The following is a 69,522-nucleotide window of genomic DNA, read 5'->3' as shown; positions in this document are numbered from 1 at the left end:
TTGAACTCCATTGACATCATATGGAATCAACATGAAAAGAGCTAATTTCAATAAGTTAATTGCAGTACCTCCAGAGCTAGATTGAACTCCACATCAAAATTGAATATGATGTTACCCATAAACTTATAAACGCGTGTCAGAACTTTTGACGCTGCTCTGACCTTTCTGATTGGTTTAGAATTTAAAACAGTGTAGATCTCAGAGCATTTAAGACTCTTAATCAAAGATTTGTGAGATAACTGTTGACAAGAGAGATATTTCAGAATTTCAACAATTTACTCATGAGATATATCTCCTCAATAACTAATTTTGAAAATCTAAAAGAATCATAAAAGATATTTGAGAGGACTAGAGCTGATAGCTACTTAGTAATCATAATATATCTAAAGATAAGTCACTCTTATTAGATGCAGTTATCGAGCAGTGGATAAAGAGATAATGACATTTACAGCTCTTCACAGATCTATCAAAGTTTGTTAAGAACTTTGAAAAAACTCAAGAACAACTTTCAAAAATATTAACTTAATCAACAAAGCCCCTAACTTATATTGAAGTATTATTTATAAAGCATAGTGAAAAGATTGGTATAGGTGGGTGACATCAGTTCATCTGTGCAGTCATTGAAGTTTCATATGAAAAGTATGAAATGGGTAACATTGATATCATGGCATCAAATCATGAATTGCCACAACTATGAACTTTTGAAAGATGAAAAAAAATGAATGATAAAAACTTATATATAGAGACCTTTGACATGCTCAATTTTATGTTTTTTATCTTCTACTTCTATAATTCTAAAGAAAGCAGGACTTGATTATTTACCACAGAAGTCATCGATTCATCTCTGTTCTTATTATACCTTTTACATCATTTCAAATAGAATATTTGCAACATCTACGTCTGCAGATTTCAAAATGAAGTTCAACACTGGACCAGTAGCAGCCGTCCTATACGTATTGTTTTTAGTGTCCTCGGCACGAGATATGAGGGGACAATGGAACTGGAGTGTATGCAGCTTACAAACATGGGTAGGTGTATCCGATCATGTATTTGGATTTAGTCTACAACTAACGAAAACATTAGTGTGCCAATGATGAAGATTGTCGGAATCAGCCAGATTGTGTAGACAAAGCATTTGTAAGTGGATTACTTGTTAACAGTACCTTGATATCGGAAGCGCTGGCAAAAGCTCTGGCTAACTAGTTGTTAGGACCATTCTAAGTCATTGATTTTCTGCTCCGTGAGCGCGGTTCATCCTTATACTTGTTGGGCTTGGACGGTAAGTAACCCCTTCTGATTATAGAGGCTCTTGGGCCAATTGTTAGATATGTAGACTAACAAAGTCAAATAACAGGGGCCTGATGCTGCTAACGGAAAGGGCAAGGGCGAAAATCCAAAGTAATATGCATGTCATATCGATAATATACAACAAAGCAGCTCCGGATAGCTAGCCGTTTTCAACTTACAGTTAATAAATATTGAACTTGTGGCGCACTCTTTAATATAATTATAACCTGTTGACTTGAGAAGAATAATGCAAATAATTAAATAACTAGTCTTTCACTAAAGATTCTTCTTCCTCTACTTCTTCTTCATCTTCATTTAAAGATGTATTCAGTTATCAACTAATGATATCTATCAAGTTAAACTCGGATTTATCTATTTTGTTAATCAAATGCAATTTAAACCACACAATTATAAGGTTTCATCTCAGGATAATACAGTATTTAAAACTAACTTATTGTAAAAGCAATTTTATACAGCCTCACTTTATTAGAAAATCAATAATAATGAATAAACAAAAAAACAAAAAATAAAAAATAAAAATAAATAAATAAAAACAAATAGAAATTAAACTAAAGACATAAGAGAAATAAGAAAAGAAATTTAAAAATATAATATTTAATAAAAGAGATATAAAAAATTGAAATTAAAATTGAAATTTAATATCTGCTAGTTATGTACTGAAGTATCTCATTTAAAATTATAGTTTATTCTATAAAAATGATATTTAATTTCTCTATAAAATTGATTAAAAATTTTCTTTCAAATTTAGTATTAAAAAAAATTATATATATAGCTGACTAATTGAGTGTTTCTCTTTTAATTTTCTTCTAGTATTATTATTTATTGAGTAATTTATTAACATATGATCTGAATTTTCAATTAAATTCACAAATATCATATCTGTCAAAGTTTGTATAGTTTTGCAATTCTTTTAAAATTTAAAAGAAAATGTTTAAGCTTCAATTATATTATAGAGAAAATATTTTCTTCTTGCATTTTATTGATATGAGCTTTCACTTTAATTTTATTTCATATCTTGCAAATTGAAAATTTTTCTTTTTTCCCTCTTAAATCTTTCTTCATTTATCAAAACATATTTCTTTAATTTTTTTGATATAAAATCAAAAAATAATGTTTTGAGTTATTCTCTGAACTTCAGTATCATTTTTTACTGCTAAATCTGCTTTTTCATTTTCTAAAATATCAACATGAGCAGGTACTTACACTAAATAAAGTAGAATCTTTTTATCTTTTAATTTGATTTTTTAAACTACTTCTTGAATTGAATTAAGATATATTTAAATACTTTGAATTTATTATTTTTTTTGAAATTTTTCAATGCTATTTAACTATATGAAAATATTCAAATACTTTTAATATTAGATTTCTAAATGATAATCTTATCAACTGCTGTAAAAGTCTTCTGAATTGCAAATAACTCAGTATTAAAAATATAACTTACTCTAAATTTAATTTAAAATATGTCAAAGCTATATCAGCTTCTAAATATTCATGTTTACTTTTTAAATCATCTCTGTGTATAAGTAAAGAATGATTTTTATTAATCTTTTATAGCATTTGAATATATGTAGTTATTTCCTCTTTCTTAGAAAGTTCACTAATAGTAAATATCTATTAATGAACTTAGTTTTTTTTCAAAGAATAAAGCTTGTTATGATTTATATTTTTCACATTTAAGCTTGATATTGGATCTTTAATCATTGAATATATTCTATAAAGCTGAGGAGATAACATCTTTTCTTTAATTTTCAGAAATTTTATTTTAATCCAAAAAATTTTCTGTACTTAAGTTTTTATCAGATATATTTGATAAGTATGAAGTAGATACTCTCATTTGAAAGAATAATTTTCTTTCTATATTAAAGAGTTTAACTCTATTATTTAAAGTTCTTTCTATCTGAGCTATTTTTTTTAAACATGAACTTTAAAGTTAAACTTTGAGTTTAATCAAACTTCTAGTCATTTTATAGAATTTTTTCATCTTATAACTTTATCATAAAAAGTGATAGTTTCATTTCCTTTAGAATAAAAGTGAATCAGTTTAATTTTATTCATGTTAAATTGAATTAGATTTTTATTTTCTCTTTCAAAATTTTTTTGTATAGTTATTTTTATATTATTATTATAGTTATTTTTATATAGATTTAAAACTGATGATAAAATCAATATTATCAACATAGCTAAGAGTTCTTACTACATATACACTTTTATTCATGAATAAATTATCTGTATTTATAGCAAAAAGAGTAGATGAGACTGGAGATTCTTGAGAAACTTCTATTTCAATTAAGGTTTTTTTTTATTTCATTACATCAAAAAAAAGCTGAATAGTTTTTTTTGTTATAAAACAGATGATTTATTTTATTAGAGATTCTGATAACTTTAGCTCTTGCATAATTAAAACTGTTTTATTTTTTGAAAAATAATCAAAAGTATCTTTTATATCAATAAAAGCAGTTGTTGAAACTAGACTATTATTTCTAGCTATTTGAATATCATAAATAGCTGATAAAACTGCATCTATAGCTGAATTCTATTTTCTACTATTTATTTGATCATTATATAGTAAGTTAGTAGTAGTGACTAAAAAAAAGTCCAAAACTAATAATTTTTTATAAAATCTTTCCTAAACAGTTCAATAAAAATACGACTTTATAAAATTTAGAAATTGATAATTTTCTATTAAATTTTGCTAGAATAACTCCTATAACCTCTCTCCAGCATATTAGATGATATTCATGTTTTATCAAAGAGAAAGATAATGTAAAAAGTTCTTCTTTTAGCTTAAAATATACTTTTTTATTATAAAATGATTTATTTAAGTCAAGTCTAGCAGCTGTTTTAGTAGAACTAGTGAAAATAACTATTTCTAGCTCATCTTTCATTAAGTCAGATCACTTTCACTTTGTCTATCATCGTGATATCTATTTATAGAAATATATTCCTTAGATTCTATTGACTTTAAAAATAAAACTCTTATAAATACTTAATATTTTTCTTGAAATATATTAGCAATATGATCTTGATTTTGATATTTATATTTTAATATAGAAAGCTTTATTACTTCTCTAGATTTAGTATAGTTAAAAGCTTTAAAAACATCTTTGTTTTCTTCATTTTTAAGAAAATTATTTCAGCATTTAGTTTTTACTCTTTTGATATTAGAAAAGTAGTTGTTTTTGATATCTTTATATATATTTATAGATATCAAATTCTCTTTTCAATCTTTTCTAGCTCTAGATAATTTTTTATATTTATTACTCAAAGTCTTAGACCATCAAAGTTTTAAGTAATTTAATTGATACTTTTTGAGTATATTATCTTTAATATCTGATAGTATAATATTAGTTATTAATACTATTTTATTTTCTAATGTAAATTTTAATAATTTAGTATTAATATTTTATAAATTTTTTTGATTTTTTTCTTTCAAAACTCTTATTTGATTTATAATCTCTGTCAATTAAGCTTTTTCAAAGTTACATTGACTAAATAATAATAAATTTTCAACTCTATCATTATCATATAATTATATATCAAATTAAATGACTTTATAAACTAATTCTGATACTTTTTTTAAATTAATAAATTAGTTTCATACTTTTTTCTCATGTAATTTTTAGATAAAAAGATTAGATTTATAAATGGCATTTTTAATAAATTTTATTTATAGTATATTTCTTTATCATATTTATTAATTAAATCAAATTCTTTTAAAATCAGTCAATATATCAATTTGTCTGCTCTTATAAACTTAGTGTAGTCATCATTCTACTATAAGTGATGAGTATTAAAATCTCTACTTATAATTAATTTTTTGTTTACTGATAAGTTTAGAAGAGTTTTATTCACTATTCAGCTACTATTATTTTTCTGTAAAGATTTTTTATTCTAGATATTAATTAGCTGAATAGATTCAATTTAATTAAATTTATTTATAATATTATCAACTAGAATATCAAAATCTAAAATCATCTTATATTTCAAATTAAATTAAAATCTTAAGCTCTTTCTAAAGTATATTATTACTCTAGATTTGACTTTAGTTTTCTCTGGTTAAAAATAATAATAGCTAGAATATGAAATTTGAAACTGATGCTCAATATCTAGATTTTTCTTTTATATTAAAATAAAATTAATTTTCTGAACAAAAGCTGTATTTAGATAAGAATAAATAGAAATATTATCTCTTTCTATATTATTTTATAAAAATATAATTTTAGAAGAAAATTTTTACTTTTTTTTTCTTTTTTTATTGTAATAAATATTTAAATAATTATATAAATAAAAATTTTCTCTTTTTATTATTGTAATTCACTATTATTAATAATTATAATAGTTTTTATAGAAATTAATTTCTGAGGATTAAAAATAGATATTTTTATAAAAATATTTGCATTGATAGTTTATTTAATTTTTACTGAAGACTTGCTTTTTGATAATCTCTCTACTTGAGAATTCCTTTTTTTAGTTCTACCTCTTGACTGAGAATTTACTTTATTCTTATTAAAAACTGTTTTATCTCTTTAATTCTCTCTTGAGATATTATTTCTTTTATTTTTTAAATAGAAAGAGTAAATTAAAGCTGTTGTTATATGATTTTCCTTGCAATTCTTGCACTTAAATATGATGTGAGAACATGATTTACTCTTCACATCACATATGACACAAGTATGATCTATTGTACTATAATTTTCTGCACAAATCTCACATGCTATAGAGTATTTGTGAGCTTCTATAAAGTGATCTCATTTTTGATATCTTTTGCATTAAATATGAGTTTTAACTATAGATCTAAAGTCAATATATTTAAAAGTTTTTAACACTTAATTAGCTATAAAAAGTAATGAGATTTTTATCTGTTCTGAAGACTTAGTACAATCAATATTAGTTCTACTTTCTTTCTTTTATCTAATATCAGATTTACTCAGTCAGATAAGATTATTCTTCAGTTGAATTAAAGAATTATAATTCTCTATCTCTTTTTTTAATACTGTTATATCTTTTTTATTATCAAAAATATTATTAAGAATATTGTAAATAATTGATTTTTATTATTTCTTATCTTTATCTAATTTAATCTCTATCTGTAGTTTTTTTTTCACTAGAAATTTTTAATTTTTTTTTATTTTCAATGAAAAAGTTAGCTGAGAATTTAGGTAATATGATAATTATTAGAGAGTTTTTTATAAAAAAGATATTAATTGTAAAGATTTTTTTTATTTATTACTACTGAGAATAAATCTTGATTTAACTTATTTTTTAACTTAAGAGTTATTTTTAAGCTCTGAAGTTGATTTATTACTTCTCTATTTAAGAGCTTTAAAATGAGATATTGTTTTTTTAACTAATTTAGCTTTTTTTATTTTAAATTTTTTTTCTAATTTTAAGCTTTTTTTCTTTAAGACTTTTAGAAACACTGACTGAGCAGAAGCAGAAATAGAAGTAGCAGCTATTTATATAAAAATAGACTTTTTAACTATACTCTGTGCTATTTTTGATTGATTTTAAGTGATAATTTCCTGTTTAAATTGACTAGTTTAAGGCTAAAGTATAATATATCTGATTAAGATGATCATATCTACTATGAACTTAATGATCTCATGAATTTGCTTTGATAATATAATTAATAAGTGAGTAAATTATATAAGGAAATGAATTACTTCTCACTCTTCATATAATGAGAAATGCTCTGCATCAAAAATATTAATCACATAAAGAAATAAAACCTTTACTCAGGAAGAAAGACTTCTTTTAGTCATTCAAGCACTTAAAAATGATTAAATTTCAAGTGTATGAGCTGCAGCAAAGCCATATGAAGTCTTTTATATAACTTTATTATATACATGATCATACAGCATGTGTTGTCACTTCTTCAAAGAATTGAAAATTTAATCTTACAGAGGAAGAATCTCTTGTTCAATGAATTCTAATCATGAATAAGTAAGATCAGTCTTTCTGAGTTGCAGCTATATGAGAAATAGTCAATCTTCTTCTTGTCAGTTGAGAATTCAATCCCTCACTCACAGTGAGTGAATGCTGAGTATGAAACTTTGTCAAGCATCATGATGAGCTGAAATACAAGTTCTTATATAAATATGGTCATCAGTAAGCTCTATGTGAGGATTCTGATATTATTTATGAGTGATTTAAACTTATACAAAATATTATTATGAAGTATAAAATTCTGAAAAATGATATCTACAACTTTGATAAGACAGAGTTTCAGATGAGTGTAATTGAGACTATCAGAGTGATGACTGAATCTGAAAGAGGTAAGAATCTCAAGCTTGTACAGTCTGGAGATTAGAAATGAGTGACTGTTATTGCTGAAGTCAATGCAACTGACTGAGCCTTGTATACAATGATTATTCTCAAAGAAAAGATGCATTAATTCTGCTGATATGAGATAGAAGAGCTACCACATAACTGAGTGATTGAAGTCAGTAAGAATGACTGAATCACTGACCAGCTGGGCTTATATTGACTGAAAGAGATATTCAACAAGAAGATCCTACTCTGTATGAAGAATAGATATCAACCATTGATTCTAAACTAACACTGAAGCCATGTCTCAGCTAGATTTAATCAATTTTGCACTGAGAATCAGATCATTGTCCTCTACATGTCATCACATTTCTCTTATCTTCTTCAGTCATTGAATGTTAGCTGCTTCTCACCTCTGAAAACTATGTACAGACAGCAGATGGAAAATCAGATGCAGCTTAAGATCAATCATATTGACAAGAAGGAGTTTCTGAGTCTTTATCCTGCAGATCAGATGCAGGCTCTGACTGAGAGCAACATCAAAAGGAGCTTTAGAGCTGCTGAGCTGGATCTGTATGATTTTGAGCAGGTTTTCTCACAGCTTAATATCATGATGTATACTCTCACCTCCCCAGGAACCTTCCACAGTTCCCAGGCCTCCTGGATGACAGCCACATCATATAATGTACACCAATTAGAGCAGCAGGCTGAGAAAGTTAAAGAATATATCAAGCACTGTACACAGAGCCCACCTAGTCCAATCAATTGTACCCTAAATCAGCTGGTGAAGAGATGTCAAATGACAATACATAGTGCTGCTATTCTAGCAGCTGAAAACAGAGAGTTAAGAGCTCAAATGCCAAACAAAAGAGAAAGCAAGAAAGAGACTGTACATATGTAGCTTAAGAGGATGCTTTGAGGGTTGAAGAAGGCTTGGATCACATGTGAAGGGTCAATGGATGAGAGCAGAGAGTGGTTGAGACTGCTGAGTCATGATCACAAAAACATGCAGCACCACAGTGTAGTGTCTGTGGGATTATTGAGCATACTGCCCATACATGCTCTAAGTGTATAGAAAATAATTTATAATGTAATTTGCTAGTTTTTCTTTATAGTTGAGGCTTTGAAGACATTCTCATTATATAGAAAGTGAGAAGTGGTTCACTCACTTTTATGGTTCACTCACTTATTAATTACATTATTGAAATTAGATGATTAATAATCTTTTGATTTTTTTCTTTATCTACTTGATTTTTCAAAATAAATACTATAAACTTTAAATTATTAAGTTATTTAACTTGATCTATCAATTTATCTCTTTTATTTCTTTTTTAATCTCTTATTCAGAGAGTTTTTGATAAGTCTCTTCCTGAGTCTCTGTTAGGCTCAGGGCCCTACCGAGGCCCGGCGCCCGGTTAGACTCGACCCGGCGCCCGGCTGGCTCAGCGTCTGACCGAGCCCGACCGAGGCCCGGTTAGACTAGAACGTCGGATTGAGCTCGGCGCCCGATTAGGCCTAATCCTAATCACGTGACCACGCGACCATGCGGGTGGTTATAGTCCAGGCAGGCCCCAGCACCCCCTTTCATCCCATCAAGCTTAGTATTTCGTAATATAGCAGTTAGCAACGCAGAGAGTTTTCTTCTTATGCAGCTCGCATTCGCTCCCTAACAGTCTCTTTCTCTGTTTCAAATATAGAGAGTGTTTTTTTCATGTTTCAACTTCTATCTATAGTTCTTATATATTTGATTTATCAAACTTTGATAAAAATCTATCTGATTTTACTACTAGTTCAGTAACTAGACTAGATTTTTCAAGAAAATCTAGTAAACTAAAATCAGTGTTTAAGATAAATTAATAAAATTTTTATAAATACTTGAGATACAGAAGAGGTAAAAAACTATTAATTTCAATTTTGATTAAGTCAGAAAAGAAATACTAGTTTTTAATAAAAAAACTAGTTAAAAAATGCAACTTTTTATAGAAAAATGGTTAAAAGCTGATTGATTTTATTTATATTGAAGAAATTTTTTTTATACAACTAGTGTGCAGCTCAATTTTTCAAAATATATATAGAATCAATATCTCTATTTTTCTTTATTAAAGAAAAAGTTGAATTTTACCAAGATTTTAACTTTTTGAAAAAAAATCAAAAAAAACTAATATATTAAGAGAAATTTGCAAATCTCATTAAAACATCTTCTCTACTAGAGCTTAATCAGATTCAGTTAAAGCTTCAGTTGATTTTTACTGAGTTTTAATTAACTAAGCTCTGTTAAACTTGTTAAAGAATTAGTTAAAGCTTAACTCTATGAGATATCTTATAAATATGTACTTAGTTCTAGCTTGCTCCTATTCTTAGCTATATCTGTTAGGCTCAGCGTCCGACCGAGCCCGACCGAAGGCCGGTGCCCGGTTAGACCCGACGTCGGATTAAGCTCGGCGCCCGATTAGGCCTAATCCATATCACGTGACCACACGACCATGCAGGTGGTTATAATCCACGCAGGCCCCAGCACCCCCTTTCATCCCATCAAGCTTAGTATTTCGTTATATAGCAGTTAGCAACGCAGAGAGTTTCCTTCTTATGCAGCTCGCATTCGCTCCCTAACATAATACTAAGCTTCCCTTCTACCTTCTCACTCAGGTTTCAGCAGAAAACTTGAGTGCCTCAGTTGAATTAGAACCTGCTAGTTCAGAGCCTGACAACGCGTCAGATCAACTGCTAAGACAACAGCACTGTTGAAGACAACAGCTCAATCCAACATCAGATGGCCACCACAGGCTCCCAACCCCCTGGAAGGGGCCGAAAGGACTGGCGATACCTCCTAACAAGACCAACTGACCAACCACGCGTCTCAATTGAGGAATTCAGAGAGGCAATCCACTCAGACAGCGACCGTGTTTATAATGAGTTGGCGGCGATCTTTGATGGCATCTTTGACGATGAAAAAACATTAAGGGATACGATCACACGTCTGAGAATGGAATGGGACAACGTTACTAATCAGGCCGCTGTCAAGCAAAGCCAGATTGATGAGCTAATTGCTGAACGTGATGAACTTAGCCACACCCTGGTCCGCATGACAGTCAGCAACCAAGCAGCAAGTCGAGGCGTCACCCCCTCTGAGACTGCCAGGAGGTCTGTCAAGATTGATGACCCGAAACACCTCACTGACGGCAAGGAGCCGAAATTTGAACACTGGCTCTCCCGGATGAAGAACAAGCTCCGGGAGAATGCTGACCACTACCCTACTGAACGCATGAGAATAGCGTACATTGAAAACCGGACTGATGGGGACGCAGCACGTCACATTGCACCCCGTATGGAAGAGGACCACCCCGAGCAATATCAAACCGCAGAAGAGATGTTTGAGCACCTCAAGTCAATATATGAGGATGCTAACAAGCTGCAAAATGCCAAGGGTGATTATCGCAAGCTGATTATGCGCAATGGGGATAATTATCATGAATTTGTCACAAAATTTTTACACCTGGCAGGGGAGGCCAAGATTGCCAGGGGGGACTACAAGACAGACTTCAATGACAAGCTGTCCTTTGACCTCCAGAAGATGGTAGCAGTAGCCAATGCGACCACTGATACATATGCGGAGTTTCAGAAAATCTGTGCGCAGGCAGCTCACACCCTCCAGACAATCAATGCCACCCAGAAATCAAAGAGCTCGCGGGGAAATGGGCCTAATACCTTCAAACAGAACACCCTGCAGACCGCCAACAGTCAAACACCCCCCAGCATCTCTACAACAAAATCCCCTACTGTGAAGGAGGCCTTGAGCTCTCGTCCGGATATTCAGTGCTACTACTGTAAGGAAAAAGGCCACATTGCCAGGAACTGCCCTGCAAAGCAGAAGTCCCAGCAGGTGATTGCTGAGCTCACAGGGAATGATGCCCCTGAGCCTTCAGCAGATTCGGGAAAAGAGTGAGCCTGAGAGAAGACTCCACCTCAGGTAGTTCAACAGTCTGTGAGAGGTTTGAGATGAAGGACTTGATTGGGGGGAAAAGCTTTAATGTACCAATCAAATTAGCCTACAATGGAATTGCTACTTCTACAAATTCTCTTGCTGATACTGGAGCAAATGGTGCGAATTTTATTGATACCCGATATGCCATAGAATTGGCAAGATTCTTTGATAGGAAGTTTCAAGAACTCCCATTCAAATGCCGCATGAAGGGATACAATGGCGCCCCCGGCGGGGTGATAGACCGCACATTGACCCTAAACCTCTGGGTGGATGGCCGGAGATTTCAGAATGTCCCTCTGCTGGTAACAGACCTAGGCCAGCACCCTGTCATCCTGGGACGGAAGTGGTTGGCAGCACAGGATATATGGCTTGATGTTAAAAACCAACGCCTGGTTTGGCCGAGTGAACGGTCTATCCCTGAACAGGTGGCGGAGCCGATGTTGAAGATAGTACCCTGGTCAGTACTGAAGCGCCCAGACCCCAAGCCTGAGCATCAGGCGGATGTGGAACGAAGAGAGATCAAGCTGGATGAGGAGATCAGACAGGAGCATCAGGCTCAGCTCCGCAGATTGAAAGGGACCAGCTCAGTCGTGATGCCTGAGACGAGGCAGGGGCTGACCTGGGAGGAGACAGCACCACAGATGATGGATATGAACTTCATTGGGGCTGCTTCCTTCCATGGTTATATGAAGAACAAGAAGTCAACAGTCTTCATAACCAGTCTGTATGAAATTGATAAACAGCTTGAGGAGAAGCGGGGTTTAGTGGGAGCTGAGGATGAGTCTGATGAGGAGCTGATCAGCAACTTACCAGAATGGTTGAAAGGCCGGGAGGACTGCTTCTCAAAGAAAGCATCAGATGAACTGCCCCCCCTACGGAAGAATGTTGATTTTAAAATAGAGCTCCAGCCTGATGTTGACCTCACCCAGGGCATTGGACATGCGCCTCTATATAAGATGAATCTAGAGGAACTAGAGGCAGTGAAGACCTACCTTGAAGCCAACCTAGCAAAGGGTTTCGTCACCCCAAGTTCAGCCCCCTACGCCTCCCCAATCCTGATTGCCCGTAGTGGGAAGAAGCTACGATTCTGTGTTGACTTTCGCAAGCTGAATGCTATAACCAAACGAGATCAGTATCCCTTGCCCCTGATAGATGAGCTGATGGACCGACTCAATGGGGCGAAATACTTTACAAAGTTGGACATTCGGCAGGGGTTCCATCGCATCCGAATGGACCCTGAGTCTGAGGACCTGACCACCTTTAGAACCCGCTACGGGACCTATAAATATCGGGTGGTCCCCTTTGGCCTTACAAACGCCCCTGCCTGCTTTCAACGGTTTGTTAACAGTATCTTCTTTGACTACCTGGACAAGTTTATGACAGCATTCATGGATGATCTTCTAATCTATAGCAAGAATCTGGAGGAGCACAAGCAGCAGGTAAACTCAGTGCTAGACCGACTAAAGACAGCAGGTTTGCAAGCCAGCATCCAGAAATGTGAGTTTGCAGTCCAGAGGACAAAATACCTAGGGTTCATCATCAGTACAGAAGGGATTGAGGCAGACCCAGAGAAGACAGCTGCCATTGTGAGATGGCAGGCCCCCACCACAGTCAAAGGAGTCCAGTCATTCCTAGGATTTGGCAATTTCTACCGACGATTCATAAGGAACTACAGCCGAATCGCAAAGCCACTGTACCAGTTGACAAAGAAGACTATCCCATTTGTGTGGACATCAGAATGCAAATCAGCCTTTGAAAAACTGAAGAGGCAGCTGGTGGAGGCTCCGACACTGCGTTACTATGACCCTGAGCGGGAGACTCGTATTGAGACTGACGCCTCTGACGGAGTAGTGGCTGGGGTACTAAGTCAAAGATTTGAAAATGACCTTTGGCACCCAGTAGCCTTCTATTCAAAGACAATGAATGGTGCAGAGCTTAATTATGAAGTTCATGATAAGGAAATGCTGGCAGTAGTCCGGGCCTTACAAGAATGGCGGGCAGAGCTTGAGGGACTACAACGGGAGGAACGATTCAAGATCCTCACTGATCATCGTGCACTGGAATACTTCATGACTACCAAGAAGCTGAATGCACGTCAAGCCCGCTGGGCAGAGTTCCTCTCCCGTTTCTACTTTGAGATCAAGTATCGACCAGGCAAGGCCAACCTGCTAGCAGACGCACTGAGCAGGCCTGAGCAGGTTAGAAGGCAACAGGACGGCCGTATGCAGATCCTCCTAGGACCAGAGACCCTCGACCCCCAGATCACTCCCTCTACAGACATTGCTAGCATCAACTCCTCAGAGAAAGAGAGCATTGCTGAATGCATAGTGTCTCTAAACAAGACAGCCACCTCAATTGAGCCCCTGCGGCAGCAGGCAGATGATGAGAATAGTCCCTATACAATGGAGGACAATGTGCTACGGTACAATGGAAGACTAGTGGTGCCTGTTCAGGAAAAGGAAACCCTGATAGCCAAGCTACTGCAGGAAATTCATGATCAAGCTTCAACAGCACACCCTGGAGGACGAAAGACCCTGGCCCTGGTGCAATCACGCTATTGGTGGGCCACCTGGCGGACAGACGTCCTACGCTATATTCGGAACTGCCATGTGTGCCGGATCAGTAAAATTCCAAGAGATAAGACTCCTGGTTTGCTAAAGCCATTACCAATACCAGAACGGGCATGGCAGCATATTGCAATGGACTTCATGGACGTGCCGAAAAGCAAAACAGGTTATGATGCCATTTTGGTCATAGTATGCCGGCTAAGCAAGAAGACAATCTCCATTCCAACCACCCGGGGAGTTACAGCCCAGGAGCTGGCCCGACTATTCATTCGATTCTACTATTCATACAATGGGGCGCCTGACTCAATTGTCTCTGACCGAGGCCCCCAGTTCATATCAAGCTTTTGGGATGAGTTTACACAGATCCTGGGCATAAAACTGAAACTCTCAACGGCGCATCATGCACAAACTGATGGACAGACAGAAGTGGTGAATCAATACATTGCCACCCGTCTTCGCCCCTATGTCAGTTACTACCAAGATGACTGGGATGAGTGGCTGCCCATTATAGACCATGCCTCCGCAGCTACCCCAAATGCTTCCACAGGGATCTCCCCCTTCCTCGCAGCAAATGGATATGAACCCCGAATGTCATTTGACTGGCAACCACTGGCGGAGAAATTGGACATGAATGAGAAAAGAAATCGAGAAGCAGCAAGGAGCTTCATTCACCGAATGAGAGAGATCTGGAACCAGGCGAGTAAAGGCATAAGGACAGCACAGGAACAGATGAAGAGGCAGACTGACAAGCACCATCGAGAGCCTGACTTTGCAGTAGGAGATTTTGTTTATCTAACATTGAAATCATACAAGATGGATCGACCAAGCCGTAAACTGGCAGAGCAGAATGCCGGCCCCTTCAGAATCCTGGAAAAGGTGGGCAATGCCTACAAACTGGACCTCCCCATAACAATGAAGATTCATTCAATCTTCTCCCCAGACAAGCTACGCAAGGACTCCAGAGACCCTCTACCTGGCCAGACTATCAGACCACCAGACCCAATTGAAATAGATGGTGAGAATGAATGGGAAATAGATCGTATACTGGCCAGTCGAATAAGCCGGAGCAAGCTGCAGTATCGGGTGCGCTGGAAGGGGTTTGATGAGGATTCTTCATGGTACCCCGCTCGCGACTTCAAAGGATCACCACACGCCATACGCGACTTCCATGAGGCTAACCCTACAAAAGCTGGACCCCCAAGGCGACTAGATGAGTGGCTGAAGGCATGGGAGACAGACAGCTACCTGAAGGACGAGGTTGATGACGACCTACCGGCATGAGGACATGCCTGCCCCTAGACCGGGGGGTGATGTTAGGCTCAGCGTCCGACCGAGCCCGACCGAAGGCCGGTGCCCGGTTAGACCCGACGTCGGATTAAGCTCGGCGCCCGATTAGGCCTAATCCATATCACGTGACCACACGACCATGCAGGTGGTTATAATCCACGCAGGCCCCAGCACCCCCTTTCATCCCATCAAGCTTAGTATTTCGTTATATAGCAGTTAGCAACGCAGAGAGTTTCCTTCTTATGCAGCTCGCATTCGCTCCCTAACAATATCTAGCTAGTTTTAACCTTTAGTCTGTAGTCTACAGAGATTAGATGCAGAGATCTTAGATCATATATTCTTCACTTTTCACAGGTATCTTTTCTGCTATATCTAGGCAAACTTCGATGAGGGCAGTGTGAGGAGGTAATTACTTGATGTGGTGAGAAGAAAATCAAAATTGGCAGAGTTTTTAAAGAGCTTAGATGTGTTTTTTCTCAACAATATCTTGATGAAGGCTTTTAAAAATTGTCTGAATTGTTTTAACCTAATCAATCTCTTATTCATTCAATTTTCACACTCTTTAGATCAAGTGCAGTAGGTAGATAATGAAAGTTGTTGATGAGTATTCACTTTTTGAAGAAAAGCATATTTTCAACAATCAATTCTTCAAATCTTATCTGAATATTATGAAAATTAAAAGACTGATCAATTTCAGTAATGGCTTTCAAATGAGAGTATTCTTAAATTAAAAATTTAAAAATTGGCTAAGTTTTGAAAAAGGCGTTGTTTGAGCAACAATCAGAGATCATATACAGTTATTCAAAAAAATTAAGAATGAGTTATAATTATTAATTAAATGTATAAAATTAAAAGAGTATTCTATTCTTTGTCATGGCTCAACTAGAAGCATGATAATATACAAGACAAAAGCTCAATTCATCTATCTAACTAGATAGCTGTGATGAGAATACTAAACAGAGAATTAGAATGTGAGAATGTGACGAGCAGCCGAATATATATAGGCGGTTGAGGATTGGAGCCGGATCAACCTAAGCAATCGAATATGGTTGGGGTCGGAGCGGACCAACATTAATCCGTATTACCAGCGACTGCGCCTTAACATTCTTCAGAATGAGCAAAAAACAAAGAAAAAGACAAAAAGACATGCTAATCTAGGTCAGGATACTATTCTATCTTTACAGGAAGGTCATGGACATGTTCAGCAGCTTGATATGCAGATTGAAGTTCAGATTAAAGCTATATCTCATCAGCAAGCTCCACCAAACTAGAGTGAATGTGGAACTATTGAACATACTATTCACAGTTGCCCTAATAAATAGCTATATATTCAACTATTAGATAGTCTTAATTTATTAATATTTTAAATATTTAAGTGTGTTTGTTGTTGAATACATTGAATATTTGATGATTTTCATAGAGAATCCGCCGCTCTGTAGTGTAACTAGTGAAGTATTTTAGCAATATCTGATGAATAATTTCTTTCATAATCAAAATATCATCAGGCTATTCTTCTTCTGCCCCTTCTCACACTCTTATGAACTTTTTTCAAACTCATTCACTTATTAATTTGTATGATCAGGCCATGCTTCTGATGACAAATATCATCTGTGTGTGTTTGTTCAGGGATTCTTCAATTCTGGAGGGGAGGCTAGCTACACTAGCTCAGAATGAAGCTTTAACAGCTGATGTGTGATGGCGTTGTCTATTGGGCTACGGATAATAGCAACCGCCCTACAGAGACCGCCTAACAACGGCCTAGGATCTGTCTAGCAACCGCCTAGCGGGAATAGGTATATAAGAAAGATCCTTCCCCAGGCCCCTCTTTCATAAATCACCTTAGTATTCATTGAAATAGCTTATCTAGTTGGCAATCAAACTTCAGTTCATCTGCGCCTAGATTGAAGCAGTAACAGCTGAGAAAGAAATAGCTAGAACTCAAGCAATTAATCAAACTGTACAATAGGGGTAGAGAATTTGAATCAGTCATCTAGAAAGTGAGCTCCATCACACTGCAGGAAGTGTAATATAGTTGATTTTACTGCTAGAACCTGTTAATAGACATAAGAAATAGATCTCTATAAATTATATGAGAAATTCTAGTTTTGGTGATTGCTTTATTTTGGAATTTAACTGTGTTTGAGGGTGGGAGGCTATCTGCTCAGATCCCATCCGCTCAGTGACCGATTTCGTTAGTTAAAATCTGATAAAATATTGAACTAAAGTCAGAAGAGCTTTTACAGTTCCAAATTAAGAAGAGAATTCAATCTGATTCTAATAGAAAATTTACTGATGTTGAAAACATTGAAAAGGTTCTTGATACAGCTGCTGTTTTGAAGGTCAGACATCAGACTAGGAAGTTACAAATTCAAGTCAAAAAGACTGCAGCAGCAGTATTAGATGTAGGTCTACAAGCATGTATGATAGAATGGCAGGCTTACTAGAATTCATGAAATTGTTGAGCTTTTTGATAAAGTAGTCAAGTTTTGAGAAGGTGGTAGGATTGGCGAGAAGCCCCGGTTCCATCTTGTGTGTATTTTAGATCAAAGGACCAGAGTATGGTTTCAGGGAAGAGGGCTCAATGCAGACTTAGTGCGGCTGCATGGCATTAGACCCTCTATTAGACTGTGATATACGTACGCTCCGTCGACAGATTACTTGACAATCCTTAGTGCCCTGGCTTGGTGATAGATTTGTGAAGTCAGCAGCAGTATATCTAGCAGAACTCGGGTTTTACAGCAGCTAAAGCGTCAATGACATAGGAAAACAAGTTACATGCTATGTGGAAATTAAAAATTGTTCTGAATCTCAAAATCCCTCTCCCTGCATGAATATATGTCCTGCTTAAAGAGAACTTATTTAACTTCTCTCAACGTAGTTCTCAATTCCGCCTCAGTTTTTGAAACGATACGCCATCATAATACAACACATCACAAATAATTCATCAACCTAATTAAATACCTATAAGGGTATTCTGCTTCAAATAATGCGATATAGGAATCACTCGATGGCCATAGATGAACTTCAAAAATAGCAGGAGTTGTGTGGTTGTTATTTTTGAGACTGAACTAAAAATCACCAGTTCCAGAGCCAAAATGCCACAACCCCACCGAGCCACATATTCATGACACTTTTATCAATTATGGGCACAGACCCAACTCCTTTTTGGGTGGTGTTCGATGGTCCTCTAGTAGCTGCTCCAAGGGGCTTCCAGTTGATACCTGAGGAGTTGGCACAGCTCTCAGTTGAAAGAAGTCTTGTATCTTTGGAGAGGGTGATGTCGGCACACTAATGGGGGGATAAGTATATTAATAACATGCCCTATATTTTTGTTCTCATTCTGCAAATTTTACAAGGGGTATGGTTGCCCGAATCGAAATCGGGACAGGTACAACAACAACTGTGAAAATGAAAGAGGGAAGAAAGGAGAAAGGAAAAGAAAAGAACATTAAACTGACATTATACAACGCAGATCCTAGTTCCGATAATTGAATGACTTGAAGACTCGCATTTGTCCCAGCTGCGAAGTTTAACGAAGGTGGAATTTGGATTTTTGGAAAACAGAACGTGCCATTCCCAGTTTGATTGAAACCTGAGACCAGGGAGATATTGAAGATAACTTTGTCGTCGCTGCCGAGACCGAGATTCACATATGTTATTGCCCACGGATGGCTGGGGCTAAAGAGGACGGAACCTCCGTCCAGTGGCCATTGTGTTCGGTTATTAGTCACATTGACCCCTCCGCCTGAGTAGCAGTATTAGATATCTTCGAACTGGATTTATGGTCGGGGGGAGGAGTGAGAGCAGATAGGGTAACTGAGAGATATACAGATGCATACATGGTCTGTTCCACTGTGTTGAAAAGGAATCACCACGCCAGGTGGGATATTTAACAGAGAAATGGGCTGAGGCGAGCTGCAGCAGCAGAGTTAAGCTGAAAACGAAGAATGTCATAATCACCTATCCAAGAACCGGTCTCTGCGGCTGTTTTGGGTGCTTAATTTTATGTGGTAGAAAGGGACAAAACCGCAGAAATCGAAATTCAGTTCTTGGGGGCAGGAAGGAATAGAAACACACAAAGCTTGCATCCTGACTCTGGGACATGCAGGCTTTAAGAAGAAATATGTGTTAATGTACAGTAAAGTACCATGTGAAATAACAGACTTCTAACAATAGATGTTAGCAGAAAAGGCAAAATGATGGAATCAAAGATTAACTGAGGAGTGGCAGCAAAGTCACTTTGTTTTCTGCTGATTGTTTGCACCTATGACTTGCATTTGTCATGTAACCAGATAAGACCTAGCATCTGACCAGAGATATAAAAACGCGAAAATATCCCCCGTTTTTGTGTGAGAAAACAAAAGCCAATTGGTTCAAGCTCCAGGATGAGGAGATGGGCCTGCCTGCTATGGAATGTACGAGGGATATGAATAAAAATAAGTCACATTTGCTATAACATGTTATCTGCATTGTGTGACTTGAGGGGGTTGGACTTGGCAGCGCCATGAATGAGGACAATTGAGCACATTTTCATTTGGACGGCATTTCAATTATTGGCCAATTGGTCAGAGGTCGTGGAATTTTCGCAGCTATGAATTCGCAGGGGCCAGGATGTCTAGTTACCTTAGGTGGTATGGGAAGAAGCTTGCTTCTGGCTGTTTCAGGCAAGCGAAATCAATCTTTTGGAGAATTGAGCTGAAAGGCGCGCGGACTGGAATTCACATCCTGTTGAATAGCGTGGAAGGGATGGCATGCCAGATAACTACCTAGGCAGTTAATTAGTATGTACGGATATATTGATTGCTATGCAGCTGTTTCGTTAGTTGTGTATTGATAGGCAGGGCGCTAGTCTGTTGCAGGAAAGCCTTGGCGCCCACTTAAATATAGTTTGATATCACGTGGATGAGGTGAGCGAACAGCGGGCGGGTTCACACCTAAAATACGGGCAATGTAAAGCTAACGAACAAAACTAGAGAGATTGTCTTCGAATGAAAACAATCCGCTCTTATTCAACCAATTGATCAAATAACGATCTGGCGGGTGGTGCGAAGTTCCCGAATCTACCCGTGGTCATGTGACCATCCACGCATCCATAAGCGGAAGTCAACGAACACCGAAATCAAACCAAAGCAAACAACAACCGGCGCAACTCAGTGAGGTCATGTTCAGGCAACATCTACGAACCCGCATTCTCTGCAGCGCTCGTCTCCGCTCTCCTCCTGTCCATCGTCAACCCTCTTTGCCGTTGCAAATTCATCTCTGTCTCACACATACACAATCGAGAAACATGGCTGATATCGTCCACGTTTTCGCGAAAGATGCTTGCCCTCGTAAGTCTAAGTTCCCAACTTCCACCCTTCTTCCCACCAAGCGAACCTGGCCCTCCGCCCCTGACCAGGGCAATCAATTTCCATTTCAATTCCCAGTACATGCTAATGAACTTCAAATCCAGCTGCGGGCCCTTACGTACGTGCCTTTTTGATTTACACTCTTTTTGCGTAACCATTCGCAATGGGGCTAACTCGAACTTGCACTTTTTCGCAAAACATAAAGCAATAGTCCCACGCCATTAGAGCAAATGGACAGGTGTTCCTCTCCGGTGCGATCCCAGCCGATGAAAAGGGAAATGTGATTGAAGGGACCGTCGGGGAGAAGACCGCACAGTGCTGCAGGAATATTGCTGCCGTATTGGCTGCGGCGGGTACCACAGTCGATCGGGTGGTTAAGGTTAATGTAAGTGACTGAGGGGAAATGACAGTGTTACATCATCCATTCCACTGAAGAACGATCTGCTTGAGCGAGAGTGGAAGATGAATTGATGCCTATATTTTATTGTTCGATTCTCAATTTCTTAAAATTTAAGATGATGATAAAACACACTAACACAGGGGCCAATTTGTCGGGAATCTCATTCTTAGGTCTTCCTCACGGATATGAATGACTTCGCCGAAATGAATGCTGAATATGAGAAATTCTTCACTCGTCGCCCTGCTCGCAGCTGTGTTGCTGTCCACCAGCTTCCCAAGGGTGTCCCCGTCGAGATCGAGTGTATTGCTCTACAATAGTTGGAACGTGTGATTTTTTCTACGTATATACATAGATCGTCCGGTAGTATATCTACTGGCCCGTGTTGTAGTAACACACACATAAAATTGCTTGGAACTAATAAAATTTTGATCCGTTTTTTCACTTTTTTCTACTGTGGTTTTATGGTTATGTTGGTTATAGGGAGATCCTTAGAAATATTACTAGTCTCAAGCATGATCTAGGCACCTCTGCCTTGAACAGATACCTCAGTTACCAAAATCAATCGTTATAAATCAATAAAACCACATAGTTAATTCGCTAAGATTAGAAAACAAGCTATTTCTAAGTAACCATTCCCGAACGCTCATCTGGTAATTATATCAACTAAAGTATCAAAACCAAGTATAGGTGCGATTATTAACTAACAATGGAATTAACGTGGAGGAAAGATACCATGAGCTCAGATGGGCTGCGGAAACGAGAATGAACAATAAATAAAGCATGAAACAGAGAAGCATGTGGGGGAATTATACGAGCTTGTCATGTCAAACGGCAAGGTTTGTCAAGTTGAAGCGAAACACAATGCGTAATAGCGGCGAAGTAATAGTTCAAGTTGAGAAGAATGGGACAAACGCCAACCTTGGAAGACACAGAGAGAATATATAAGCCGTGATATCATGCTGCTAGAAGGATGTAGACGGTTGGAAAAACAGTAAATCCGCTAAACATAATGCGAGAATTTTGTAGGTCTGCTCTCTGAGTTGAGATCAATGAAGAATATGTTGGAGGGAAGTTGAAACAAAAAGAACTTCAAACAAGGCTGTATCTCCCACATGTTAAAATATAATAACTTCACCAGACGAAAACCCATGCAAAGTAGAGCATTCGTCAAAAAAAAAAAAAAAAACATTCCGGTCATATCCCATATCGTAGAGCTCATGGTAGAAACTATGGTTTACCGTCGCGGCAATATACTAGCCATCCGACCTCCATTGCCGGCCATTAAGCTTTGTTTGACGATTAGATCCGCAGCAGCAGCCGTGGCGAGTCTCTCCTTCTGCCGACTGCGATCACGAATATACGCATGTGCCTCCGGCCGCATCCGTAGAATTCGCAGGATCATATCATCATTCGGCTCTGCTTGTGCCTCTCGCCATTTTTCCTGCTTGGCTTTCTTCATCGTGCCCAGGTTACGGGATAACATGATACTCTTCGACCGGCGGGCGGACGGGATGCCGGCAGCACCACCAATTGCAGAGAACGGACTCAAAATGGAAGGCGGGGCGGAAAATCGGTTTCTGTTCGCCTGGTGTCGTGCTGATGTTGCGGATGCCATCCGTTCAGATGTTCGGATTAAGTTATCGGTGGGCTCGAAGTAGAAGAAGAAGAGACTTTGGATTTCGTGATATTTGGGAGACTTGAGAATATCCATGGGTACGCCGTTTGCTTCTCCCGTTTCTTCGTCCACTGCATTGAAAAAGTTGAGGAGCAAAAGGAGCCAGCGAGATACTACATCCACTTCTTGCTGAGTGAGGGGCCGTTGGTTGGAAGGCTTGTCTGAAAGTGGAGGGACCAATAAACTCTCCACAGTTACCAGCACTTCTTTCCATAAACGGGCCATGACTGTTCTCATGGCCTCTGCAGTTAACGTTTGGTTCATGATTGAAAAGTTGTCATCAAAGTATGTGAAGAGTGTATCTAGGGCGCCCTCAATTTCCGCCTGGGTGGGACCTGAAGCAGTCGGTGCTCGGTTTCTATTGAAATAACTAGAAACTGTAGACATCGTGATACCTTTTGACAGCAACGCTTTGAGAGCGCGGCGAGAAAGACAGTGGTTGATGTAGGCAGAAAGCTGGGAACAGATGTCAGTGAAATTTTCCCGAGACAGGGGTTGGACATAATTTTGAAACACACCTTTTCTGTTGTTTTACGGGTCATCTCCCGCTCTGCTCGCTTTACAGTACGGAACGCCTTACCAAAATAGAACTGAATATCATCTCGTTCGCCTTCCATACTGACACGGAGCAAAATTCGACCTTGCGTATCCAAATCTAGCCAGTACTCTCGAGGGACAAAGTCCGCAAAGTGAGCCGGATCAAGTTTGAGAGAAGTACGTCCCATGTAGTCGTGACTTCCGACGGCATCCCAATCCCAGACTGTAGCGATGATGTTCTGAGGTCCCTTAGTAATGATATCGACAGTATCATCCCATCGGGGATTTAGATTGTCATAAATAATGCGGGTCTTAAATATACGCTGCGACTCATCGGCCAAAGAAACATATGGGTCACTAAGGCCATCCATGTCACATCCCTTCAGATCTTCTGCCTCAACAATTTTGACCGTGAAAACATAGTTCGTGGTCTTCCTCGGGTGTTTTAAGGAAGGAGGAGCATTCTTTGCAAGTATGTCTGCGCAAGCATCAACATTTATGTCTCTTTCGAGCTTATCAAGCTGATGAAGTGCGTATTCAATATTATTCAGTTTCACAAAGGACTAAAAGGAAAGGTCAGTTGACTCCCAAAAAACCGCCACATTTTGGTTTCCAAGACCCACCTCTGGGAAGAATTGAAACGGTTCGATTTTCTCCTTGCTGTTCCACGCCTCTTTGGCCATTTGCATCCATTTCTCCTGTCGGGATCGCGACAAAGACGATTCCTGTTCCGGGGTAAGGCGATCCATTTCCCTACTAAACATTTGTTCAAGAACCTCGCAATACCTCGCGACACCTGCCCCGATCGATTTTGAAATGGCAGTCATAAACTTGGCATATCCCACTTCGTCGTTCCAGTTCAGTTGTACAATCGGATTGATAAATTCGTTCAAGAACCGGAATATATCGATTACTGACACGCTGTGCCGTTGCTCTTCTGATGGTATGTCACTCGGCAATTCAGTCCGGACTTTGAAGTCATCTTGTTTAATGGCCTGGTTTACCCAATCCACAACCTTCTCATCAGTCATTCGAATCCAACGCCAAACGAAGTCAACCAGAAGCCTCTCAATTGGAATGGGGAACGGGTCACTATTCAATATCATTAGCGGAAAAGGGTTTTCAACCAGGAGAAGAACGTAAATCATAGATGCAGCTCTTACCCGGGAAGTGTCGATACATAAAATTGCCGAATTTCTGCCAATTCTTTGTACAGATCAAACCCGTCCTGTATTCCAATTTCTTCATTCTTATCCTTGGCTTGTTGTATAACCCTAGCAATGATATCCCGCGCGTCTTCCGCATACATAGGAAGAACGCATTTAATTAGGATAGGTGAGGGATTCACACTAAACAAGTCAGCTTCGGTCCATGTGAAATTGGTGAGGCGCTATAGTACATACCCCATAATTTCAGGATTATTTTTATATCTCTTCTGTATCCGTTGGACAAGCTTCATGACAGCTTTCCCGAGTTGCATTACATGATAAAACTCCCACACATCTGTATTAGGAGGAATTTCCTTGTCGAGGTGTTCTTGGTATACCTCCTTTGCCTTTTCCACCAGTCCGTTATGTACATGGGAACGAAACTCTTCGTGATCCTCCGACTTGGAAATAAAGTTGGGATCCGCCTCGACGTGATTTTCCAGGATGTACATGACCGATCCTATAGGAGGGACTTTGGTGTCATAGCAATGCATCATCGTCTCGTAGAGTTGTCGAAGGAGAGCCTCATGAAGAGAGGAGAGTAGGTGCGTCATTACACCGAAGTCGGCCCGCGTCCAGTTCTCTCTGCTCGCAGTCAAGGCTGGGATGAAGCTACTACGCCTCGATTTTTCTACTGGTGGTTGGTTCACAAAAACGAATGCGGAGTCTAACGTGTCAAGGTCAATCTCTTGCTCGACATATTTTTCTCGGAAAACATCAAGAAACAAGACAGCGCGGGTAGACGGTGGTATTCGCCAGCGGAGACTTATTTCGTTAAGCAGATCCATAGATTGTTTGGAAAGAAGGGTGGTGGTGTGTCCTTCAGCTTTTCCTTCAGACACGTTGGTTTTTCTGTTCTGCAGCTCATGGTTAACAATTTGGAGGAGTATGAAGCGGTAATAAGACCTGACATCCGGCGGAATGAAGGTGTATAAATTATGGTCATCAGAGTAATCATTGGATGAGTCAGCTAGGGACAAAGCATCGACAGAGCAAACTTCAGACGGCTCAGAGTATCCTGAATCTATGGTAGCAAGGTCGCTAGATCTGGTACTCAGATAAGGAAGGGTGCTACCAGATGTGCTTGTTTTGGTCTCTGGGTTAGATTGCATTATAGAGAACATCATTTGAGAGAGGTCACCAGCTTCGGCTTTTTTCCAGGCTTCAAAAGCATCGTTTGAATCAAAGTCGTCGTTGGATAGCGTTCTTCTGGTATTTAAGTTGAGCTGAACCTGATACGTTTTGAGGTCCTGCATTGCTGCCTTTGCCGTCCATACATCTTTATACTTGTTGATATCCGACTGGACTTGCGAATTCCTAAGCCCGAACACCTTCACCACGACTTGGACTAATGGCATATCGTCGACGTTATAAGATAGTGGTGCAAGTTCAGTAGTCGCACTTCCTCCATCCTTTTGAGAAGCCTGTGCGAGATCCTGATCATGCGCAAGCAATTTGACTTCCAAGACAGAGAGCTGGCTAGCGAGTTCAGGTCTATCCTTGTCCCAGCCATGATCTCTGAGAATAAGGATGATGATTCTCACGAATAGAGCAACATGCCGATCAACCATGAGCTTCCAGCTTATATCATCGGGGGATTGGCCTTTAGATAGTTCCTTTGTAGCATTGGAGAAAAATATTAAAACTAGAGGCTCTGCACGTCTTTCCTCTCTCATGCGTTTGTTGAAACCTGGTTCCCTTAACTCGTTTAAAAATGCCGCAAAGGTTCTCCTCACTCCCTCATCCTGATACGCTTTCTCCTTTTCAGTCCCTTTGAATACTCCTGTCAATCGATTTTCGAGTCGACCCACAAACCCATGAGGTAATCTGGTGCTTTTGTGATCTTTAACCAAACTTAGGTCGCTAATTATAGAGACTGACGACTTCTGAGCACGAGGACGAGGTACTGCTACACTTTGTCTACGACGGGCTCTTGGTTGGAGAAGATAGGCGAGATACGCAACTCGGAGTGCATATGTGTACGCATCATTGTAGCTGATAGTTCTCCTTCGTGCAATCGAAACATTTCGTGAACGGCGGTCTGTATTCTCGCTGCTCTGGCTATCAAGCCGCCTACTGAAGCCGCGAGAACGTGTTGATGCTGTCGACATGAGACCTTTGCATGCGCCTCCTAACCTTTTTTCCCTTTTATCTATCCAAAGCAGGAGGTGGGTGAGCAGCAAGAAAGAAGAGATTCGGTCATGGAGTTCAGCGAGACGCGCACAACGGGGCTGGGGATCGAATAACAGGTTAGTCTTACTCCCTGTTGGACGGACCGGGCGTCGTTGAATCAAACGGTACCGTATGCACTATGCGAGTGGGTTGAGAAGGTGTAATGTATGGTTGTACACTCTGCGTCGATGACTGATCGAAGAAGAGTATCAACAAAAATGATGTTCGATAAGCGAACTATTTAAGTTAAAATCTGAAACGAACGGGGCGAAGAGCATTTTGGAAAAGGAACAGGTGCTTATTTTATCCAGTATTCTAACTAACTAGTAAGTTAACCGTGACGTTGCTGACGAAAGACAGGTTTGGGTTGGACTGGTGGCTTGGCAACCACCTAAGGCAAAAGGAGGCTACCCATCTATCTATTTGATTGCACGCTCCGGAGATGCGGAATACGAGGAGGGTTTATGAATTGTCTGTGTATCCTGGGAAATACTATTAGACCTATAAAAGCTAGTGCACTCCGTGCCTGCGTCGACTTGATCCCTCGTGGGTTGGTAGTGGGGAGAGTAGAAGTTGGAGATTCCGGGGTGGAAGTAATGTAATGCTCCCTCTAGGAAACAAAGAACTGGTGGATATTTTAAGATCCATATTATTTCTCGAGCTTATTTACTCCATGCTGCAGTTGTTGGTCAAATAGACTGTCAACAAACAAATAAATCGCTTGTTTGTTTTTGTTGCACAATATCATGTTTACAACTTGCAGAAACTGTGTGAAAATAATGTTTGACAACAAGAGTTATAAAAATAGCTCTGATGAGCTGCACTTGATTCTAATGTGTGAATGAAACAGGTTGTCCCTGACAACAAAGCAGCAAGTTTTGAACACAATCTCATGAGGATGATCATATTCAATCCCGCGTCATGCTGAGGAATGTGTGTATCAGTGAATTTATTTATCTTTCATGACATGTACTGTCATCAGGACTTGTATCAGAGAGATAAAAAGTCAAAAAAGATGCATGATTGCTAAAATTATCTGCCTCCCAGCTACAAGCAATAGAAGACCACAGTCAACTTTTAAACCCATTATCAACTATAACCGTAGCAATTCAAACTCAACATCGAAAAACAAATATATTTGTTGGACGTAGTTATAACTGCCGCTTTATTTACATATAAAAAGAAATCATATGCCTCCGCGAAACAATCACCACTTGTCCTCTTCCGGTCTCCGAGCCTTGAGTGAGAGTCAGCTTCCATAAAAATTAAACTGTCATCATAGTATTCAAACATACCCGGACAGTGCTAGGCCCTCCAAGCTCCCTTTCCAGCCCATCCGGGAATGTGCGAGGGGCACTGGGTTTGTCGGAGTAGCAAAGGCTGATAATTCCGCTGAAGAGGAGAACGGAACCAGCGGCGCATCCCAACAAGAATAAACCTTTCCCTGGTTTAAAATGCGTATATGTTTCCGTGGAAAGTATAGTCAGAATATCGTTGTCTTCATGAACAGGCTCTCCAAAGTTTCTTCGGTCCTGCTTATCCCACCAGTCGCCGTATGGGTCGCGGAATTGGCGTTTCTGACCTGGCGGGTTGTAATAGTTGTTGTTCTGGAGAGACAATTTATCAGCTACAGAAAACCGGTGGAAGCGAGTAGCAAGCAACACACCATCTCTGGATCGTCTACTGCAGCCTGAGAGGCATATCGAACTTGTGAGACGGATAAACAAGCGTGGGGGACCTGGTAGACCGCTCGTGAGGGCAGTTTTACCGCCGCGGCAAATTGCCTCAACATCTGGCAGTGCGGGGAAGTTAGCAATTGCACCAATGTCTTGTAGATTAAAGATTACTCACTATAGATGTTCATTCGACAATTCGCCAAAAACAGGATCGAAAGCTAAAATGGGGATAGCTGGAGTCTTGCAACACAGACTACAGGCTGGCAATAGAACTTCCGTTGTATAAATAAGATGTCCCTTAAACGCCTGAAGGTCATGTCCGGATGCGGTTTAGCCTTTTTAGCTAGTGGGAAATTGGACACCTGTAGAGTGGTCAGGTGATGGTTATGTAATCGCATTCGGAAGGAAATTGACTCGCTAGTCAGCGAAAAACCACTTCTCGCGCAGACCACGACACAAGCCCGTTTTTCTGTCGCCAGCAACGCAAATTTGCCGATAACGATGCCAAACCTTCTGTGCCGACTTGAAAACCTGAAAGCTATTGATTGATGGTACATTCAGGTATTTTCAACGCGTTTTCGTTGGGATCGTTGGGGTCTGGAGCGGGTTGCGCCCCTTTCCACCGAAAAAGAAATGCAAAACGGCAGCCTTAACGGCACGTCCCAGCAACATCTCGATAGCGCAACTTCCGAGTCGGAAGACAAATCTCACTTCTCTGCCCTCCAAAACGCGCTTCTTGATTCTGCTGTAGGCGACTCCGTTCCAAATGGCCCTAGCCACGATGATGACTGCCACGACGTCCTCCCTGGACCCCCGCCCAAAAAACGGAAAATTGCAGACCCTTCCGGTCGAAGTACGCCGCGTCCGGTATCTCCCCCATGGAAACGCGTCTCTGTTGATGGGCCAACGTCTTTCATTGAAGGCGGAAGGCGGAAGTCATCCAGGACAAACGCGGTGCCGCTCGAGCTGCTTCCGTCAGATAAGAGACAAACCCGTTCCGCCCACCAGGACTATGTGAATCGGGCAAAACCGAATCGCTCCCCGCGACATGGCAATCCCCCCACGGTCGCGATGGCATCTCAGTCCGGAACAAATGGGAGACGATTATCTGTTGGTAAAACTACTACTATAGGATCCGAGGGCACTTCTCCTAGGAAGGATGGTTTAAAAAGCCCGAATACCAGGACCCCGCTAACGAAACAACGCAATTCACAAACTTCTGTCTCCAAAAGCGCAACTTTGAGAAACAGAGCCCCAAGTATTGCTTCGTCCAGCGCTCATAACAAGTCCATTACCCCAATAACTAACACCAAGAATAGTCACAAGTCCCAGAGAGGCCACGTTACCCCTGCAAACATGTCTCCAGTGTCTGTAAAAAATTCTCATGCAAGTGGTAAAAGTCAGGGATCTGAGGATGTGGAGGGCCAAGCAGGATGGAATTCGATCCAGAAACTGCCTAGGCTGCGATTTAAAGTCAAAATGCCCTCACTAGCTACTCAACACCCATCTCATGTGTTGCCCGAAAAGAAGTACTCGTCATTCCGGGAATGGGTAGAAAATGAAACCTTAACAGAAGACGAGGGTGGCTTCTCAACTCCCGAAGCTGCCCTAATCGAGGCACGCATGAGAACGAGGGTTTGGGAAGCCGGTCAGCCTGGTCAACTTCTAAGTAAGGAGCGTTGTTCCCGTTACATTACCGATCCAGCCGAGGAACCTCCACCTCAGTATTCTCACCAAGATCATCTTGTCGCTCATGCCTTGTACTTCAAGAAATTACTTGATAAGGAGCGCAAACAGCATCGACACCTTGCAAAATTATTTGCCCAGTGGTGCGCAGAGGAGTGGAGGAAGCGAAATAAACTTCCAGAGGATATATTAAAGGAACAGCAGGAAGATATACGGCAGAAACGTAAGCATCTTGTTAAAGATTTACAACGTCAATTTGATGCAGTTCGTGCAGAAGTAGAGAGAGCCCGGTTGGCTCGATGGGAAGAGCAGAAAAAGGCAGAGGATCAACTCGCCTTGAACAAAGCCATCAAACAATCCACTCTGTTGTTTGAAATGAGAAGGCCGGATCGATCGTATGATACCGAACTTGAAGAAAGCCAGTATGACACTGAAACGGGCTCGGAGAGGGATCAATCAAGCCAAGAGAAAACGGAAGATGAAAGCAACATGTCGACGTCTGAGAGTGAGGGGGATGATGATGATGATGGAACTAATGACGACGAAGGCTTGACCGCAGAACAACTCCGGATCAAATATGCGCATCTAGCGTCAAGTAACATTGGAGTTGATGATCAATCGAAACAATCGCAGCAGGAACGTTCGCCGTCCATCCGCAGTTCACTTACAGAACTAGAACTTAACGACGAAGGCAGGGGTCTTTATTTGCCGCCTGTGAACGAACTCGCACACCATGATGCAGATTTGGAAGAAGTTGATTCAGTACTTCTGGATGATAGCGATGAAGAGTCAACAGACATGGATGATGACATGGGAGACAGTGATGAGGATAATTCCCGTTCGGACGAAAGTGACAATGATGAGGCAATTAGCAGTGATGAAGAGAGTCCTGGATTACTTGGATTTTTCTCCACTAAAATGGTAGAACCCGAGGAAATAACTATAAGGAACGAGGAGGGAGCTAGTGAGAGGCGTGAAGACAGTGGGGATGATGACGATAAAGGCCTCGTTGTTTCCAACGGACCAGATGAACCTGATGTGCAAGAACATGAATTCTCAGGACATGCATCGGCAGAGCCTCAGCCATTGAAGCTTGAAGTTCCAGAAGACGAAACCTCTCCAAAGGATCGTAAGGAGAATGGAAAGCATGATACCGCTCAAGTTTCGAACAATGTTCGGCCAAGTAGAGATGCCAGCAGTCAGCCCTCGCCGGACACCTTGGCTACAAAGACGTCAGATGTTGAATCTGTTTCTTCATATGAACCGAACCAAGACGACCAGGACCAGAATCAGACTGATAATTCTGCTCCGAAATCACCTCTACCAATCAATACACCAATCCCGCATCTTCTTCGCGGGACGTTGCGAGAATATCAGCACTTTGGTTTGGACTGGCTAGCAGGCTTGTACACCAGCAATATAAATGGAATTCTTGCAGATGAAATGGGCCTGGGAAAAACCATTCAGACGATAGCGCTTTTGGCACACTTAGCTGTCGAACATGAGGTGTGGGGACCGCATTTAGTTGTTGTCCCAACCAGTGTAATGTTAAATTGGGAAATGGAGTTTAAAAAGTGGTGCCCTGGATTCAAAATCCTTACATATTATGGCACTCAAGAGGAGCGAAGGCAGAAGCGCAAAGGCTGGATGGACGACGACCGTTGGCACGTCTGCATCACATCTTACCAGCTTGTACTCCAAGATCAACAAACTTTTAAGAGACGGAATTGGCATTACATGGTTCTTGACGAAGCACATAATATTAAAAATTTCCGATCCCAGAGATGGCAGACACTGCTCACGTTCAAAACCCAGGCAAGACTGCTTTTGACTGGCACGCCACTCCAGAATAATTTGACTGAACTATGGTCCCTTCTTTTCTTTCTCATGCCGTCTGACGGTAGTGACACTGGCGTTGAAGGATTTGCCGATCTTCGAAACTTCTCCGAATGGTTTCGACGACCCGTAGAGCAAATTCTCGAACATGGGAGAGAAACCATGGATGATGAAGCCAAAAAAGTGGTTACGAAATTACACACCGTGCTGCGCCCCTACATTTTACGCCGTCTTAAGGTGGATGTAGAAAAACAAATGCCCGCAAAGTTTGAACATGTTGTAACATGCCGACTCTCAAAGCGACAACGATACTTATATGACGGATTCATGTCGAGAGCGCAAACCAAAGAAACATTGGCATCTGGAAATTATTTGTCTATCATCAACTGTTTAATGCAATTGCGGAAGGTCTGTAATCACCCCGACCTTTTTGAGACGCGACAGATAACGACTTCTTTTTCGATGCCGAAATCGGCAATTGCCGATTTTGAAATCAAAGAGCTGTTTGTACGACGCCGACTATTAAGCGAGGGTCCGTTGAGCAAGTTAGATTTGGACTTCTTAAATTTAGTTCCCATATCAAGAGAACAAACGTCAAAGAGGCTTGTGGATGATACCTCGCGAATTGCAGCTTATATTCCCCTCCGGACACTTCGCGAGCGCCAGTATAACCGCACAAACTGGAACATGGATTTTGACGGCTCTTCGGTTCAATCAGCATTGCTTTCAATGGAAAATTCATCGCGAAAAACGAGAATGGAAGAGCTAGAAAGATGCCTTTACTTCGAGTCGAAACGCCATGGACAACACCCAGTGTACGGGAAAAGTCTCATTGACTTTCTTACCGTCAATCCTGGTATCCAGACAAAGTCTCCAAGGCTACCTCCGCGCCGCCCACTTCTTGACTTCTTTTTGCAGCAGTCTTCAGCCATTTCTTCAATGATTTTATCTTTGAATGAGAGGTCTTTGGCGATGGAAACCATTATACAGAAATTTGCATTCGTCACACCCGCCGCTGTCGCCTCAGAAATAACAGGTGCGGCTCTAACACCAATTGAATCTCGATGCCTGAGCATGTCACAAAAGGTCCCGGACTACGACCCTTTTCATGAGGCACAGATGCGCTTGTCCATCGCCTTTCCGGATAAGAGGCTCCTGCAGTACGATTGTGGAAAGCTTCAGCAACTCGACAAGCTTCTCAGGAAATTGCAATCAGGTGGCCATCGTGCTTTGATATTTACCCAAATGACAAAAATGCTTGATATACTGGAGCAGTTTCTCAATATCCATGGCCACCGCTACCTCCGTCTTGATGGAGCTACAAAGGTGGAGCAGCGTCAAATGTTAACAGAACGGTTCAACAACGATACCCGAATCTTAGCATTTATTCTCTCTAGCAGATCTGGTGGCTTAGGGATCAATTTGACTGGGGCTGATACAGTCATATTCTATGACCTGGACTGGAACCCTGCTATGGATAAGCAGTGCCAAGACAGATGTCACCGAATCGGCCAAACTCGCGACGTGCACATCTACCGTTTTGTTTCTGAATACACCATTGAATCCAACATTCTACGCAAAGCCAATCAAAAACGAATGCTCGACGATGTAATTATTCAAGAAGGTGAATTCACCACAGATTATTTCCAAAAGTTAGATGTTCGGGACATGCTAGGTGACGACGTTGCGGGTGGTAATGATGAAGCAAGCGCAGCCATGGATCGAGTTCTTGATACGAAGGTTGTTGGAACTCCTCGAGCTTTCGAACAGGCAGAGGATAAAGAAGACATCGACGCCGCAAAGAACGCTGAGAAGGAACTGGAGCACGCAGATGATGGCGACTTCGAGGAGGGTAGTGTTCCACACACCCCAGGGCAACTTGGGTTCAGTCAAGCAGGGTCACCCGTGGCAGCTGAAGTTGAAGAATACGAACCGTCTGTTCCCCATGCAGGAAATGCCAACACTCCCGCATGTCCGGGATCGCCAGCCGTTCAGGGTGCAGATGGAGAGCACGAACCGGGTCATATCGATGACTATCTTATCCGCTTCATGGAGTGGCATTTGAAAGATGAGCCCTTAGTTCTACCCCCGGACAAAAGAAAGAAAATGTCAAGGAGGGGCCAAGAGCATCGAATCAAAAGAAACAGGTGATCGGCCCTTGAATAATTGTTTCTTTTTGTTTTTTTTTTTTTTTTTTGGTTGTTTATTTTCTGCATGATGTACCACGGATCTGGTTGTTTGAAGATAGCAAACGGTGTTTCTCATACTTTGGTTTGCTCTGGCGTTAATGGCTTGGTGACTAGTGGTAAAGGAAAAGAACGAAGAGAAAGAGTTCCGCATCATAGATGATGATTGTTTTCTCCTTCCCTCTTCTGTATTCTTATTATTAGCTAATTCGCATCCTGCTGTGCTTTGATATCGCGGTCCATGAACCAACCGTTCGTCTGGTGTATATATATATATATATATATATATTTATATATACATATATAATCTCGACATGAGTGTCTTTTATTTTCTTCTTGAATGCTGTGGGAATAAATTCGAGCCACAGAGCTCCATTCATTTGTTCATAGCCATACCCGTCAATCAATCCTAACTCTTCAATAATTCTCGGAATCAGAGCGCATTAATCGTCCCTCTGAAGAGTGTTCCAAGGTTCCGTCCGGGCAGCTAGAAGTTCTTGCACGTGACAAGCCGACGAACTGGAAGTTTTTGGAAGCCTCTTCCATTATCACATGCACCATCTCTGGATTTCGAGACATGCACAGCCATCCAACTCGATATTTATAGTCCCTCAGAGTTCCCGGGTCCAAGTGATGTCCGTTTCACGAAATATCTTTATCGAATCGTGGTTCGCGGAGTAATGATGGGTGTGTCAGGGATCGCTGTCACTATTCCTTGGAACTCCTGATTCTCGGACATTGCCCTGACTTGCTTTAGTTATCCGGGGTTGGCTAATTAGCTAGGAACACTTCCTCAGACGTCGCAAGCCACAATCTTCGTGAGGATGATAAATCGGGTTTAGCCAAGAACGATTCCGATGTGATATATCGGATTTTTCTTCCAAGCTTTCCTATGTAAGATCTTGCGTCCGATAATGAAATACGGATACTTTCTGCGCGTTTCAACGTCCGAAATGCTATTCAGAACACCGAGAATGCCATCTCTAGGAATTTTCCCCTCAGAGTGACAGAGATCCAGGCAGGGTTGTAATGACGCTACCGTGGTCGACAGCTTCCCCGGCTAACTCGACTAAGCAGTTGTTGAAATTATCAGCAAATCTTGCTCAACTACAACGACGACTGATGATTTATTTCAATCCAGCCAGCCTGGAAAAAATCGCTTGGTTGATTTAGTTAAGTCGTTGAAAACGAAATATTTGACAGCTGGTACCCTCGTAGTCCTGCGAGAGGAATGCCAGGGAAGCGAAGCCAACGGGAAGAAGATCGACGTTCGGGATTTTGGGCAGCTGATGGGTTCGAAGGAGGTAGTTAGTGGCTAACTAAACCTTACCCCCTTGTTTACCCCAAGAAGCACACGTTCGTATTGCAAAATACAACGGGACGGTGTATGAAAACCCAACATACCCAATGCGCTTGTGGCTTTTCCCTCATGTCCATTTCTGCTTGGCTCAGTGTGGAGCAGTGACCTTCGGAACCATTCTGTAGGCGGGTTTCCGTTATTCATGGCTGGTTTGCCCTATTAAAACGCACAGTCATAAAAACTTCGATGATTTTTTAATTGGTCCTTGGAACCTTTTTTATGTCCAACGAAACAGACATAGCGTAATGAACCACGTATAGATTTCATTTTTCTAGTTGTTTAAGGCAGGGTTAGCTGCTTATGGAGATCGATATCCTTTGAGCGGGATAAACTCAGTCCTCCCCGATTCTCTATTGAGGTCAACCATCAGTCCCCATGCTGATTGCTAAGGGCAGCAGCATCACTTATCATGCGCCAACTCAGGCCACTGGCTCTATATTCTAGCAAACGGCCAATCTCGCGCTGAACTTTTATATCCCAGTACAGAACCTTGAAGAGATCTATGCTAATGGAATTCTTACGCAGCCCGCCCGTACTTCCAACTGTGCAAAGATGCAATATGCCCAGGTGGGAGATGTGTACTCCCGATGTACATACATACATTGTCTTGGCTTGCGACAGATCCAACCTTCAACTCGGTGGACCAGGCGAAAACCGACCAGCTGGCTGCTGAACGTGATTGGGCTCTGGTAAATTTCTTTGTCGCCCCCACCCCAGCGCCAATTACTAGTGTTGCTGGAAAGTATGTATGGGAAACTTGTTTCCTGCCAAAAGTCTAAGGGTGAAATCTGCAGGGGATAGAGATACCTTTGGAACTTTGGAAGGGTGACATGACGTTGCTAGTCGTATAGACGCTCTGAATAGGTTTTGTACATCCTAATCTCAATCAACTTCTCTCGGGACTTGACATCCATATGGATCGGATCAGCCTGGTGAACCGCCAAGGTCCTTTTCCTTGCTCTTTTATTTTGATGACTTTCCTTGTCACATCGTGCCTTGTGCTGCGGGTATGATAACGCTGGCATTAGTGCCACTGTTTCTTTACCTCATGCTCTGGACCTTGTTATTTTTGCAGAATATGTTGTGATTGATTGACATCGAATCGATGAAGCTAGCCAGCGGTGCCGACTGTAAGTCTACCTCGGCTTGGCAATCGCTCCCATTTCCAATTACCGCTAGTCTGGTTATAGAATTTGTGGCTGGCCAGGTTGTTGCGTTTCTTCCTGATAGTGCGCTACTCAGCTATTGATGCAACTGGCGAGACGGGTGCTCTTGAGGCGGCCTGGTTCCGTGCACACTAGCTCGAATGATATTGTCGTACTTCATTACGCTACTTCTTCAATTTCATATCCGGCCTTGTAGATGTTTCCATTCCTCTCTCTAACCTCTGCATTTTCTAGTAATTGCCGCTTATTTCGTTACTCACAATTTGGCAAGGAATGATATCAATGGCTTTTCGCATTTAATGGCCTGTTGCAAAGCATCTAAGTATCCGCAACTAAACCCATTATTTCGTTTAAACGCAAGTAGAATTCTACCGCAATTCTTCACAACTCCTGTGAGAATGAAGACGTCTATCCCATCCGAAGTTTGGGAGAACAAACGCGCTGAGATTGCAGCACTGTACAAGGAAGAAGAATGGCCGTTGAAGCAAGTCATCAAGAAAATTCGGAGCGACGATTTCAACCCGACGTAAGAATGCTCGTTTTGTCCCCCGATATGCAACGGAATGTAATCTGATCCAAACCAAACACAGTGAAACCCAACTCCGCAGTCGACTGAAGAAGTGGGGAGTTACCAAACCTTCGCGTCAAAAGAGGAAGAAGCAGAACGATGGACCGACAGTATGCCCTACCGTGAAACACCCGGGTCGACTCGAATTGACCACTGTGAACGACCCGTCGGCCACTCAAGCGGCGTCCTTTTCCGATAAGGTTGGTTGGAGTGATCTCAAGGGATGGATGGTGCCATCGGGATATACCAAACATCACATATTAAAAGATTCAACAATTCTTGAAGCACACCGTGTTGCAGCAGATTGGATTTCGTCGAGTACCATACCGAACGACAGGCAGCTTGGTAATCATACAAACCATTCTTTCCATCACCTTACAACTCCATCCCCATTGTCTTCGGTTCATTCCTATGGCCATCCAAACCCCGTTACCAGCTCGACCGCCAATAGCGCCATTAATGCGTCCATATCATGCCAGACAGGTTTTGCAAAATCCCCGATTTCTGCGAGTGATCCATCTGCGAAAACGCTCCCTGGGGAGAGGCCAACACAGGCAAGTTCAGCGGCTTCAGAAAGCAATCCCATGACTCCATGGAGCTACGTTGCTTCCGATATGACCCAGTCCTGCCCATCCCATCTCTTCCTCATAGGTGACGGAGGCTCCGACTATGCTGACAACGGCGAAACAATCTCCAGCGAGCAATGCACGCATCCCTCCCCGGGACCAACAGCGATGTCACCAAATTCCGACGCAGATTTGCTTCAGCTAGACCCTAAGATTAAAGCTTGGAGACGCGCTGCCTCAGCGCATGTCCGTCCAGACGGTATCGGAAAATCCAAATCCCCCAGAGTCGATAGCGTTCCTTTCGTACGACGACAACCCCAAATGAAACGAAGAAAGGAATTATCCTTTATGAGACAACATGACTCAACAATACAACCGCACTCAGAAAAGAAAGCTCTGACTGCTACTCCCACAAACACCTCGCTCAAGGTTCCAGAAACCAATTCTGACTGTAAAAGCGCTCTGCCATCGGTAAATGATAGTAACCATGAATATACTGAAACAAAACCCACAGGGGAAAGTTAGCATTCGCGGAATTCGAGCAAGTAGAAGACTCAATTGCAAATTCTCGACCCGAGACAAATTTCCCACTCACACCCACACACAGCTTCTATCTCTCTGTCTCTACTCTCCATCATACGGGAATCCCTGTTGCGCAAATTCACTTTTCAGTGGAACACCATCGTTCTCCTTTTCAACCCGCCATTACTGTACATGAATTGGCGACTTCATCAAAAGTTTTATGCCCATAGCGTGCTTGGAAAAATTGGGCGCTCATTGGTAATTATGTGTGATATTCAGGTTTTATTGCGCAGCATTGCGGCTCATTTCCATTGCGTCTCTTTTTCTCTCGCTGAGATATACGCAGCTTGCCTTTTGACTCTTTCTTTCTTCCCCCCCCTTTTTTATGTTATTTTTATTTTATATATTTTTATTTTTATCTTATTACTTTGGGTTCTGGACGGGGTTGTTTTTGGATGACCGGACTTGGGATATTACAGCATTGGGCATGATGACCTCGATATATTTACATACATTACTACATCCATAGATGTTGGCGTTAATACTTAATATATCCATATTTACAGTATTTCGTCGTGTTGACATCCTTGCAGTTGTTGCACAATCATCCCTACCACACACCTAACCTCCGAGGTCGTGCAGCAGGGAATGACTCCGGTTTCTCTGGATCATAGACGTTGGTTACCGACTCCTTGATTGCTTGTTGGGGATTATGAACTCAGTCAGGCTTTTGCGGCGTGCACTTCGTCCTTCAGCCTCGACCAACACAATTCAACTTAAATATCTAGTTCAACCCCCAAGCATCCCTACATAGCAGCTGTATCTAGATTTTCTCGCCGCTGTACATGTCGTCAGTTCAATCTAACCCTCCTGAAACCGATGCACCTGTTGTGGTACCGTCACACCCACCAGTCGGCATGGAATCCCCCTTGCCATTGACTGACTGGGCGGTTCGCAGTCGTTTCATCTGACCAAACTCACTTATCATGACTCTTTCGTTCAAACCACCATTAACTTTACCCATATGTATGTATTCCGTACTGTAGAGTACTTGATGTATGTGTAAATAGCTATCTCGGCTCTGCACAGAGACCGTCATTCCATAGAACGTAGTCAGACCAAATAGGCGGACATGCTGAGGGGCACTTTGACATATAAACCTACACTGAAACGAGAGATCCCTTGGCCGACTGCGACTCGAATCCTGCGATTTTTAGCTCTCTTCTGCAGATCGGTCGGTTGAAGGTACGCTTATTTACATGCTATATCTGTATTACTTGTACTTCTTTCCACGTTTACTATATATATACATCTATACCCTTTTCTTTTCTTTTCTTTTCTTCTTCCTTTTCCTTCTTTCTTTCTCATTCTCTTGTGTAGCCGGGTAAGAACTCGGCCAGTTTATTCAAAGGGCTTCTCTTGCTTTCCGATTATAAACTGCACCGGGACTGACCGCGTATGAACTACACATGCGAGGTGAGCTGAGAGAGCAAAGTGTCAGCTTGGGGCTGACAGGTTATCCTTGTTCATAGTTGATGCCAATCGGACAAGAAATGAACGTATTGCTCGCTCCGTATCCTGGAGCTTTTTGTGGATCCAGTTACGACAAGACGCCAGATCCAATTGTGGAGAACACCCCTCGTTAGTTGCCGAGTCATTAGCACCTTGCTTGTTCTTGTCTCCACAGATGTGACAGACCCTGACGAAACGCTAAATCGGTTGCCAATGCGCCATCGTATGATCTTGAACCTTGTCTCCATCCAGTCATAATCGCAACTACTACGGCGCCAATAACTTGCCAGAACGGGTAATGAGCATCAATCACTATGACAATATCCATGCGGAACTAATGCACATATATTCTCAGACCAGTAGGTATCTTCACAAAATACGGAAGAATGTTCGGGGAAGGTTTGGGGTTAATGTTCGGTTGTTGACCTGTTAGTTAACTATCTGTTGGGCTGATACAGCAGTTTCTAAGGAATACAAATGGCAAACAGGTGAATTACGCATGAATACAAGTACTTTTCCTGTTATGATATGTCGACTTTATATGTATAGTACAGCGGGGCACACAGTTGGCTCTTTATATAGTTACTTGGTTTGTATAGATCGGAAATATCTGAAGAAACTGGCACTCTCAGCCAAGCGAACCCAGCTCAAAACGGAGTCAATCACTGCAGTGCTGCCAGTACACCGGAAACATCAGAATATTGCTCTCTCATGAGGTAGTTTATAACCCATCCATGATAAGACATTCAACACAATCGAGAATAACTCGAAGAGAGCAAAGCTTAATTAGTCCAGTGGCGTATCGTCAACTGCCCATTTGCCGAATACCGTGTATCCTGACTGATGTGGTTCATCTGAACAGCGAAGCTTGATAGCCTCGGGATCGTTGATGTGATAGATCTTCCTTCGCCTGATGGCAGGGGTTTCTCTCTTCTCATCGGGAGGGGGAAGTTGGCGTTGACCCATTGGTCAGGTGTGTCGAGATCATTATTCGAGATCTACATTGCAGAGACAACCAGGTGAAAACAACAGCAGTGAACTTTCCCTGGCTGCTAGGGTTGAGTTAATGCCTGCAGCTTCTTCCGTTTAGTGTGTTTCTTCGAGACAGCAAAACGCGAAAGATTCCAAGCATTGCTGTCTTAAGCTCCACGCCAGGACCATCCAATCTCAAAAAAGCTCGCCGAGGCCATGCTGCCAATTGGCTGTTTTTTTGACTTCAATGGTTCGGCGGTAGTGACAAAGCTTATTCGTAGTGGAGCATACGCCTGGGCCAGAAAATAGCTGAAGGGCCTTCAGAAGTAGCCACGTCAATCCTTGTCGTACCTGGTACATACATACATACATACATGTCCATGTCCATGTACCATGTCCATGTCCCCTTGTCCCTTGTCCGCACATAGTACATACAGTAGTACATAACATGTGGAGTACATGAAGACTGAAGGGATATTTAATAGAGGATAGACTCGGAGAACTTGAGAGAGGCTGCTTGCAGTAGTCACTGTTCTCACAAGCTCAAATGCTGGTGTTCGAAAAGGCTGCTGAAAGAGGAAAATAATAAAGACATGTAATTCTCATTTCATTCCACCTCACACGTTGTCTCTCCAAGTACTGCACATACTTCTAGAGGTAGAGTCGGGCAGGAAGAGATCTCTGGATGCCATGTCTACATCAATCCCCTTTGCCGGACGCGTCACGGAACACAATTAACTGGCCAAAGCTCTCAGAAGCTACCCAATAAAAACCGGGACTGCGCCAGTTGTTCCACAGGAGATTACTAAAACGCCAGTGACCTGATCGCCGTTTGTTCACAATAACGAAAGGGCATCGGCTCTTTTCCCGTTCTTTGGACCTGTGATTTGTCAGAATGCTTTTCGACCAGGGATCCCGTATCTAAGCAGGACGTTTTTTAGAGTGCGCTCCATACGCTCTGCAGTAGCTTTATGGCTGGCAATGGGGTATTCGTGGCTGAGCTTGCGTGCTCTGAGCTGCCCATGGAGTGGATTCCAGCCAGCCACTGTCACACGTTTGTGGGTGTTGACGTGCTGCAGCAGCTGTTCACATCCATTCGTCTTGCATAACTATACGTCAATCTTAGCGCCATCGGTTTGAATGATGACAAGTCTGTGTGACAGTGTAGCGGACTTCGCAATGGCGGGGTGGGGCGATACCTGCCTTTCTCCTAGTGTCATCGAAGGAAGGTTTTCAATTCCCGTCATATTTGATGATCATGCTCATGTTTCATCATTGAGGGATGATCTCCCTACCGTCCTGAGCAGGTTTGGAGGAACCACCCCGAAAACCTCTCGGAAGGATTTCGTCATCGAAAATATACAGAGCATTATATTCGGCAATGCCATGAATGAAAGAAACAAATATTGTACAGTGTACAGGATATGTAGGAGGCGTACATGTGCGGTACCTGGCATCACGCAGTATGCGAGCTCATCAAGCTGCGAAATCATATGGGCTGGCCGGACTGTTACTGTTCTGGAGGTCTCGGATGGACCCACAGGCATCCTTGTGCCGGCAACCGCGTTAGGCGCCTGGAAGTGTTGGTTACTTTGTACAATTATGACACTGCTGTTCTCTTATCGATATGGTCGCTTTGAGAAACTTATGAGAATAGAACAAACAAACACAACCTCGATCTGCAGGACCCGTTTCTTTGAATATCTATCTCTTAGTAATGGATCCTAGGATTGCCATTATCCTCGTAGTATATTTTTAATTCTTTAATTTTTTTTTTAATTTTTAATTTTTCCTCCACTGCCCCCTAGCTCTATGCTCGGTGTTTGTGGGAGTTAGGCCAAGGTATGAATTGACAAAGTTCACTGTTAACGCCAATATCGCCCAAGATGCAGGCAAACTTTGCCCCTGGTCTCCGAAGAATTTCCTTGTTCGGCGGATGTGATCCATAACTATCATTCGCTGAGCTTCCATAGCAGTTGTGCATAACCTATCGTGAAGAGCAAGCAATTCTGTTGCATCTCAGTTTATGCCCTTCATCCCCGTTCCGATGTAATTCCATCCCCAGGTTCTGGCTTCACAGCAAATTTCCTTGGAATATTTGTGCAACATCCAAGCTATGCTGAGGTGCATTTAAGGCGCACATATGGGCTGTACCACACGATTTGTCCGTCTGATCCGGAATCATGCAGAGTAGTTACTCCGGAGAAACCTTGTCAACGCCCTCGAAATAGCCGACGGGCACTTGTGTGCGTCTCACTGCTGAAATGTTTGCAGCCCATTCTATTGCTTATCCGGGCAAGCCTCGATGGACAATGTGAGAAGAGACACAACTACGCAGTGAGTAAAATGCGCCGGGTAAAATGTTGATATAGGCTAGTTAAGACTGCAGTAATATGCTGCTGTGGTTCCTCCATACTCTGTAAACTGCAAAATTAGTGGAGCTTGCTGATGGGCAGCAACGGTGCTCGCGATGCCCCTGATTGTATTCACGAATTGATGTTGAGCGGGTAGATGGAATCCCGTATAGCCCCTCCACCAACTTGTGGATCAATACTTGATTTGCGGGAACTTTCCAGGCAATCTCTGGAATCAAGTCCTTGGTACATTTGCAGCGTGGAATCAATAGACTTTGGGAGGCTGTCCACCCTCTGGCCGGACAAATAGATCGCTCATCTCTCTCGCGGTTCAAGCACAGTCCCCTCCGTAAGTTTTAACTACTAACTAACCTGGTGAAAGGACTTAGCCCCTGCTCCAAGATCAGGCCGTCTCTGCGGGTTGCCTTTGTCTTTGCTAGGGAAACGGCCCTCTCCCCCCCCTTGTCCACCGCCCAAGGAACGAAGTTTACCATAGTTTCAATCCGGAAAAGCGGCAAATCTCGAGATTTATTTGTCTCCCATCAGACCACTTCAACTTTCTTTCTGGCTTGGAGGTTAGCTGACTGAATTTGGCACGGATTAGGTTGGGCAGCACAGGTTTCAACGGGAGTGCTATGACCTTCCCAAGTTCCCGGGACGTTTAGCTATTCCCGGAGGCTGCCTGTTCCCAGGTTAGGCGTCCAGTGGACTTGGACAACAGTCTGCAGTCCCACCCCCGCCGTCGCCATGGAGAGCCACTCCTCTCAATTCATTTATCAACCCCTTCCACTCATCGCCGCCGTTGGCAAGACCCCTCCTTTCAACTCGTCTATTTCTCTTCAATTCCGGGCAGGCATATGAGCCGCTTCGTGGCAGCCTCGTAATTCCACGCTCTAGATCCCAGCTACGCATCTATACCGCCATATGAGGCTCTTTCTTATGTCTGGGGCTCGGGGTTGGCGCAGACGCCCATATATATCAATGACCGTCCGATTGTCATAAAGCCAAACCTGGACGCTGCGCTCCAGAGTCTCCGACTGCCGACGCAAGCTAGGCTGCTTTGGGTGGATGCTCTGTGCATTGACCAGTCAAATGCCGATGAGCGGTCAAGGCAAGTAGGGTATATGCGACTGGTATACAAGCATGCTACGCGAGTTATTGTATGGCTTGGGAGCTGGACATCAGGGGCAGAAATGGCCTTTGAGCTTGCGGAGAGACTCGCGCACATGCGGGATAGCTGTGGTGCAGATAAAGACACTTTACAAAAGGCGGTTGTTGGACTGGCTATTGGAGCGCCCGAGGCGTTTCACCATCTAGACCAACTATTTGATCGCCCGTATTTTATCCGAAATTGGTGCATACAGGAGGTTGTGGCAAGCAAATGGGCCAAAGCCAAGTGTGAGGGGCTAGAAATGAATTTCTTTGACCTCATCTCAATGGCTCCATATGTTGCCGTGAAACGGGATCAGATACTGGTAGGAATGCCCTTCGAATTTTGGAATATGATCTTCCTGCTGCAGCATCCTTCAAGTGGATCTCGAGGTGGAGCCGTTGAAGGATCACTGGGTAATTTGACATTGTTGCTTGCATCATCTCGAGATTTTAAAGTTAACATGACTTACCACTAAATGAGCTGTACCACTAAACGAGCCGCGTTTTTGCGACGCGCTGCAATTTAATTCTTCAACTTCCACTGCTTCAAGATGTCAAATGAAGAAGCTATTCAACTTGCAATTAAGGATTTAAGAGCTCAAAGGGTCAAAAATTACATTGCAACTTCTAGGAAGCACTCAATTAATAAGGAAATGCTGCATCAGTGTTGTAATGGCTTGCAACTCATGCAGGATGAAGCAGTCTCCCAACATAAGAAGCTCTCAAATCAGCAAGAACAAACACTTCTGCTTCATATAGAGAAACTTGCAGCTCATGGCTTTGCTCCTGTGCCTCAAATAATTTGAAATCTCATTGTGGAAATCATCAAAGAATCTGTTGGAATCCACTGGGTAAGGCACTTTACTGAGCACTATAAGGCTCAAATTCAAAGAATTCATGTCCATGACATTGATCAAAAACACAAGATAGCAGATAATTCTACTCATTTTGAGCATTATTTTCAACTAGTATTTTGATCTTTTGCTTGTTTTCTTGCACTAAGTTCTCTATAGACTCTTGTTAACTATTTTGCTGTATGACTACATAGTTGAATGAAAAGATCAAAAAATACAATATTGAGTCATCATATATCTACAATTTTGATGAAAAGGGCTTCTTAATTGGCATTTGCCAGACTATTAAGCAGATTGTTCCAGTTGAAGCTCTGAAGACAAAGTGAATTACTGCAGTTCAAGATGACAGCTGTGAATTCATCTTTCTACTTGCAGCAATATATGCAGATGAAATAGCTCTTCCACTCACTCTTATTTATCAAGAAGAGTCTCACAATATGTTAGATACATAGCTAGAGGACTTGAATGAGGATAATACAGCTTATTTTACAGTTTCTGAGAAGGTTAAAGTAATAATGACTATAGACTTAACTAACTGAAGTGAATCTTTGATGAGCATATCAAAACTAAAGCAGACTGTGAAAGACATCTTCTTATACTAGATGAGCACTCTTCTCATGTCAATATGAGATTTATTAATTTTGCAGATCAAAATTAAATCCTTCTCACAGTATTATCTTTACATTCAACTCACTGACTGCAATCTTTGAATGTTGACATCTTTAGTCCTCTAGCAGAAGCATACTCTTATGATGTCAATAATCTTTCTTGCAGCAGATTTGAATTTATTTGAATGATAAAAAAAAGCTTTTTATTAGTCTTCAATTTTATGTGGGATTAGTTTTTAACCATTAAGAATATTCAATCTGCATTTGCTGTCATGTATATATATTTTTTTACTTCTAAATGTGTTTTTCACTGATTTATAAAACAGTGTATATCTCCAGTCAATTCAGCTTCAACTGAGATTGCTATATATACAACTACTCATGCTCTTCAATGTGATATTAAGAGAATTTGAATTTAATAAAGTCTGCTTTTTAAAGATATAAAAAAGATTGTACATGCTAGTAAGAATTTTATCTTTGAAAAGAAGATGCTTGCACATGAGAATAAGGCTCTAATTAAAGCTTTATGCAATGAAAAGAAGTGATGACAGCATGAAAAGTTCTTAGGTCTATTGAATCTGAAGAAGCTGCATGGCCAGATTCAATTCTTCTCATCATCTAAGGTTCAACAAGCTCATGAGAGGATTTAGAAAGCAGATCATGAAAAAGAGGAGAAAGCTGCTCAACAAGCCCATGAGTGACTTCAATATGATCTCTGAAAAGAATATGAAGCTGAAAAGACTTAGTAAAAATGAATTAAATGACAAGCAGCTCAGACAGCAGCTTACAAAGCCTGTGAGGAAGAGAAGGCTAGAAAGGCAGAGCAGCATGAAGCTTAGCAGCTTGCTAGAGAGGCTAAAAAGGCTTAGCTTGAAGCTGAGAAGCAAGAACAGACTTATACTCACACTGCAATGTGAAAATCAGTCAGTTCAACTACAGCTGTTTCAAAGCAATAGCAGAAGCAGGTGCCTACAGCAGATTCTAATCCTTTAAACCCTATCTGACCTTCCAGTCTAGAAAATGAGGTCAACCTCAATCCCCTGGAGCAGCTTACTGCTGCTTCTACTACTAATTCAGAAATTAACACTTCTTTGATTAATTTCTTTACTCCATGCTGGGTCTCCTGTCATGGCTGTGTTCTTCAGTCAAGCACACATCTATTTTATTAAACCACCTATTTTGTATGGAACTAGAGAATGCTCTCATTACTATTTAATAATCTGATTAATATTTATTTCATTGTTGTGGAATTAATTAGATTCTAGCAAGTTGAGGCAGTTTTGCTGAGAGTGGCTCGTTTAGTGATATGGCTCATTTATAGTGGTAAGTCACGTTACCGATCCACGGGACAAAGTGTTTTCAATACTGGGAATATCCGATGAAGGGTTAGATCCCTCTTTGGCACTCACGCAAATCATGTCGACCTCGGGCACCAATACAGCCCTGTCGCTATACCGGCGAGCTGCCTCCAGTATTGCAAGGCACATTAATGATCTTGGTCCTGGTCTCGATGTTCTGAGGCACAAAGCTCTCCAGCCAAACTACAACAAGGACGTCGTTGAGGTCTACAGAGATCTCACGAGGTTTTTAATTAGGAAATCTCCTCGGGTGCTCTCCGTATTGGCGCATGTGCAACACACGGATGATCCAGCTCAGAGCTACTACCCATCTTGGGTCCCGAAATGGTTTCAACCCCGCCAGTGCAGTGTCCTCGATGTAGGCTGCTTTCTTGCTGGCTTCTCCGACGGCCATTTTCGATATTTTGCAGAAGTTGAAGATATGACTCTCTCAAAAGAACCCATTCAACCGAACTCTCTTCGACTTCGTGGATTTCATGTGGATTGGGTCAAATCTGTTAGCGAAGTATTGGAGTACAGTCTTACAGGTCCATTTCCATTTCAAGACTTGTGGAATCAAATGTTTAGTTTTCCGCTAAACCAGTCCCCAATGCCTTTATATCATGACAAGGCCCCGTTGGTGATGGCATTTTGTGCCACATTGCTTGCTACGCCACTGGGAGCAGCCATGGGGGATATTAGTCAGTTGATGGGCGGCGGAACATAGGGTCTTACGAAGGAAAAGTTTATACGGCAGGGTGAAGCGGATGCCGCAGTGTTTCTTTTATCCAAGATCCTGGTCGACGATACCATTCTAATAACATACGGACCTGAGAAACTGAGTCTCCTTGACCGTCTCTGTAGCCTTGTGACAATGGAGTTAGGTGAGGCCGGAGCCGATCCAGAACGTTTCGAGCGTGGTGCAAGGTCAGTGTGCTTCCATCCCCGTTTCTACGTTACAGAAAAGGGTTATTTAGGTATTGGCCCTCGGATGATGAGTCCTGGCGACGAAGTTTGTGTCCTCTTTGGCGGCAGGGTTCCATTTATCTTACGCCGTATGGCGGATTATCATCTATTCATTGGAGATACACATATCAATGATGATGATGATGCGATGTGGGGGAAGATTACTGAGGGAATTAAAAACCACAGGAAATCGAATATTCCATCATTTCTGTATGAGATGGGGTAATAATCTGATGTTGAGAGCATAAAAATGCTGTGCGAATATTTCGAAATGTTGACCACTTTTAATACCGTTTATATGCTCAACCGTTCAAATACATGTGTGTATATCTCACCGATATCACGCCTTCGGAGTCGATAAAATACGGTCCGACGTACGTCAAGATGCCAAAACCAGGGCTCACGTTGTCCTTATGACCTATCGTCAAGATGGGAAAGGAAAATATACACAAAAACAAAATACGAAGCTTAAATTCGCTGATTGTCAGTCGCCCAATTACTAACAGACCAGCGAGTGGTTTGAGTACGGCTTAGCGGATGGAAAGCCCTATTTTCCACTCTCAATATTCATATGTGGCATTTCAGATGCAAGGTGTCATATCGAACTCGTGATGCAAAGTTGTCCACGACACATGCCGCCCATTCATTGTTTGCACGCTCCATAAACGGATAGTTACACATTACCCAGTCCCCTGCAGCATCAAGTAAGCCTTTTTATAAAAATCTTCCGGCAAGCCTATAAAGACTTTCCCCATAATTGTCATAGATTCGCTGAATGGACATGCAGTTGGTGTGGAAAGAAGTTTGTGCACTCAATGGATAATTGGGTACCTGCATGGAGAGCCGGAATTGCAGGTTTTAAGCCTGCCTATCTCATGCATTCACAATTGACATTATGGCCGTGCTTCACTGTTGCTTTTTTCCAAGAAGAGATAACTGCAATTGGGGAAAATATGACAATGAAGAGAGAGGCTGCAGAATTGTCGTCAGGGGCTTCATGCATCAACAGGGGTTGTAATGGATTGTCATGAAAACGGGCTTAACTAAAATGTATTTCAACACTTAACTGGATCACTTGCTCATGTGATAGTCATTAGACAGAAGGCTCGAAAACCTTTCTCAGAGCCTAGTGAAAGAATTTGATCAAGTTATTGAAACCTGTGGATATGAAAAGTGCAGTTCGTTACAAGGTCAAACTAACTGCTGAATTCAACAGCTAGTCATTCTGCCCAAACACACCCCCGCCCCAGAACCCTAGGCCATGCTAACGAGCACCACAAAGACACAGCAATTGTGGCACGATTGGCCATGTTGGAATAAGATGTCCTGAACATAGTGTAATTTTATTTAAATCAATTAGTCGTTGTTGAGCGTAGATAATATCATGTTGAAACCTAGTTAGTTGAGCGATGGGTGATTTTGGCGGTTGATTAGTTAGTTAACTTAACCCCGGCTGCTTCAGCTAAAGAAACTTCGGGCGGGTCGTTGAGCCTCGGCACAGGGCATCTCCGCCCTTTGTGCTCTAACTATCCTACAAATGAATACCCGACTTGCTCGGATACAGCAGGGAGAAGGTATCAAAAAGTAGAGGAGAGTGATTTTGTTTGACTTCCCACACCCGGCATATCAATATTCCTTGTCACGACCTATTTCACAATGCGCGCAATACAAGTTAAGGAATATGTCAAGGTAGGAGGTTCCCAACATTATAGCTCCCCTTTACCACCCTTCCATGGAGGCAACCTGCCACTCATGATATGTGACATTGACAATAAGATCAGGGGCCGCTTGACCTGACCGTCACCACCCTTCCAACCCCTTCCCCTTCCCCTGACAAATATCTCATAAAAGTACACTCAGCCGGCACAAACTTCTTTGACTTGCTTCAGATCCAGGGCAAATATCAACACCAGCCCCCGTTACCATGGATATCCGGCATGGAATTTGGCGGAACAGTCCTTAACACACCCACTGCTGCCAAATCCAACCCAAAGTTCAAAGCCGGCGATCGCGTCTTCGGAGCCATGCAAGGTGCCTACGCTACACATATATTGGCCCCGGAAGATAGGCTGCTGCCGGTTTCTGAAGGGTGGAGCTTTGAAGATGCTGCGGGCCTCTTCGTTACTGCACCCACTTCGTATGGTGGCCTTGTAACGCGGGCGAATGTGCAGAGCGGAGATTGGGTTCTTGTGCACGCTGCCGCCGGCGGAGTGGGCTTGGCGGCAGTGCAGATTGCGAAGGCGAAGGGAGCTACTGTTATTGCCACTGCGGGAACGGAGAGGAAGAGGCAGGTTGCCAAGTCGTTTGGGGCAGATTACACGATTGACTACTCGGATCCTAAGTGGCCGGATGCGGTGAAGAAGCTCTGTGCAGCTAAGCGGACGGGGAATGGCAAGGCTGGTGTTGATATCGTGTATGACCCTGTGGGGATGATTGACCAGAGTCTCAAATGCGTCGCTTGGAATGCTCGATTGTTGGTTATTGGCTTTGCGTCGGGGGTGATTGAGAAAGTTGCGTTAAATCGGGTATTGTTGAAGAACGTTAGCATCGTGGGACTGCATTGGGGCCAGTATGCAAACTTCGAGAAGGAGACTGTGGGAGTGGTGTGGAACGGCATTTTTGAGTTAATTAGGCAGGGTAAGTTCAAGGGGACAAGCTTCACGGACCAGAGTTTCGTCGGGTTAGAGAGTGTGCCGCAGGCATTGCAGGCGTTAGGGGGCAGAGAGACATGGGGGAAAGTCGTGGTTAAGATACCCGATGAAGATGAGGGGGCTTTGAGCAAGTTGTGATTTCAAGAATTTTAGATGTAAAACTATACTATGATATATGAATAGATTTGCTAATCTGTCTGAAATGCGATGTGCTGATTGACATAATCGCCCATTTGTCACTGTGATGACAGGACGCTTGGATAACTAAGCAAGAAATGTAGAGACGCAAGGAGTCATGTTCATCTATGAGAGATCTCCTCTCCAATTGAAAGGAAAGAAAACCCAGAAAACATGAACTATGAAGGTCCTTCTGCAAGGTGATTTTCTCTCGCAACGTAAGCAAAAACAAATCATGCCAGAAAGAACATTAATCACTCTGAAAATTTCCCAACCCCGAAAGGTCTAAGAGAACAGAGGTAAATATTCTCTCCGAACATAAATGTAGGATGCTCTCGACTCCAAAATCCAGCTCCAATCGACATGCACACAAGACGTGTAAGATATGCCGATTGTCCTTCCGGGTTGGAAGGGTTCGTGGGCCAAAAAGAATAGAGGGAACAGCTGGATTCGGGGTATTGCAGTTGTCTCGACACCTAGGTCCCTGAACCTGCCTGACAACAAGGTGAAACGCAGAAGATCTTTCCTTTATTTCCTCGTGCGGACTCAATCCATGCTTGTCGTTTGTCTGAGCCTCCCAGGAGACAACGGGCGACGAAAAAGTCTCTGAAAAGTGTCGCCACAATAGTCTCTCCATTTTCTTGAATGCCTTGGGCGATCTTGGAGCCCACAGAGCCTCAAGCACGTCTTCATTTGCGGGGAGGGGGGAGGGGCGGAGCAGCGTAGGGGAGAACTCGGGAGCGGCATTAGTTAATTGGCATTCTGTTGCGGGACCCAATGGCCGGGCTGTTTTCGAGAACTCGTCTCGAATTTCTCATCATTGACCAATATACATCTTTTTCGAGGTTCGGGCGGTTTGTTGGTGTTCTGGTGTTTTGATGACCGTGGTCATTTTGTGTGATGAAATTTTGTGTTGGTGTTTGCTGTGTTTGCTTTAGAACTGAACACACAGCAGCATTTATTTATAATAACTAGCCTTGCGTTGTTGATTTGCCCTGTTTAACAACATCAACAACTAATGTAATAACTAAATTATGAGGATCGCAGCAGTTAATTCTCCTTCCACTGTGAACCCCTTAGAGAATCATTATGTGCTGCATCTGCAGCTGCGGTAATTCTATAAAACGATTGCCTGGCAGAACACAGGGCGTTTGAATTAGGCCCCAAGAGACGGGCAGCTGGCGGTATCTTCTTCTTGAAGCTCACTGAAATACGTTCCATTAACCTCCATCCAGATTCAGCCTAGTGAAGAGACAACGAGAGAGACCTCTCGAGTGGCTACGCCTTGACCCTGGTTAAAGGTGATCATAGCAGAAGAAAAGTTGCAAGTGATCTCATTTTCTCATTTCACGATTGAGAATGCAGGCAACCGCACCCAATTGTATTAAAAACAATAGTTAACCATAATAATTATTAACAGCTGTCAACCTTGGAATCCTCGATAATGTCCTTGCTCGAGTTCTTCTCCAGATTTGTCCGTCCAATTGGGTGATGGGATGTTCGGTTCTACCTGTGGCTGTGCTCTTTGTCAACCCGTAAAACGTTGGCGATAGCCTTCAATCTAGGCAGGGTGATTGGACCCAGGAATGCTTTAACGGCATCTCACTTGCTTGGGAATCTGTTCTTGAAGTTCGCCCCTTGCGGAAGCCCCAGATTAGACAATTCCCCGTATTGATTAGCCCCCATAACATTACAGGGCGATCCATGGATGGAATGTTCTGCTCGTATTTGGGCTGCGATGGGGTTGACCCGGAGTGCGCAGTTTTGTCTGTTTGAACAAATAATCTTTGGGGGGTTTTCACCAGTATATATTAGGATGACAGTGCTGAAACAAGCTGTTTCCCACAACAACTTTCGTCTGGCGCAGCCGCCGCTAGAATCGGAGAATTCCAACTCTGAGAACTTCGCATTTGGCATAGTCAACTACTGAAAGTTCATTCGCCCTACCGTCAAAGTAATGAACGAAATACCAGTGGAAGTGCGCCTTCTTTCAACGCAGACTAATCTTCGCAGCGCCGCTGATCTCATGTTTTGTGGCTCACCGTTTCCCCAGGATTCAACCTCGTGATATTCTATAAAAGACCTGGGCGATTCCCTTCAAAAACATCCAGGCATTTCTTCCAACGAACACCTTGACAGACATCTTTGTCGCACTTGACTCCATAAATTGTGCTTTTTACTTGTGCGACTCCCTCGACAACTTATTTCTTTCCGTTTGCCGGTTACCGCAATGAGATTGTCACATGGTCTTGCGCTTTGCGTTTTTCTGTCGCTGTCCTGCACAGTTACACCCGTCAACATCCCATTAGCAGACATTCACGTAGCACATATCGATGCCCGAGAAGTTATCAACCCGGGGCCCGTTGACAGCCCAAAGTTCTTCGACCTAGAGAAACGTAGAGGAGGAGGTGGCAGTGGCGGGGGCGGGGGTGGTGGTGGAAGGGGTGGAGGAGGAGGAGGAGGCAGAGTATCTGGAGGCGGGAGTGGAGGACGAAGCGGTGGAGGTGGACCAAAGGGGGGAGGAAGTGGAAGTTCACCTAGGGGAGGAAGTGCAGGGTCGACTGGAGCTAGACCCTCAAGGTATGTACGGTATCTGAAGAATCCATATGCCCGTTCCACTGGGTATATACTGACCCTCCTTTTTATATTTGAAACAGCAATATCGGCGGCTCAACACGTTCTGGCTCCGGAACGCCTCGCAGTTTCGGAGGAGGCGGCTTCTATCCTGGCGGCGCCGCAGTTCCCTATACAGCCGGTGGAAGATCAAGAATGGGATTGCTCCCCTTTGCTTTCCTCCCAATAGCTGCCCTTGCTTTCTTCCCCGGTGTCTGGCTTTTTGGGGCCCACGCCTATCACATCGGGCATTATAACCATCGTAATACCTCAGATCCCAATGCGAACGTTACCCAAATCCCCATTGAATGTCTGTGCCAGCGGTTCGGTGTCTGCGGCTGTGACAAAAACGACAACACAACATATATTGATCAGCTGCTGAGTGAAAAGGATAGAGATGGCCTGCCCAAGAACACTTCGACTATTGTCGTGGCTACGGTCAATGGCACTAGAACTATCTATGTGAATGGCACGCTGGCTAATGGGACGACAAGCTCCGACCCATCCATCAAGGAAAGTTCTAGCAGCTTTACTTCCCCGCCCGTGCTGTCGATGCTGAGCGGCTATTGGGTCATGGCTTCATTGTTTGTTGCGACCGTTACGCTGATATAAATGGCCCGTGTTTCTTTATTTCATTTTTTTCTCACGATTTATAGTCTGTCAGTCTTCTGTGGTGGCGTGATACCCCTTTGTTTGTCGCTATTATAGATTTTTGTTGAATCTCATTGGTTTATCATCATGGATGTTCACTTGTTTACGCTTTGGCCCTTGGGTAATTGACGATGATATATTCTAGAGATTGTCAACCCCCCCACCCCACTCCTCCTTCCTTTGTGCACCTAGAATTACCAATCTATTAATATTTCGTTCTGTCCATATGCTTCCTGCCCATGAGCGACTTGATGCTTTGATTATTGGATATACTCCCTCTACAGCACCTCGACAATACTTCGATGCCGATTAACGTTCTCTCCTGGCATGATGCGGGCGGTCATGGAGAAAGAGGTTTGGAGATAGAAACTAGAAAATAGAGAGATTGAAAGAATATCGGTGGAGCAAAGTTTGTAATAATAGAATATTTTAAAATGTTGAGTGGAACTTGATTTCCAAAAATAAGGTTGTTGAATAATACAGGGAGAGGAGGTCGAACATCAATCTCAACATAATACAATAGATTATTACTTCACACAATGCACTATTCTGCTTCTGACTCCTTGTAAGTAGCCTCATATCTGTACGAGAAAAAAAAAAGTCAGTTAGAGTGCCTACACAAGATCACATTTACTGAGAATATCAATGGCGAAGACGCCGAATAACATACCTCTTTCCTCTAAAAACCCACAATCCCCAATTCCCACATGAAATATCATGCGGATCCATATCATTCAGATCCCACCTCAGACTCCGGAACCTGTTCTCTCCAGGCTCCAGCAACAAATCCACCTCTCCGCCACATTTCTCCATCACCCAGTCCAAGTCCCTCTTCATATCCCACTCTGAATACCCCGTGCACAGAATGGGAACCTTCGTCTCCAGAAGATACGGTAGCGTTTCTTCCCATTCATGCGAGCTGGAGGGATGCCCAAGTCCCGGATGGAATAGCATGAAGCAGTCAAAGTAAGGGTCATACGGCTGAAACATATTGGCCCGATGAATCGTGTGGAAATAGTCGACATACGTAGTTATCTTCATTAGAGAGTGCAGGCGGTCTTCAACGATGGCACCGAATGGATTTGATGGGGTGCGGTCGGGGAGCGGGAACTCGTCGTCCCGGTTCGCCATGCTCTCTGGGCCGATGAATATGAGGCTTATGAGCGCGCGTGGGAAGAGATAGGAGAGTTGCAGCCAGACGTCCCGGGGTAGGGAGGATTCCGCCCGTGCGCCTAGGATAAAGATGCGGACCGGGGGCGCTTTGAGGCGGAGGCCGGACATTGCTGCTCCCTCGCCGGTTCTAGGTGGGTGGAGGGTGTAGCGAAGCGCTGGGTAAATCGGTTAGTTGCTCTAGAGGTTCAAAAGGTAGATACCTAGGAAGTTCAGCGATACATACCACTCAAGCTCTTCAATCCCTCCGGCGTTAACCGGCCACCCTTACGGATATGATATGGAGAAAGCTCATGCAGCACACTGGCAATAGTGACCGGGTACGTGAGCAATCTCGTCACCTGCCTCATGTTTCTATCATTGTTAATGGCATCAAATTGCCTGGTATATAAGAACGTATCCCAATTCGTCATATTCACGATCGATTCTTCCTCCTGTGGGCCCGGGTAGTTAAACTCGGAGAAAAATCTGCCAGACCTCAGGTCATGGTCGTCCTCATTTATTTGCCGGATTGTGTCGCACACTTCCAGGTGCGCCTCGAAATCATCCATCCAGTGCTCTTCAGAGCAATATATCGGCACCCCACAGTCCGGGCATTCGAATTGAGAGTGCAAGGGCGGCTGGCTGTCACTGCTGGCTTCTGGTGACTTTCTCGCCTCAGAATCATGCGGGGAGGTGGGAACACGCGTCCGTCGATGACTTGGATGAGGACAGAAGGCATTCTGCACTATGAACGCTGCACGTTGCCGTATTTCGGGAGAGGGGGAGTTGCTATATGAATGGAACAGGTTGTGCGGTTGAAGCAGAGGCCTTCCATTGTAGGCTTCTGAAGTCCCTGATGTAGTGGGCTGGCTGGCAGATAACGATGCGACATTTGTAATAGTGGTCGTTTCAGTTCGAACTTTGGTCGACCATGAGCCTGCTTTAGAGGCCTGGAGGCTGGATGCATTTGTGCTCAGATGTTGGTATCGGCGTCCGACATGGGACAGGGTCCGTACTCGAATTGCAGGAATCTGTGGCCGAATTCCTAGTCGTAGCGCTTGCGCACATTTCTGGCATGTAAATTCCATGGCCATTGGGAACTATTGTCGCTAGAGAGAATGGACACTGATTTGGATGGGCAGTTGTATAGTTGACGCCGAAAAGTTCTTTGCAATCAATATCTTTGGAGCTAAATAATCTCAATCACGTGGTTGTGGCATTCGGTCCACGCTCCTAAAAAGAGGCCGATTTTGATTTTCGGAATGCATTGTCTTTGAATTGTTGGATATATTTCTATTGTAATTAACTTGAGGGGACGAAGAAAATAATAATAATAATAAATAACTATACATATCAAGCGGCTGGTTAACCCCAGGTTTCTTATGCTGTTACCAATATCCACCTCTTCCGCATACATAACTTAGGTGGTTGTCCGCAAAACATGTAAAGCCAGGAAACAACCAGAGATGTAAAGGCTGCGAAAAAGATAACTGAAAAAAACCTTAAAATATATCTTCGCAAACAGACCAGTCATTAGCCTCCCTACACTTCCAATACCGTCCGTTATAAACCCAAAACTCCTCGCCGGTAATTTTGCATCGGCCCTTGCTAAACCACTTCGGTTCAAATTCCTCACCCTTGGTCTCTCGCTCTCGTCTCTTTGCCCGCTGCTTCTCTTCCACACGATGCTTCTCCGTCGCCGCAAAGTCATACTCGCCATCCTCCATAGCACGTTGGTCCGGACGGAGCCGTGTGTCTGTTGGGGGCAGGTGAGGCTTGAGGTTATCGGGAATGGCGTTTAACGTGAGAACGAAGGGTGTCAGGTTGAATGGGATACCGGTGGGTCGGGGATGGCATTGCCAGACAAGGAATGCTCGGGCTGATTCTGGATGTTGGGGAGTATCCTCATGAGGTGGGGTGACCGACTCTTGATACCCGGGCGTGTGCCTGGCATAGATCTTGTCATTCCAGCGCCCACCGATGCTCCATTTAGTCGATCCTTCACTATCCATCACTTTGCCGGAGACGTGATAGGCGGAGGATGCCTTCCAGCCTCGAGGTTTGAAGTCAAGCATGCACACTTCGCCGGTAGTCCAATTCTTAATTTCCATAGACCCATAGTTGTCTACAATGGGATTACCGGTAATGATGCCAACAACTGATGAAGTAATCTTTTTCCAAGTGTAGAGCTCCTCGCCACCGCTGATAGGGCGTAGCCTCAAAAACCAAGTACCAAGTGGATTGATGTCGAACGACTTGCCATAAAATTTTGATTTCACAGCGGATTCACCCTAAAATTAAGTAAGTATCGTGCGAGAGAGCTGACAAACGGTAGTAGTACCAACAAGGGGTGCATACATAATAATCCCATTTCGAAGACTCAGCCCACGCGGCACCAATTGGGGGATGATGGCTAACTTGCTCAATGAAGAATCTGTAACCTTTATCCGGCCTGACGTATTCGAATGTTTCCCCAAGAAGAGGATTGAATGGCTTAGCCACACGGTCGATTGTTGAAGCATACTCACTAGCTGCAAAGGCAGCAACGTAGACCATGCGTTCCATGGAGTCTCCACGGTCAGCAGCGAGGTCAAGAAGATCCGCGTACTCCATATCCTCGGCTACCCGTTGGAGCAGCGACGTTGGTTCGTTGAATGACACAGGGAGTGTCATCTTGGTCATATCTTTGCCTATCATTGATTTCAATATAGCCTAAAATGGGGTGTTAGTTAGCAACATCAATCTTGAATTGAAAGAGTGTATGCGTATGCTCCCTTACCCAGAGAGAAATTTTAGGTCTATCGTCTGCATCCATCTTAAGCCTCTTGCGAATTGGATCTTCATACCCTTTAAATGACAGAGCGATCTCATCGAGTTTCGAAGCTCGGATATTAGAAACGGAATCCCGGGCCTCGACTACCTTCTCCGGTGGAACTTCCACAACCTTGACTTCTCCAGCATCAACGGCATCAAAAAACTCCTCGTCCTCATCAGATTCCGAATCAGAGAGGTTTGTGAATTCCGTGATGAGGGACTTCTTCCTTCTCAGTTCCTTGCTAGTCTTGCGCTCCGTAAAGGCTAGATTCTCAGTAACGGTTTCCTTGACCACTTCCAGGGCATCTTGTATTTGGACATGAGACGGGCCTCTACTGATGGGACGACTAGTTGAAGTTGACGGGTGCTCCAGAGCCTCCTTCAGCGCTTTTTTCGTTCTCTTTCGTTTCTCCTCAGACTCGCCAATTCTGCTCTGAAGCTCTTCATGTTCTTGGGCGACCCTAGCCATGCTGTCTTCCCACATCTTAAGGGCGTCAGCCTCCCTGTCCAGGCGGTATTGCCAAAATGCGTCTCGATCCCTTGAGATTTTGAGTAAATCAACCACAAGGGAATTTAGACTACTGACTGCCCCTTCATAGGCATTTAAAGCTTGATCAATTGAAGGGTCTGAAATTCGAGTCTCGGGGTTCTTCACTTTCTCTGCCTGAAGAGCGGCGGAAACATTGCTCAAAAGATAGAGCTGTAATCTAACAGATTGGGCGGTAATATTGAAAGCGTCCTTATTTGAAGGTTGTAGTTCATTGCTGCTGGCGTAATCTCCGCAATCATCATCTTCAGCTTCTCCTTCGAGGACGTGGCTAGTGAGATGGGTTGGCAATTTATTGTTCTCTTGTGGGGAAAAGGTCGATTCATTTGGCGCGTAATTTGAACTTTCATCTTCACCACGGATACTCTCCGCTCCTCCTCTTGAAGTTTGAAGACTCAGCCTCGAGCTCGCGTGGCTGAGAACCCCGAGGGATGACGGAGGTGCAAGGTTTTTCCCGCTTGGTCTGCAGACAACGCTAGCGGAGTCGCTTTGAGAATCCAACCCCTGTTTGTCAAATTGTTCCAACTTTGCCTGACGTAAGCTTTCTGCATTCCTTGTCCTGCGTCTGTCATCTTCCTTAGCCTCATCTTTGGTCCATTGGATTGCGTTGTTCAGAGCCCAAAACCAACGCTTGGCCTCAACAACGTGGTTAGCCTTGAGATGGTACTTGACTGACGACTTCCCTTGTATCTCAAAACGGGTCTTATCTTGTGCATCCATATGCAGGGTCGCTATACGCATGTTGATCGCACCACGACAGGCAGAGCCAGCATCATCTGTATGATCTTAGCGGGGTCATTCCGACAGGAAGTGACGTTACCCTACGGGTTTAGTGACTATGATCATACCTTGGTGTTTGTAATAACTCATTACACCATCCTCCAATACAAACCATCTCAGCTTATAACCACTTGTGTAATTGGTCCATTTTTTGAGATATCCCTTCATTTCCCGAGCATCTTTTCCTCCTACTCCTGCTTCTCCAACTCCAGATCGCAATGGGTTCCCTTGTCCAGCTGCGCTGCCCAGGATTGCCTTTTCCTGGATTCCTCGCTGCGCGATCATGGCAGCGGGTGACCTCTTCACGATAGCACGGGTCCGATCGTCCTTTGTGACGTCTTGAGGGAGCTTCCCTTTTCGATCGCGTCTGAATGGATCTGCTCCATGCATTAAAAGAATCTGTATTAATTTTGTATCCTTCTTTCTAGCCGCCTCGTGAAGTAAGGTTCCACCAGTCATCATGGTGGTCCGATCAGTAACCAGATCTAAGCTGTTCACATCTAGCAAGCCTTCAACCCGTGGCTCCACCAACAGACGTTCTAGTCTCTCGTAGTCGCCCTGCCCGATTAAACACTGCATCTCCTTCGTTTTAGCATCCAAGAATATCGAACGGGCTAGCTGGAGTTGCTGAAAAATCTCCGGGGTTCGCGCAAGGTCCAGAGGTATCTGACCGTTGTAGTTCGTAGCGGAATCGTTAATATCCGGGCGCTCGAGGAGTTCGCGGACTATGGGGGCCCGGCCCAGCTGGGCAGCGAGATGGAGGGGGGTGTTGCCATCACGATCTCGAGCATTGATGTCAAGGTTAGCAGAACTTGACAAGATATATTCAACGATCTGTGGTTCAACACATTGTATTGCGAGGTGGAGGATGCTGGTGCCCAATGGCGGGGTTCCCTGGGAATGGGGTTCTGCGCATTCTTTGATGGCCTTGGATATGGCCGTGGTATCTCCGCTGCGTAAGATTTCGAAAAGACGAAAAGTGCGAACTGACTGTTCGATCGACATGGCTGATCTGGTCAATACTTCTTCTCTGGCCCCTGAAGGTGGCTGATCGTGAGAGGCAATGGTGGAGCCAGCGTTCCCACCAGAGCTCTTGCTCAAAGACAGGGTGTCGGTCTGCTGGCGGGTGGCACACAGATTAGTCATGGAAGTCGAGTTCGAGTGGGAGGGACAGGAACCGTCGCTGGCTGGCGGGACCGAGAGAGCCTTGGGATCCATCGTTGCGGAAGCACCATGCTGCTCACGATTCGCTAGGAGAATTTCGGGGTCTTCTTGAAGGCCAGACCTGGATTTGGCTCGGTGGAGGAGGGAATGCGCTAAGGCACTCTTTGAGCGTTTGTGACTGGGGGCGGGCAAGTAGAGTTGGTGTTAGTTGAGGGTTTAAGTTAGGGTATTTATGTCAGCATGCGCATCCCTGCTGGGATATGACGACGCTATCAATAGTACATCCGGGGCTCAGGCTGTTTCAGGCCATGAACAACAGGAGAAGAGGCAACTATCGTAAAGAAAGGATATTTAACTGGGCGGGAAGAGGAGATTTCTTGGAACAGTGGTGAAAGGTGAATTTGAGTGGGGAGAGAGAGCTTCAAGATGCTGACAATCGAACAACGTCTCTGAGATGTCGTTATATAGCTGATTTCCCGCCTGAAAACGAAAATGGCAATTTTAGTTACCCTATCTTTTCTGACATTTGCCCGAGCAGGTGCTGAATACACGCAATCCTCCCCGAAGTTCTCACTGTGTATGGGGTTCACTCGTTGGTGCTCAATGGTCTCTCCGGCGATGAAGGTTGGTGGGCAATGGATGAGATAGGACTTGCAACAGGAGGTGATTGAAGAGAAGAAGATGAAGAGATTTGAGAGAGAAAGGAGCTGGAACTGGAAACTGGGATATGACAGATCGTTCTGTGGCGTCTACGACGTCGGACGAACGTCGTTGGTTGGGAGGTTATCATTTCCCCAAGGGATGTTGAGTTTAAATACCCGGCTAGTAGTTATTCTGTAGTTACTTGGACGGACTCCCCTACAACTACACTTTAGTATTTAGTCCCTATTCAGTAGCTCAAGCAGTCTCCTCTTCCAGCAACTAAATTTGATCGCAATAGCTTCGTCACAAGCAGATGTTATTTCGTATAAACCCTTCATGTCTCAAGGGAGGCAAATACGCAGACCCTACACCAGCTCCTGGAAACAGGCTCTCATTGTTCCTTTACGAAACTCGTGGTTCTACATAACATTATTACGAGCAGCAATCGTTTGTAATGGGTATAACTAATCAATGAAAATGAAAAAACGGACTGCCTGCGCAGCGCTCACTTAGGTCTGCTCATGGTGTGGAGGATAGGAGGAGTCCAAGAATAGGTACCTTACTCTACTCCCTCTATTTATAATAGAAGAAGTAAAAACTGCTGGAAGAGGGTTTTGAACAGACGCGCTGGTTAAACAGGAATCCCCATAGCATATGGCCAGCTCCATTTACAACCTTGGTGACTTCCACTCCCACAATGATGTTTATGCCCCCAGAAACTACTTGGGCATGGAGGATATTATGTAGCAATTGATGAAACATGAGACGACTGCCGCTGAAGTGGTCAGGCGATATGTTTATGCATATAAATGTCCTGTTGAAAAGTGGGGGATTCTATTGGTCAAGCCCTCGAATCCCTAGGATCAAAGTCAAGAAGGTAAAAAAGTAACGGATATAATTTTTTATGTACGTATCAACTACACGGTTGAAGGTTATGAAATATACTCATCTTCACCATGCACAACACCAGATTTTAGCCAGGAGGCCTTTGGTGTTGTTTGTGTGTTAATTAAATATACGGATGGCACCACGTAATATACAGACAGCATTTCCCTCCCCACCCCCGGCTTCACTCGAAAACTTATCTCCGCTCTCCACTCACAAGCAGCACAACCGATCCAAGCTGCCTCCTCACATCCTCCCGATCAACATCGTGAGTGTCTTCCACCTCCCCCCACTTTCCCGTCTGCCACGTAACCTCCAGCGTCGACGCCTCTGCCGCCTTCTCAATGCCAAACTCCCTCCGCCCTTCCGGCTGCAGATTGCGAAACTCTTCACTCCACTCAACAATGAACCGCGCTGCCACAAGTAAACTCTTGCTAGCTAGAACAGCCCGCTCCAGCCCCGCTAGCTCATACGCCGGCAAGCCGTAGATCCACCCGCGTATAACGTCCTTGGTTATCTGCGTCTGTGAGGTAGGTATGATACTATCGGCCTCCAATGCAGGCTTAATCTCAATGCCTGGCCACACTTTCTCTGTTAAGAAGTTGATGATCGGCATAGCTGTTTTGATTTGGATGTCACGTAGCGACTCCTGCGCCTCCCCTTCTCTCACCCCCTGTCTCGATTCTGCTACCTCCTCGCCGTGGGTATCAGGATCATGTATATTCTTCTCCGGCGCCCAGGTTAGCAATGTGTCCGTGTCCAAATATCGCATTGTGGTTTTCAAGATTTCGTTGCGGATGGTATCTTGGCCGGCAGCATCCTGCAAGGCGACATCTTGCGCACGGGCTGTTAGAGCGGTCAGTGGGATTAAGTGATGTTTTAGAGCCTGGTGGGAGGAGACGAGGAGGTCCCATTCGAGCGCGATGGCATGGGCAAGATGTGGTTTTGAGGGCGGGATAGTGATGATTTTCTTTTCTGGGGTTCGCACAGGGAACGAGTCAAGGAGGACTTGATGCCCGTCTATAAACATGTATAATAACCACGATGAAGAAAAATTAGCATATTCTGCTTTATGACAAAATGCTTCCGGTGCCAAAGCTAATTTTGTTGATAATAATTCCTAGAGACGAACGGGCTGGCGGGAAATTATTTCAGTCTACTTTTACAATGTCTGGTTTCTTACCGGCCACTTCTTTTACATGGACATCCTTCCAGAAACGCCTTTTCAGCAGACTTATCGTTGTCTTCGTCCCCTGTTGTACTTCCGAAACGTTCTCCTGTTGCATAAGCTCCGACTGTTTCTTTCTCCGCTCAATGCGCTCGAGGAATTCGGAAGACGGAACGGGCGGCTTTGGTGGCGGGCCACGGACGCTTATGGGATGGGCGACAGCGCCTTTTGCTATCGATGAGTGGACATGGCGAGTGTGACTATCAACCCACGGGAGGCGTAAAGGGGACCTGGGGGTAAAAAGAGTAGATGTGGATATCCTCGAGATTGGTTTCATGTTGTTTGGTATTTCTTCAGTTGTATCTATTGCGGTAGCATAAGTTGAACGTCGAGCTTGACAGCACGCACCGCCACAGTGGCAGGGCGTTTCATTAATTCATTAGGGTTTGAGATTTGCAGCCGGTAACTAACTAACTAGACCCTTGAACTAACTTGTTTTGGGACAGATGCCCAGAGCTTATCTTCGCACCCAGGTCTCGATTTCGAAAACCAAAACCATAGTTACAACATACGAAGTAATATTCGCCAGCATGCAGATAAACGCTAGCTAACATTAGAAGAACACACATTCTCAAGGAGAGCGACGTCTTGTTTTTTGCGCAGTCTAGAACTGATGGCTAAACAGGGACATTTCATCAGCATACGTTGCTACGAATGAGGTTTGGCTTTATGTCTCAGTGCCCAGAGTTGGGTAACGGACCAATCTTTATTATTTCGGCAGGGAGAACGCATATACCCCTATCTTTTAGAAATATGAGTCCTTCACTCTGTCAACCTCTGGAAGTTCGTACATACTCGCCTCACTGGACGAAACGATGACTTCTACAAACTGAGGGGTTTTTTTATTTATTTATTCATATTTGGGTTGAAGATATAAGTTCTGAAACTTCTGCATTAGGTCTTTGTGTCCTACAGTCCAGGGGACTCTAAAGGCGGGGCGACGTTCCAAGAGCATCGATCTGAAGAACCATATACCGACGACGACCCCCGATTAAGGAACAGCTGCATATGCAGGTAAGTATGGAGTCCCACTGTTCATCAAGAACGATCTACCCAATTCCCAACTTACAGACTGCAAATCATAGTGTGCCAGCGTCAACCCAGATGCGCACTTAGCACTTCGACCAATTGTGAGTACATAGAGGAGTTGAGCAACAACGAGGAAATTCTGCAGCGAAAGCAGAAGTGAATCGGCTGATGCAAGATCACCGGAACAGCAGATATCATAGATCTCCCGATCAGCCTGGAGTCGATCGTTCAAGAAGTGCCCTGAAAAACACCTTACTTCGTAACTGCGACCAATGTGGTTGTTTACAGTTCACCCTGGGCTTACGTTTTCTTCGTCCACAGAGAATGTATGCTTGCCGTCTTCCGCAACGTGTATCTTGGTTCTGATGTCGAGTGTTAACATTCGTCGAGGAGAAGCAACATAGTCTCCTCTGTCAAGAGCATCTATCAGCAATGCATGTACACATACATATATTCAATTTGTCTCTGGAATACCACCTTCCGGGATAATCAACTCTATATGGACCCGACACCAACTTTTCTCCTTGTTTTGCATTTGACCACGTCAATTTGACTACGTCATTCTGAATATCTCAGGCTGCAAAAGAAAAAGTCAAGCCGGTGGTTCACCACCCTGGACTGCTGCTCGAGTCAAGTACCCTTGCGTTTTATATTTTACATTCTTACAAGCCTGTTCACTTCCATGCAGCAACTACATATCACTTGCATGGGCGCCCTTCTAAAGGAAACGGGCGCAGAACATATTCACTAACCTTTAAGGGAACTGGCAATCAGCATCGAGTATAAACATAGACTCCCTGCAACAACAAATCTGCAATTATTGTGAACCTTGAGAATCCCACAAACAGGGAACCTCAAGCATATCGAATGCAGTGGCTCGCATGATGAGCTGCATTTGGGTGTGTGGATCCATCTTGTGGGGAAGAGGGCATGGATATTGATGGGATCGTGGCATCAATACCCGAGAGAAAAAACCACCATGCACGCTGCACAATTGCGCTCAGTGCCACGCACAGACAGAAATTCAGCCGTCACTGTCGGATTCCTGACTGCTCATGCTTAGTTTCCGTCGGTTTGCCGTCCTGAAACAAATTGTCGATCATCTCGCTAACCCAAGGTTTGGATTATATCATCCAACATCTTTCTCTCTCTTTCGATAACCTCGGACCATCTCTTTATCTAGAACTTATAGACGCGGCTGGAGTGAAAACGATATTCTAGAGCTAGTTTTTCTAGGGATATTCATGGTAACTAGGGATACGATGCTTTTTGTCCTTCAAATATGCAAGGAAGCTCCTTTACAGGTGGCTTTGAAAATAGAGGGGCTTAAAGGAGTTCTGCATGCCGCATTGTTATAATTAATCTTTGGAACTATATGTGAAGGTCCTGGTGACATTACACAATTTACCTGAAGCCCATTTTATGCTCTAATACCTGACATAATATTTAAAATTATGAAAACGACCAATCAGCACGGCATAAATTTAACTGTGACTTCTTGAATGATTCCTGTCCCACAGAGCTTTTTATATATAATTTTGACCACCTCTATCCAAGTAATACATCCCCTTCTCATTCCCACCGATCATAGTTAATTCGACTCCCCTTCTCTTGCCACTCCATCTAACTAGCGCCTATCTAGCACATTATCTTTTTAAAGTATCTTGTGCATGCATGATATTAAAAAGAATAATAAATAATAAATAAAAATAATAAAACATCCCAGACGAAGAACCAATATCGATCAAAAACCAAGGAAAATCGTTCAATATCTCATCAGGTGATTTGAAGAGAAAAACCTTTTTCCACCAACTCTGATTGAATGAAAAGACATACGCATTCGAACTCGGAAGGAAACACAATGACATAGTAAGTTACCAAGCAAACAAGAATAGGCAAAAACACTGGTTAATTATGGCATGGAAGGAAAGGAAGAAATCTCAGGAACCACAAATCCAGTCCAATTTTGAGGAAGAGATAGAGAGCGTATGTATCACAATTTAGGAAAATAGAAGACAGAGCTCCAGGTGGCCGACTCTTCCCCATCACTGTAGCAAGCAGAAACAGAATGAATAGTAAATATATGTGATTGAAAACCATCCTCTAGAGCGCCAGAATCCACTTTCTTTGCCTGTATCCAACAATCTGCGCGAGATATTAAGATTACTGTTTCCTGGACGGAAGTCATGCAGTTCATTCCAACTGGAAAGCGAGAGAAAAGACAAGAGAAAGATATGAAACAAAACACAGAAAAAGTAATAAAAGGGGGTGCTGTGGTGCTGAAGTCCCAATTCTCAGCTATTAGAATTACCAGGGTGTTTGTCTTTCTGAGTTTTCGTGATTTGGCGAACTCGTAAAAAATAAGATTCGTGATATCGATGACTTTTGACGCTTTTACTGATTAAAAATGTAGCAAGTGATGATTTGCAAAACATTTGGAGATGACCGATTTGCAACAAACAATGAAATAGGGGTATCGCCTGACAAATAAAATCGGGCATAAAAGAGTCGAGTTAAATATTGTGGAGATTACCTAATTGCGGTGAGTTGGAAGGTGGCTTGATTTTGGTCCGAAATGAGACCGATTATAGAACGGGTAGGCCAACCTGAAAGAGATAAGGAAAAGTATCGTGCATTTGTTGGAGGTTCCATCGCCGCTCGGATAAAGAAAATCGTTGCGGCCAGATTTGGCATCTTGCATGATCTGGCGTGGTATCATCCCGCGGCCCACAATCAACAAGAGGGGCCAGTAGATTCGCAGAATAACAAAGTGGAGAATCGTTAACTAATCATGTCAGTATCAAATTCTTTGATACAGCGATGTGTTTTATCCACCAGCTACCAGAAAATTCTTACCTGCAGGTTCTGTAACTAAAAGGGTGGAGCCAGGTCCGATATCACTGAGCAAAGATTTTTGTTTTGAGTGTTGAAATAGAGAGGCTTTTTACCTCTTTGTAACCTTCATCTTCGGGGCTTTTCCCGCATGCGTTCTGAATCACTGGCATCAGCACCATCGCGGGTGCCCCATGTGGTCTAAAAAACGCATCAACGCAGTTTATGTCAGTGATTGAAACATAGGCATAGTAACAGATACGTCTGTTTTTGGGAAAAACTTGGCCGCAATTCGTACGCAACACTGAAAAAGACGAGTCGGAGGTAGAGAACTATTATGGTGCTTGCTTGTGACGGAGAGCTGAGCATTGAGCCAACCAAACGCTAAACCCACCTGGCCCAAACTCCACAATCTTGAGCAGAGATTGACAGGGTGGGCAAGCAAACGTACTGTTCCCAGAAAGGTAAAGAAAGGTCCAGAACAAGTGCAACCATCTTGGCCCAAACGGCATTATTCAAAGCTTCCTTGGAAAAATATACTCATATGAGAAAAGCGGACTTACCACATCAAGTGTAAAAGCAGCGTAGAGCTTTATCAGGCCGTGAAAATATCCGAACAGTATTGACACGGGTAAAAGGAGAAAATCGGCTGGATTTCGAATATAGTGACCGAGGAGCTTGATAAATTTACTAACGAACATCCATAGAGCCAAAGCCTTCAGTGTGAACATGCGAGAGCACTCATCCCAATCCTTTGTGCCATAGTAGCAGAATACCACAAGGGCCAAATCTCCAACCAAGGCTGGCGGCGACAGGGTGGTCAGATAGACAGCATAGGTGCTCCATGGTTGGCGGCTAATGTGAGAGTAGTTCAACACACGGACCCTTCTATGTTAGCCCTCTGGTCTAATTATTATGGTTCATCGTGACAGGGATGGGCCAAGTTATCAAGCCTCACTGCAGAAGCTCCAGAAAGGAGCAACAGTATTGATTGCGCGAATTGCCGGGGCTAGAGCCACTAGGACTGCTCAATCCTCAGAATAACCAACAAAAGCAAAAACCAAAAAGAACATAACAACATAACAAAATACGACGTAATCCCGCACAACACGGAAAAAGCAAAAGAAAAAAAAGAAAAAAGAAAGAAAAAAAAGAAAGAAAGAAAGAAAAGAAAAGAAAGAAAGAAAAATGGAAAAAAAGAAGAAAAAAAGAGGTAAGTTGAAAAATGGAATAAAAGTGCCCATCATTTTATAAGTTCAATGGCTTCGTGGGTGTCGTTACCGAAGTTGCAGTTTGCAGGTATAAAACAGGACCAAATCCCACGGACGCCAGAAGGAGATAGAATGAGAAATTGTTGAAGGAGAACGCAGGAAATGACGCTAGAACCAAGGAGATGCCAGTAACTTACTACCAAACGACTTGCTCCTGAATCAGGGTTGTGAGATTACTCCGCCAATTACTCCGGGACCACCGAACACATTGCTTGAGATACTTAGAGTTGCTTTCGAGCGTCGTCTGGATTTCCACCTCTGGATGGTATTGGAAATATGTTTCCCAACCGTGCGTTACCATCCAGCGCGACAGGAAGTTGTCATCATCCGCATTCAATTCATATTTCCCAAACCACCACTCCTCATTTGTGAAGTTGTAGGTGAAGTCCCGATCCTGAAGGATTTTGGTCCGGTAAGCAGAGGTCCGTCCAGAGAGGCAGGGCATGCCTCCGTCCACATGCGTTGTCGCAGCACAATCGAAATTCCTACGCTCCAGGTACAATGCCCCTAGGAAGTCCCACACCCGCTTTATGGAGAACAGTGATGAGCCTGATCCTCTTAGCCTCTGGCATGTTGCTACTCCTCCATAGATAGGGTCCTTTTCAAAAACAGCCAATAACCATACCAGCTCCCTTGGTGGCCAGCTAACATCATCATCCACGAATACCGTAATTTTTGTTTGGACCTCGGGAATAGCCCGCACCATTTGGCGTCTTTTGTTTGGTTTTGGGATGCTAAGCAGTTGGATCCGAGTTTTTGATGCGGGCATTGTCCTAAGCATTTTCTCCGCGCTCCCCCTATTGCTATCAATTGTTACGAGAATAATTTGGAACGGCTCGTTAATAAGGACGGATCGAAGGGTCACTTTCAGTTCATCTCCGTAGCCCAGCAGAGAAGGTATAATAATCGTGGCGTCTTGAGATGTCAACGTTGGATTCTCTGCTGGGAATATTGGCTTGAAAGTCCAAACGGCGATTAAATTAACAACGAGACGTACATAACGGTAAAGACTAG

General features: G+C 43.1%; 17 protein-coding genes across 17 annotated transcripts in view; 9 read left to right on the top strand and 8 right to left on the bottom strand.

Annotated features, from left to right (window-relative positions):
* Nucleotides 1-914: 914 nt before the first annotated feature.
* Nucleotides 915-1,402, top strand: PADG_04291 (uncharacterized protein; the record flags this gene model as incomplete). Its single annotated transcript, XM_010761100.1, has 4 exons — nt 915-1,028; nt 1,084-1,137; nt 1,211-1,279; nt 1,355-1,402. The coding sequence occupies 4 exons, from the start codon at nt 915-917 to the stop codon at nt 1,400-1,402; spliced, it is 285 nt and encodes a 94-aa protein (XP_010759402.1).
* Nucleotides 1,403-10,345: 8,943 nt separating this feature from the next.
* PADG_04290 (uncharacterized protein) lies at nt 10,346-11,518 on the top strand (the record flags this gene model as incomplete). Its single annotated transcript, XM_010761487.1, has 1 exon — nt 10,346-11,518. The coding sequence occupies one exon, from the start codon at nt 10,346-10,348 to the stop codon at nt 11,516-11,518; it is 1,173 nt and encodes a 390-aa protein (XP_010759789.1).
* A 6,968-nt stretch (nt 11,519-18,486) lies between these two features.
* On the bottom strand, nt 18,487-19,365 carry PADG_04289 (uncharacterized protein; the record flags this gene model as incomplete). The annotated part of the gene is made up of 3 exons (XM_010761486.1): nt 18,487-18,699; nt 18,870-19,156; nt 19,251-19,365. 3 exons carry the CDS (start codon nt 19,363-19,365, stop codon nt 18,487-18,489), a joined length of 615 nt encoding a protein of 204 aa, XP_010759788.1.
* A 1,333-nt stretch (nt 19,366-20,698) lies between these two features.
* Nucleotides 20,699-21,476, top strand: PADG_04288 (uncharacterized protein; the record flags this gene model as incomplete). Its single annotated transcript, XM_010761099.1, has 4 exons — nt 20,699-20,741; nt 20,864-20,877; nt 20,971-21,144; nt 21,330-21,476. 4 exons carry the CDS (start codon nt 20,699-20,701, stop codon nt 21,474-21,476), a joined length of 378 nt encoding a protein of 125 aa, XP_010759401.1.
* Nucleotides 21,477-22,393: 917 nt separating this feature from the next.
* PADG_04287 (uncharacterized protein) lies at nt 22,394-26,690 on the bottom strand (the record flags this gene model as incomplete). The annotated part of the gene is made up of 5 exons (XM_010761098.1): nt 22,394-23,290; nt 23,353-23,934; nt 23,995-24,463; nt 24,535-24,720; nt 24,775-26,690. The coding sequence occupies 5 exons, from the start codon at nt 26,688-26,690 to the stop codon at nt 22,394-22,396; spliced, it is 4,050 nt and encodes a 1,349-aa protein (XP_010759400.1).
* A 1,268-nt stretch (nt 26,691-27,958) lies between these two features.
* PADG_04286 (uncharacterized protein) lies at nt 27,959-28,543 on the bottom strand (the record flags this gene model as incomplete). Its single annotated transcript, XM_010761485.1, has 3 exons — nt 27,959-27,988; nt 28,047-28,358; nt 28,418-28,543. The coding sequence occupies 3 exons, from the start codon at nt 28,541-28,543 to the stop codon at nt 27,959-27,961; spliced, it is 468 nt and encodes a 155-aa protein (XP_010759787.1).
* A 517-nt stretch (nt 28,544-29,060) lies between these two features.
* PADG_04285 (uncharacterized protein) lies at nt 29,061-34,100 on the top strand (the record flags this gene model as incomplete). Its single annotated transcript, XM_010761484.1, has 1 exon — nt 29,061-34,100. The coding sequence occupies one exon, from the start codon at nt 29,061-29,063 to the stop codon at nt 34,098-34,100; it is 5,040 nt and encodes a 1,679-aa protein (XP_010759786.1).
* A 1,033-nt stretch (nt 34,101-35,133) lies between these two features.
* On the bottom strand, nt 35,134-36,327 carry PADG_04284 (uncharacterized protein; the record flags this gene model as incomplete). Its single annotated transcript, XM_010761097.1, has 5 exons — nt 35,134-35,204; nt 35,346-35,421; nt 35,540-35,614; nt 36,097-36,230; nt 36,303-36,327. 5 exons carry the CDS (start codon nt 36,325-36,327, stop codon nt 35,134-35,136), a joined length of 381 nt encoding a protein of 126 aa, XP_010759399.1.
* A 633-nt stretch (nt 36,328-36,960) lies between these two features.
* Nucleotides 36,961-38,320, top strand: PADG_04283 (uncharacterized protein; the record flags this gene model as incomplete). The annotated part of the gene is made up of 2 exons (XM_010761096.1): nt 36,961-37,187; nt 37,252-38,320. 2 exons carry the CDS (start codon nt 36,961-36,963, stop codon nt 38,318-38,320), a joined length of 1,296 nt encoding a protein of 431 aa, XP_010759398.1.
* Nucleotides 38,321-40,615: 2,295 nt separating this feature from the next.
* PADG_11737 (uncharacterized protein) lies at nt 40,616-40,795 on the bottom strand (the record flags this gene model as incomplete). Its single annotated transcript, XM_010761663.1, has 1 exon — nt 40,616-40,795. One exon carries the CDS (start codon nt 40,793-40,795, stop codon nt 40,616-40,618), a length of 180 nt encoding a protein of 59 aa, XP_010759965.1.
* Nucleotides 40,796-41,980: 1,185 nt separating this feature from the next.
* PADG_11736 (uncharacterized protein) lies at nt 41,981-48,298 on the top strand (the record flags this gene model as incomplete). Its single annotated transcript, XM_010761662.1, has 5 exons — nt 41,981-42,383; nt 44,053-44,762; nt 46,787-46,794; nt 47,098-47,807; nt 47,871-48,298. 5 exons carry the CDS (start codon nt 41,981-41,983, stop codon nt 48,296-48,298), a joined length of 2,259 nt encoding a protein of 752 aa, XP_010759964.1.
* A 1,430-nt stretch (nt 48,299-49,728) lies between these two features.
* On the top strand, nt 49,729-50,861 carry PADG_04280 (uncharacterized protein; the record flags this gene model as incomplete). Its single annotated transcript, XM_010761483.1, has 2 exons — nt 49,729-49,761; nt 49,854-50,861. 2 exons carry the CDS (start codon nt 49,729-49,731, stop codon nt 50,859-50,861), a joined length of 1,041 nt encoding a protein of 346 aa, XP_010759785.1.
* Nucleotides 50,862-53,130: 2,269 nt separating this feature from the next.
* On the top strand, nt 53,131-54,125 carry PADG_04279 (uncharacterized protein; the record flags this gene model as incomplete). Its single annotated transcript, XM_010761095.1, has 2 exons — nt 53,131-53,480; nt 53,558-54,125. The coding sequence occupies 2 exons, from the start codon at nt 53,131-53,133 to the stop codon at nt 54,123-54,125; spliced, it is 918 nt and encodes a 305-aa protein (XP_010759397.1).
* A 583-nt stretch (nt 54,126-54,708) lies between these two features.
* Nucleotides 54,709-60,675, bottom strand: PADG_11735 (uncharacterized protein; the record flags this gene model as incomplete). The annotated part of the gene is made up of 7 exons (XM_010761661.1): nt 54,709-54,745; nt 54,835-55,492; nt 55,561-56,416; nt 56,840-57,607; nt 57,675-58,028; nt 58,096-59,453; nt 59,526-60,675. The coding sequence occupies 7 exons, from the start codon at nt 60,673-60,675 to the stop codon at nt 54,709-54,711; spliced, it is 5,181 nt and encodes a 1,726-aa protein (XP_010759963.1).
* Nucleotides 60,676-62,344: 1,669 nt separating this feature from the next.
* Nucleotides 62,345-63,653, bottom strand: PADG_04276 (ATP synthase complex assembly protein ATP12; the record flags this gene model as incomplete). Its single annotated transcript, XM_010761094.1, has 2 exons — nt 62,345-63,168; nt 63,332-63,653. The coding sequence occupies 2 exons, from the start codon at nt 63,651-63,653 to the stop codon at nt 62,345-62,347; spliced, it is 1,146 nt and encodes a 381-aa protein (XP_010759396.1).
* Nucleotides 63,654-66,980: 3,327 nt separating this feature from the next.
* On the top strand, nt 66,981-67,190 carry PADG_11734 (uncharacterized protein; the record flags this gene model as incomplete). The annotated part of the gene is made up of 1 exon (XM_010761660.1): nt 66,981-67,190. The coding sequence occupies one exon, from the start codon at nt 66,981-66,983 to the stop codon at nt 67,188-67,190; it is 210 nt and encodes a 69-aa protein (XP_010759962.1).
* A 176-nt stretch (nt 67,191-67,366) lies between these two features.
* Nucleotides 67,367-69,522, bottom strand: part of PADG_04274 (uncharacterized protein) — a gene marked incomplete at both ends in the record, with an annotated part of 2,237 nt that continues 81 nt past the window's right edge. Inside the window, 3 exons of the mRNA XM_010761093.1 lie at nt 67,367-67,438; nt 67,801-68,092; nt 68,646-69,450. Coding sequence (XP_010759395.1) covers nt 67,367-67,438; nt 67,801-68,092; nt 68,646-69,450 — 1,169 coding nt within the window. The remainder of the gene's footprint in view (nt 67,439-67,800; nt 68,093-68,645; nt 69,451-69,522) is intronic.

This window comes from Paracoccidioides brasiliensis, assembly GCF_000150735.1.
Source record: "Paracoccidioides brasiliensis Pb18 unplaced genomic scaffold supercont2.4, whole genome shotgun sequence".
NCBI lineage: Eukaryota > Fungi > Ascomycota > Eurotiomycetes > Onygenales > Ajellomycetaceae > Paracoccidioides > Paracoccidioides brasiliensis.
The sequence above is the reverse complement of the archived record's forward strand: the minus strand, read 5'-3'. Positions and strand labels throughout refer to the sequence as shown.